The sequence below is a fragment of the Arachis ipaensis genome, chromosome B4 (genome assembly GCF_059453495.1).
Source record: "Arachis ipaensis isolate K30076 ecotype BB chromosome B4, ASM5945349v1, whole genome shotgun sequence".
NCBI lineage: Eukaryota > Viridiplantae > Streptophyta > Magnoliopsida > Fabales > Fabaceae > Arachis > Arachis ipaensis.
The window spans coordinates 126,456,201-126,528,289 of record NC_142439.1 but is presented as its reverse complement, the minus strand read 5'-3'; the positions used below and the strand labels follow the sequence as shown (position 1 = coordinate 126,528,289).

Sequence of the window (72,089 nt, the reverse complement as noted above, 5' to 3'; positions counted from 1 at the left end):
TCTGGTTATAGCCTGAGTAGCCATCCAAAAAGCAGTAATAATCATGACCTGTCAGTCTTTCTAGCATCTGGTCTATGAATGGTAAAGGAAAATGATCATTTCTAGTGGCTGTATTGAGCCTTCTGTAGTCAATACACATGCGCCACCCTGTAACTGTTCTTGTAGGAACCAGTTCATTCTTTTCATTATGAACCACTGTCATGCCTCCCTTTTTGGGGACAACTTGGACAGGGCTCACCCAGGGGCTGTCAGAGATAGGATAAATAATCCCAGCCTCCAGTAATTTGGTGACCTCTTTCTGCACCACTTCCTTCATGGCTGGATTTAGCCGCCTCTGTGGTTGAACCACTGGTTTAGCATTATCCTCCAATAAGATTTTGTGCATGCATCTAGCTGGGCTTATGCCCTTAAGGTCACCTATGGACCACCCAAGAGCTGTCTTGTGTGTCCTTAGCACTTGAATAAGTGCTTCCTCTTCCTGTGGATTTAAGGCAGAGCTTATGATCACTGGAAAAGTGTCACCTTCTCCCAGAAATGCATATTTCAAGGATGGTGGTAATAGTTTGAGCTCGGGTTTAGGAGGTTTTTCCTCTTCCAGAGGAAATTTCAGACGCTCTTTCATTTCCTCTGAATCCTCCAAATCAGGCTGAACATCTTTAAAGATGTCTTCCAACTCTGATTTGAGACTCACAGCCATGTTGATCTCTTCTACCAAAGAGTCAATAAGATCAACTTTCATGCAGTCTTTTGATGTGTCTGGATGCTGCATGGCTTTGACAGCATTCAACTTAAACTCATCATCATTGACTCTCAGGGTTATTCCCCCCTGTTGGACATCAATGAGAGTTCGTCCAGTTGCTAGGAAGGGTCTTCCTAGAATGAGAGTGGCACTCTTGTGCTCCTCCATTTTCAGCACTACAAAGTCAGTGGGAAAGGCAAATGGCCCAACTCTGACAATCATGTCTTCAATCACGCCTGATGGGTATTTAATGGAGCCATCAGCAAGTTGGAGACATATCCGGGTTGGTTTAACTTCTTCAGTTAAACCAAGCTTTCTGATAGTGGATGCAGGTATTAGGTTGATGCTTGCCCCAAGATCACATAAAGCTGTCTTGGTGCAATTACCTTCTAATGTGCATGGTATCAGAAAACTCCCAGGGTCTTTAAGCTTTTCAGGAAAGCTTTTCAGAATGACTGCACTGCATTCTTCAGTGAGGAGAACTCTTTCAGTTTCTCTCCAATCCTTCTTATGACTCAAGATCTCTTTCATGAACTTGGCATAAGAAGGTATTTGCTCAAGTGCCTCTGCAAATGGAATCTTTATTTCAAGAGTCCTGAGATAATCTGCAAAGCGAGCAAATTGCTTATCCTGCTTCTCTTGGCAGAGTTTTTGAGGATAAGGTATCTTGGCTTTATATTCCTCAACCTTAGTTGCTGTAAGTTTATTTCCTACAGAAGTGGTTAAAGAAGCCTTTTTAGATAGGTTGTTATCAGCACTTGTGTATGTCTGATCCCTTACTGGCAATTGAGTGCCAGAGTTAGAAGCTGGAGTGACGTTAGACGCCAGCTCATCATCTGTTCCTGGCGTCTGAACGCCAGAACTGTGCTTCTTTTGGGCGTTCAACGCCAGATCCTTGCTTGTTTCTGGCGTTGAACGCCAGTCCTGAGCATGGTCTGGGCGTTCAGCGCCAGCCTTCCACCCAAATTCTGGCGTTTTAGCGCTAGAATTATTTTTCCCTAGGCTCTTACTGTCCTCAAGTGGATTTTGGGTGGTTTGCTCATTTCTTGGCTTCTTACTGCCTTGAGGTGGGGTATTTAACGTCTTTCCACTTCTTAATTGAACTGCTTGGCATTCTTCTGTTATTTGTTTTGACAGCTGCTGCTTTGTTTGCTTCAATTGTTCTTCTATATTTATATTAGCCATCCTTGTCTCTTGTAGTCTATCCTTGAATTCGGCTAACTGCTTTGTTAGAAAGTCCAATTGCTGATTGAATTCAGCAGCTTGTTTTACAGGACTGAGTTCAGCAGTTACTGTTTTAACCTCTTCTTTCATGGAAGGGTCACTGCTTAGGTACAGATGCTGATTTCTGGCAACTGTATCAATGAGCTCTTGAGCTTCTTCAATTGTCTTTCTCATGTGGATAGATCCACCAGCTGAGTAATCTAGAGACATCTGAGCTCTTTCTGCAAGCCCATAATAGAAGATGTCTAACTGAACCCACTCTGAAAACATTTCAGAGGGGCATTTTCGTAGCATCTCTCTGTATCTCTCCCAGGCATCATAAAGAGATTCATTATCTCCTTGTTTAAAGCCTTGGATGTCCAGCCTTAGCTGTGTCATCCGTTTTGGGGGAAAGTATTGATTCAGGAATTTTTTTGTCAGCTGTTTCCATGTCCTTATGCTGGCCTTAGGTTGGTTATTTAACCACCTCTTAGCTTGGTCTTTTACAGCAAATGGGAACAGTAATAATCTGTAGACATCCTGATCTACTTCCTTATCATGTACTGTGTCAGCAATCTGTAAAAACTGTGCCAGAAACTCTGTAGGTTCTTCCTGTGGAAGACCAGAATACTGGCAACTTTGCTGCACCATGATAATGAGCTGAGGATTCAACTCAAAGCTACTGACTCCAATGGAGGGTATGTAGATACTACTCCCATATGAAGCAGTTGAAGGGTTAGCATATGACCCCAGAGTCCTTCTGGACTGTTCATTTCCACTTAGATCCATGATGGAGAAAGGGAGATGATAAAAAAAAATATATTTATTTATTTATTTATTTATTTATTTATTTATTTATTTCGAAAATGAAATAAATTAAAATAAAATAAATAAAAATGATTGAAAATTTTCGAAAAAATGAGGAGAGAGAAAGTGGTTAGGAAGTTTTGAAAAGGATATGATGATTTTTAAAAAAGGTTTTAAATTTTGAAATAAAAATCTGAATTTTAAAGGTAAATTTCGAAAATTTGCTTTAAAATAGAGAGGAAAGATATTTTTGAATTTAAAGAGGAGAGAGAAAAACAATAAGATAGCACAAGATTTAAAATTTTTAGATCTAATGCTCCTTGTTTTTGAAAATTTTGGAGGGAAAACACCAAGGAACACCAAACTTAAAAAGTTTAAGATCAAGACACAAGGAAAACTCAAGAACACTTTGAAGACTCACAAGAATACAAGAACATGAAGAAAGGACACCAAACTTAAAATTTTTAGAAAACCAAACTAAAATTTTCGAAAACCAAAGGGAAATCAACAAGAAAACACCAAACTTAAAGTTTGGCACAAAATTTAATAGAGAAATTATTTTTTTTTTTAAAAAAAAAGAAGATTTTGGAAAGAGTATACCAAATTGCCACGAACTTAGACCAACGCTCTAGCCAATTGGGCATTAAATGTAACACTTGTTTTGAAGAAGTATTTTTTTTTTAAATAACTAAGAATGAAAGAAATATATTTTTTTTGAAAGAGAAAATAAGGATTCTAAAATTTTTTAACCAAAAACAATAATAAGAGACTCTAAACCAAAAAGAAAAATTTTTCCTAATCTAAGCAACAAAATAAACCGTCAGTTGTTCAAACACGAACAATCCCCGGCAACGGCGCCAAAAACTTGGTGCACGAATTGTGAATCACACTTTTCACAATTCGTACCACTAACCAGCAAGTGCACTGGGTCGTCCAAGTAATACCTTACGTGAGTAAGGGTCGAATCCCACAGAGATTGTTGGTTTGAAGCAATCTCTGGTTATCTTGTAAATCTCAGTTAGGAGGCCAATTATAATTATCAGTTGACTTGCAAATGAACAAGGGAACATAAAATAAATACTTGGTATGCAATAATGGAGAATATGTTGGAGTTTTGGAGATGCTTTGTCTTCTGAATCTCTGCTTTCTCCCTGTCTTCTTCTTCACACATGCAAGGCTCCTTCCATGGCAAGCTGTATGTAAGGTGTCACCGTTGTCAATGGCTACTTCCCGTCCTCTCAGTGAAAATGGTCCAAATGCTCTGTCACAGCACGGCTAATCATCTGTTGGTTCTCGATCATGTCGGAATAGAATCCCTTGATTCTTTTGCGTCTGTCACTACGCTCAACAATCGCGAGTTTGAAGCTCGTCACAGCCATTCAATTCTTGAATCCTACTCGGAATACCACAGACAAGGTTTAGACTTTCTGGATTCTCATGAATGCCGCCATCAATTCTAGCTTATACCACGAAGATTCTGATTAAGAAATCTAAGAGATACTCATTCAATCTGATGTAGAACGGAGGTGGTTGTCAGACACACGTTCATGGATTGAGGAAGGTGATGAGAGTCACGGATCATCACCTTCTTCATAGTGAAGCGCGAATGAACATCTTAGATAGGAACAAGCGTGTTTGAATGGAAAACAGAGATAATTGCATTAATTCATCAAGACGCTGCAGAGCTCCTCACCCCCAACAATGGAGTTTAGAGACTCATGCCTTCAAAGAGTACAATGTTCAGATCTAAAAATGTCATGAGATGCGAAATAATCCTCTAAAAGTTATTTAAATACTAAACTAGTAACCTAGGTTTACAGAAAATGAACAAACTATGATAGATGGTGCAGAAATCCACTTCTAGGGCCCACTTGGTGTGTGCTGGGGCTGAGACTTAAGCTAATCACGTGCATAGGGCTGTTTTGGGCATTCAACGCCAGCTTTGGATCCTTTTCTGACGTTGAACTCCACTTTGTAACTTGTTTCTGGCGCTGGACGCCAGACTGCAGCATCGAACTAGCGTTGAACGCCAGTTTACGTCATCTATCCTTGAGCAAAGTATGAACTATTATATATTTCTGGAAAGCCCTAGATGTCTACTTTCCAACGCAATTGGAAGCGCGCCATTTGGAGTTCTGTAGCTCCAGAAAATCTATTTTGAGTGCAGGGAGGTCAGAATCCAACAGCATCAGCAGTCCTTTTTCAACCTGAATCAGATTTCTGCTCAGCTCCCTCAATTTCAGCCAGAAAATACCTGAAATTACAGAAAAACACACGAACTCATAGTAAAGTCCAGAAATATGAATTTTTCCTAGAAACTAATGAAAATAAACTAAAAACTAACTAAAACATACTAAAAACTATATGAAATTAACCCCAAAAAGCGTATAAAATATCCGCTCATCATCCATATGAACAATTTTAATTTTGTAATAGTCATAATTTGAACACTTTATTTCTTCCTGCTTAAAGACCTTTTTCCACTACTCGGATGCGTGGTGGTTCTTTTGCTTAAATGAGTATTACTTTATCCTCCTTTACTTAGTTATAGTTATTTCTATTATCCCTTTATGAGTTAGAAATTTTCACTAAGTCATTTCGGTAGCTTTTGATGTTATTTTTGCTAAGTTGGAAAACATGTCAGCAAATTAAATCGGACATTTTTGAACCTTTTGATTGGAAAATTTGTTTTTCCTTAATTATTTAAAGTCCCACTTTGAGTGGTCGGGCCTATCAAGTTACTCTTGCATTTTGTTTTAGGCCCAACTCTTTTAAGGTCGGACCACAAACTGCTTACGTAATTTCTTATACTAATTTGTATCTCGTCGCTTCATCTTGTCGATCACTCAAGTTGGGCAATTATTTTTGCGATTTTTCGAGCTTAAACTAATGCGTTTCAAGGGAAAAATCAATAGAAAAATGATCTATAAGTAGAAATGATTTACATATGTTTTCTTGCTACTAAGGATTTTTTATTACCCTTAGCCCTTGCTATGGTGCCTCGTTAAAATCCTCTTCATGAAAATTCTTTTCGGAAAAAAACCATGAAGTTGGGAAAAAGAGTACACCAGAGAGCAAAGTACGCTTTCTAACTGTAGTATTTTTTTAAGATACATGTGTGCCACGACCTTGGGAGCTTGTTCCCTTTTGGATCGGACACTTTATAGTAACATTTTTCTAAGATTTCAGCAACCTTATAAGGTTTCTTCTAGTTTGCAGCCAGCTTATCCTTGCCCAACTTCTGTACTCTTATGTCATTTCGGATTAATATGAGGTTATTTGTGGCGAAGCTTCTTTTGTTGACTTTCTTATTGTACCTCAATGCCATTCTTTGCTTCAATACTTCCTTTTCTATCCGAGCTTGTTCTCAGACTTCTGGGAGGAGGTCATGTTCTTCCTTTTGTGCTCAGACATTTTCTATTTCATCATAGAATCTGACCCTTTGAGATTCTTCAGTGACTTCTATAGGAATGATGGTTCCTATGCCGTAAGCAAGTTGAAAAGGTGATTCCCCAGTTGTGAAGTGGAGAGTTGTCCAATATGCCCACAAGACTTGAGGGAGATCAACTGCCCATGCTCCCTTTGCATTTTGTAATCGGCGCTTTATCCCGGGCAGTAAGACTTTATTCGTAGCTTCTGCTTGTTCATTGTCTTGTGAGTGTTTTACTGACGCGAATTGGTGCTTAATTTTGAGGCTTGCTACTAAGCTGTGGAAGGCTGAATCGGTAAATTAAGTTCTATTGTCTATGATAATGGAGTGTGAAACTCCAAACTGGATAACAATGTTCTTGTAGAGAAACTTCTGACTTCTTTGAGCTGTGATGGTTGTTAAGGGTTCTGCCTCAATTCACTTGGTAAAATAATCAATCCCAACTATGAGGTACTTTGCTTGCCCGGGTGCCTGTGAAAATGGACCCAAGAGGTTTAGACCCCATTTTGCAAATAGCCAGGGTGAAGTGATGCTAATGAGTTCTTCTGGAGGTGCTATATGAAAGTTGGCATGATTATTGACAAGGCGGACACTTTTTAACGAAGTCGGCCGCCTCCGTTTGCAAGGTCGGCCAAAAAAAGTGACTCGTATCACTTTCTTGTCTAGTGACCGTGCTCCTAAGTGATTTTTACATATACCATTATGAACTTCTTCTAAGACCTCCTTAGTTTTGGAGGTCGGGACGTACTTCAATAGAGGTGGGGATACTCCTCTTTTGTAGAGAATATTGTGGACCAGCGTATTGTTTTGTGCTTCCCTTATGAGCCTCCTTACTTCCCTTTCTTCTCCAAGAATGATATTGAATTTAAGATATTCGATTATGGGGTCATCCATCCTAGGTTTTGGTTGGATGCGGTCATTATTCCCTACTTGTCGTCTCCTTTTAACACTGATGGTGGATAGAGAGTTTCCTAGATCGAGCTTCTATTACTGCTCCCTGGATTGGTGTTGACTAATTTGGAGAGTGCATTAGCTTGGATATCGAATTTCTGAGCTATATGTCGGACTTCTGTTTCCGAGAAATGAGCTAATTGTTCTTGTACTTCTTTCAGGTACTTCTTCATGTTGGGATCTTTAGCCTAATACGTCCCGTTGCATGGGAGGTTATCACTTGAGAGTTACTAAACACGATCAATCTTTCTATCCTGACTTCTTTAGTTAGCTTCAAGCCAGCAAGTAAGGCTTCATATTCTACTTGATTGTTAAAAGCAGGAAATTCGAACTTTAATGAGCATTCAATATGAGTTCCTTCTTCGTTTTCCAGAATTATTTCTACTCCACTTCTAGCTTTGTTGGGTGATCTATCTACATATAAACACCATGTTATGGAATTTTTCTGGGCTTCTGTGTATTCTACCACAAAGTCGGTCAGATATTGGGACTTGATTATTGTCCGAATTTCATACCTTAAGTAAAATTTATATAGTTCTATTGCCCATTGTAGCATTCTTCCTGCAATGTCCGTTTTCTGAAGAATATGTTTCATGGGTTGATTACTTCAGATCTTTATAATGTGGGCTTGAAAATAAGGTCGGAGTCTTCTGGAAGTATTAATAAGGCCATATGTAAACTTTTCTATCTTTTGATAGTTTAGTTCTGCCCGCTGCATAGCTTTGCTGACAAAGTAGATAGGCTGTTATCTGTATTCATCTTCTCGGATTAATGCCGAGGCTATAGCCCGGCTTACAACTGCCAGATAGAGGATGAGTTTTCCTCCTAGGACAGGTCGGGTAAGTATTGGAGGTTGGCTCAAAAAAGTTTTAAAGTTTTAGAAGGCTTGCTCGCATTCCTGAGTCCATTCAAATTAGTTCTCTTTTTTGAATATTGAGTATTGAGAACAGAGGTAGAGACTTCAATGTTGATCCTACTAGGAATCTGGATAAAGCTGCTAACCTTCCATTTCGTTGTTGGACTTCCTTGAGGCAAGTCGGGTTTTTCATCTCTAAGATTGCTGTGCATTTGTCTGGGTTGGTCTCGATACCCCTTTGAGTGAGCATGAAGCTTAAGAATTTCCCGGCCTCTACTACAAAAGTGTATTTTAAAGGATTCAGTCTCATCCTGTGCTTCCTTATCATGGTGAATACCTCAGTTATGTCGGACAAGAGATTGAGGTTGTCTCTAGTCTTGACAAGCATGTCGTCCACATATACTCCCATCAACTTTCCAAGATGAGATGAGAATACTTTGTTCATCAATCGTTGATATGTGGCCCCAACATTTTTCAATCCAAAAGGCATTACTACATAACAATAGTTAGCTTTGAAGTGATGAAAGAAATCTTCTCTTGATCTGACTTGTACATCTAAATTTGATTGTATCCCGAGTATACATCCATGAACGACAAATATCTATACCCTGAAGCTGAGTCGACCAAGCGTTGATGCTGGGACGGGGATATGGATCCTTGGGACAAGCTTTATTGAGGTTGGTGTAATCAACGCACATCCTCCATTTTCCATTTTGCTTTTTCACAAGGATCACGTTAGCCAACCACAAAGGGTATTTTACCTCCCTTATAAACCCAACTTCTAATAAGGCTTGCACTTGCTCTTCTACGACTTGTGCTCTTTCAGGGCCGAACTTCCATCACTTTTGTTGATCAGGCCGGGATCCTGGATAAACGGCGAGCTTGTGACACATGAGGCTAAGGTCGATGCCAGGCATATCAGAGGCTTTCCAGGCAAAGAGGTCGAAATTTCTTTGTAAGAGCTCATTGATATTTACTTTTAGTTTTTCATCCAAGTTGGCCCCTATACTTGTTGCATTTTCTACCTGATCTCCAATTTGAATCTTTTCAACCATTTCTTTAGGTTGTGGACGTAGTTCTTTCCGTGCTCGGATACCACTGAATTTAATAGTATTGACCTCCTTACCCTTTGTACTGCCCCTTAAGTTGAGGCTTTCATTGTAATATTTTTCTTGCTAATTTCTGATCTCCTTTTACAGTGGTAATTCCTTCTGCAGTTGGAAATTTTATGCATACGTAAAGTGTAGAAACGACCGCAACCAGTTGGTTTAAGGTGATCTGACCTATCAAGGCATTATAGGCTGACGCTACGTCAACTACGATGTAGTTAATGCTTAAAGTTTTGGATTTCATGCCTTTGCCAAAAGTCGTATGTAACAAAATGAAATCAAGAGGTCGGATCGGCGTATCTCCTAACCCAAAAAAGTTGTCTATATAAGCCTTCAGTTCCTTTTCTTCTAATCCAAATTTGTCAAAAGCGGGTTTGAATAAAATGCAGGTCGAGCTTCCTTGATCCACCAACATTCTATGGAGGTTTGCATTAGCAAGGATCATTGTGATTACCACAGGGTCGTTATGACCAGGTGTCACTCCTTGAGCATCTTCCTTGGTAAATAAAATAGTTGGTAAATCAGTAATTCCACAATCTTCCCCGACTTGGTATACTTCCTTGAGATTCCTTTTGCGTGAGGATTTAGTAATTTTTCTCCTGCAAATCCTCCATTTATCATGTGTATGTGCTTATCAGGGATTTATAGTGGCCGGTCTCGTTGACCTCTATCTTCATCACCTTTCTTTCTCTTCCTTGAGTCGTCCGATCTTTTCGTAAGGTATCTATCTAGCCGATCTTCTCTGACCAATTTTTCTATAACATTTTTCAGATCATAACAATTATTAGTAGAATACCCATATAATTTGTGATACTCACAGTATTCCGTTCGACTTTCAGCCTTTTTGTGATTAATTGGGTGGGGAGGCGAAAGTTTTTCAGTGTGACAGATCTCCTTGTAGATATCAACAAGAGAAATTTGGAGTAGGATGTAGTTGTGGTATCTCCGAGGTTTTTACGAGTTGTATTCCTCTTTTTTCTTTGTCTCCTTATCCTTATCCCGATCTTGGTAGGAAGGTTTGGCTTTGGGACTAGATCTCTAAGTTGGGAGTTCTCCTCCATGTTGCTATACTTCTCTCCCGCTTTTGTACTTTATATAAAGAGGTCAGATGCCGCTTTGATATGGATTGAGAAAATGGCCCTTCTTTAAGGCCATTAACAAATCCCATTATTACTATTTCAGGATGCAAATTCTGTATTTCTAAGGAGGTTTTGTTGAATCTTTCCATGTAAGCTCGGAGAGTCTCTCCGATTTCTTGTTTTACCCCTAAGAGACTTGGAGCATGTTTGACTTTGTCCTTATGAATTGAGAATTGGATAAAAAACTTCCTTGTTAGGTCATCAAAGCAAGTCACTGACCTGGACGGTAAGCTATCGAACCACTCCATTACTGCTTTGGTTAATGTTGTCAGGAAAGCCTTACAACGAGTTGCATCGAACACATCGGCCAGATATATCCTACTTTTGAAATTGATGAGGTGATACTTTGGGTCAGTCGTTCCATCAAAGAGATCCATGTCGGGGATTTTAAAATTACTTGGGACTCTAACCCGCATGATCTCTTCTATGAATGGATCTTCTCCTCGAAAGGGCTTTCTTCTCGTTTCGCGTTGTTGGTCCGATTTCGTAATCAGCTTCTAATTTTAGAAGCTTTTCCTCGAGTTTCCTTCTACGTCTTACCTCCTTTCGCAGATCTCTTTTGGCTTTCCTTTGTCGCTCGATCTTCTGTTCGAGTTGCACCGACCGGCCATGATGTCCGTGTACGAGTCCAATGATCTTAGTTGGGTGTGGAAGTTCTTCGTTCTCAGATGGGTGTACCTCTGACTGCAGTCGTCGGCTATGAGAATTTCGTGATGTTCCTTCCCCATTAGGATTACCTGATCCTTCTTGTCGTGGGGGTATCATAAGGGTTCGGTTATCATTACGAGGTTCTGACTCGGACTCGGATGCAGTGTGTCCGTCTTCAAATTGCTCGTTCAGTTAGCAAAAGGCTTTAGGCAGGATTTTAGTATATTAGATTCTCAATGTATGTGAAAGTGACAGTGTATTTATAGTAGAATAGATAACCACCTTTTAGTGTAATTCCACTTTTGATGGTGAATAATGGTTCTCTTTTTCTAGGAAAATTATTGAGATATCCCTTTTAGATAGATAGGAGATATCTTAGGAGTTAGTTACTCATTCAAATAAGTAGGGTTGGGTTGGTTGTCGTTGCGCCCAACCTATGTGAAGTCGGGTAGCGTGGGGGAGACACAATCTCTTAAGTGGACCTCTATTCATTTTGGGCCTAATTATTTTGTGGGTCAGGGTATGAAGACTGCTAAAATGATATTTAAAAATTTATATTACTGAAAAAAATTCTAAAAGATATGAATAATAAAAAAAGTTACAAAATATTTAAAATTATGACAAAAAACAATAAATTAAATATATATTCTTAAAAAAGATATTAGAAATAAGATTTTGATGTGATTTATTATGAATATAAATAGAAAAATCAAACCTTTTCTATTTTAATATTGAGAGAGAGAGTTGATTATACTTTATCATACAACGATAAATCTCATGTTGCGTAATTAATTTCTCACCCAATTTTTTATAATTAAAAATTAAATGATTGAAATTATTAAATGTCGAATATTTTGCACTTGATCAATTTTGTTCTATTAATCAATTATGAATTTAAAATTAAATTTGAGTAAAAAAATAAAAATTATTTTAAATTTTATCTCATTAATCAAAATTAATTCTAAAATAAAAAATTATTTTGTACATTATATTGTAGTATAGTGTCATTATTTTCTTTTTTAATGATAATTATTGTCAAATAAAATAGTGTAAGAAATTAGGAGAAAATGTATTTACTAATACAGAGGGATAATAATTTATTTTTCAATAGAATAATAAATTATTGAGTTATGGTTTCTTTTCCCACAAACATTACTCAATGATGGCATTTCAGTAATATTTTCAAAGAATATTAACCAATTTAAACTTTTGTAATAGTAAAACTGTATAAGTCTACAAGTTTAAAAGTTTGAAAATTATATTATAGAATATGAAGTTTTAACTAATACCAACTGTTCATACCCTGACCCAATGATAAGGCCCAGGTCCAAATAAAAGGCCCAATCCGAAGGATTGAGCCTCGCCCTATACCGACCTTCCTCCTACGAAGTCGGTTCTTACCACGACTTATCCTAAAGAGGTCGGAGACGAGGATTAGCTGGCAGATAAGCACTCATTTAAATGAGTAACTGCCCCTAGAATCTCTCTAACCACTTCCAGGAGCCATATCTCAACTTTCCTTAGATAAAGGGACGGTTATCACCCTAAAAAGGTGGCACTACTTCAACGGTGGTTATTGGTTCACCACTATAAATACACTGACTCCCCTCAGGTATCAAAAAGTTCCAATACACTCTAAACCTGTTTTGCTCCCTTTGCTGACTTTGGCATTGGAGTGTCTTTGCAGGTACAACCCCCCTTTCTCTCCATACGAAAGTCGGACGGGGGCCTTGGAGCATCAACCCACTTGGATATTCCCTCACTCAAACGATTGGACCTGCCAAACTAACCCAATCCATTAATCTCCGGTTACCCACCGTAACATTGGCGCCGTTGCCGGGGACCCGAGAGATCAACCAGTAATGGCGGACATGTCACAGGAAGACGATCATGTGGCATCAGATTCCGAACAAGAGAATCTAGATACCGGAAATAATGACGCAGACCTAACCCTTCACCAGGAAACCAACGATCAACATAAGAAAGGCACCTCTGGATTTAAAAATTCGAAGACAAATTCCTCGGAGGGGCGCGAATCGAAAAAAGATAGACCACCCCATACAACTGAACTAATGGGGCTAGTCCATGGCCACCAAGGTCGCTTGGAACAGCTGGAACAGGAGCGGGAGTGACAAAGGGAGATAGAAAAGCACCTAAGAGAGAAGATGGATCGACGAAAAGAGTTAGAGAAAAAACTCTTAAAGTTAGAATCCTCCCTCAAAGGTCGGAACTCCATGACGATCGAGAGGAGTCGCCCCCAGGAGGGGAGGACCCTTTTAGTGAGGACATAATGAGGGCAAAAGTGCCAAGAAACTTTAAAAGCCCTGATATGGACCTCTATGACGGAACCACAGATCCAAAACATCATCTGAGCAATTTTAAAAGTCGGATGTATCTGGCTGATGCTTCTGATACGACGCGCTGCAAAGCTTTCCCGACCACCTTATCGAAAACAGCGATGAAGTGGTTCGATAGCCTCCATCCAAGGTCGGTCACCAGCTTCGAAGACCTCTCGAGGAAGTTTCTAATGAGGTTCTCCATTCAGAAAGATAAAGTAAAGCATGCACCGAGCCTCCTGGGAATAAAACAGGAGGTCGGAGAACCTCTACGAGATTATATGGAAAGGTTCAACAAAGCATGCTTAGAGATTCAAGACCTGCCCATCGAGGCAGTTATCATGGGGCTGGTCAATGGACTTAGAGAAGGTCCCTTCTCACAGTCCATATCAAAAAGACACCCCGCCTCCTTAAGTGATGTACAGGAACGAGATGAAAAGTAAATCAACATGCAGGAAAATGCCAGGCTGAGAGAGTCGAGTTGGCGACCTGGGCACCTGCCCTCGATAAAAGAGAGTGAGAGGGAGCCCAAGAAGAAAGAAGACCTCGGTCCCGACTGACCCAAGAAATATCACTCTTATACTCCTCTAAAGGTTTTCATAGTGGACATATACAGAGAGATCTGCAATACTGAAAGGCTGCCACCTCCCAGACCCATTAAAAATAAAAAAGGGGGGAGTCGCAGTGACTACTGCGAGTACCATAAAATATATGGTCACTCAACAAACGACTGTTACAACCTTAAAAATGTGATAGAAAAGTTGGCCAGAGAAGGCCGACTTGACAGATATCTCATAGAAAGATCAGACAATCATGGGAAGAGAAAGCGAGATGACACAGATAGAAGAAACCCTCCCCCACAGACTCCGGAGAGACATATACATATGATCTCAGGCGGATTCGCGGGAGGGGGACTCACCAAGTCCTCTCGCAAAAGACACCTCAAGCGAGTCTACCAGGTCGGAAATGAATCATCCGACCTCCCTACTATTTCATTTACAAAGGAAGATGGGCAAGGAGTAATCCCTGGACACGACGATCCAGTGGTGATAACCATGATCCTAGTCAATGCCCATCTCCACAGAACCCTAGTAGATCAAGGAAGTTCGGCAGATATCCTTTTTAAGCCGGCATTTGACAAACTAGGGTTGGATGAAAAGGAGCTAAGAGCCTACCCCGACACCCTGTACGGGCTAGGTGACACGCCAATAAAATCACTGGAATTTTTACCCCTCCACACCACCTTTGGAAAGGGGAAAAATCCAAAACTCTGAATATAGACTTTATAGTCATCGACGTAGGGTCAGCATATAATGCCCTAATCGGCAGAGCTACCCTAAATCGACTCAGGGCAGTGATGTCCACCCCCATCTCTGCATGAAATTTCCGACACCCGCGGGAATAGCAACGGTGCAGGGAGACCAGAAGTTGGCAAGAAAATGCTACAATGAAAGCCTGAACCTAAGGGAAAAAGGCAAAGAAGTCAACACCGTAGAGCTCGGTGGCGCAAGGGCCAAAGAAGAGTTGCGACCGCAGCCAGGAGGAAAAACTGAGGAAATACATGTCGGCAAAGAGGAAGGGAAGAATACCTACATAGGAGCCAACCTGGGGGAAACCCTGAAGCAAGGGTTGACTAAGCTCCTAAGAGACAATTCTGACCTCTTTTCCTGGAAAGCTTCCGACATGCCTGGGATAGAGCCCGAGCTCATGTCCCACAAGCTCTCGGTATATCCGGGGTCGCGACTTGTACAACAGAGAAGATGCAAACTCGGCCCGGAACGAGCCCTAGCGGTGGAGGAGCAAGTACAGGCACTCTTAGAAGCCGGCTTCATCAGAGAAGTCAAATATCCAACATGGCTAGCCAATGTAGTGCTAGTCAAGAAGCAAAATGGCAAATGGAGAATGTGTGTCGACTACACCGACTTAAATAAGGCATGTCCCAAGGACCCTTATCCACTCCCAAGTATTGATACCCTAGTAGACTCTAGCTCGGGATATCAATACTTGTCGTTCATGGATGCCTACTCGGGATATAACCAAATCTCGATGTATGAGCCAGACCAGGAAAAAATATCATTCATCACGCCCAGAGCTAATTTTTGCTACGTGGTCATGCCATTTGGATTGAAAAATGCAGGGGCCACATATCAGAGGCTGATGAATAGGGTGTTCGCTTCTCACCTTGGGAGCTTAATGGAAGTCTACATCGACGACATGCTAGTAAAAACCAAGGAAGAAGTCGAACTCTTGTCGGACCTCTCGCAAGTCTTCGACACCATAAGGCTACACGGGATGAGGCTAAATCCCGCAAAGTGTGCCTTTTCAGTAGAGGCGGGAAAATTCCTAGGTTTTATGCTAACACAGAGAGGGATTGAAGCAAATCCCGATAAGTGTAAAGCTATCCTGGAAATGAAGAGCCCGACTTGCTTAAGAGAGGTTCAACAATTGAATGGCCGACTTGCAGCCCTCTCCAGGTTCTTGGCAGGATCAGCACTAAAATCCCTTCCACTGTTTTCTTTATTAAGAAAGGAATGCCAGTTCAAATGGACTCCGGAATGCGAAGGAGCATTCCAAGAGTTCAAAAGGTTCTTGAGTCAACCACCAATCCTAACCCGACCTCTAGTCGGGGAAGATCTCGTCTTTTATTTGTCCGTAGCAGACAAAGCTGTCGCATCAGCCCTGATAAGGGAGGACGAGGTCGGATAGCATCCAGTTTACTTCATCAGCAAAGTTCTACAAGGCCCCGAGCTAAGGTATCACAAACTAGAGAAGTTTGCCTACTCCTTAGTGATAGCCTCACGAAGGCTACGGCCTTACTTTCAAGCACATACAATAAGAGTCCGAACGAACCAAGCCATGAAGCAAATCCTCCAGAAGATGGATGTTGCGGGGAGAATGGTTCAATGGGCAATAGAGCTCTCCGAGTTCAACTTGAAGTATGAAACTCGGACAGCAATCAAAGCCCAATGCCTCACCGACTTCATAGCAGAGTACGCAGGGGACCAAGAGGAAAAGCCGACTACATGGGAACTCTATGTAGATGGATCCTCAAATAAAACAGGAAGCGGTGCAGGCATAATACTGGTAGATGAAAGGGGAACTCAAATAGAGGTATCCCTCAAATTTGAATTCCCAGCTTCAAATAATCAAGAAGAATATGAAGCCCTGATTGCAGGATTGAAGCTGGCAGAAGAAGTCGGTGCAACAAAAGTGATGATATACAGTGACTCTCAAGTGGTGACCTCCCAGATAAATGGAGAGTATCAGGCCAAAGACCCAAACATGAAGAGATACTTGGAAAAAACTTTGGAATACCTCGGCTACTTTGCGGAAACCGAGGTTAAGCATATAACTCAGGATCTCAATAGCAGAGCAGACGCCCTCTCCAAGTTAGCAAGTACTAAGCCAGGAGGGAATAATAGAAGCCTGATCCAGGAAACTCTCCAAGAGCCCTCGGTAGTGAAGGCAGAGGGCAAACAAGATGTCCTTGAGATATCCGGGCTAAACCTCGGATGGATGAACCCTTTGGTCGAATACCTAAAATTCGACATCCTCCCCAAGGAGGAAAAAGAGGCTAAGAAAATCCGGAGGGAAGCACAATACTACACAATGGTGAAAAATATCCTCTATAAGAGAGGAATATCAACACCATTGTTGAAGTGCGTACCGACCTCAAGGACCACTGAAGTACTAGAGAAGGTTCATAATGGGATCTGCGGAAATCATCTCGGAGCCAGGTCGCTAGCTAGGAAGGTCATCCGAGCTGGATTCTACTGGCAGACCTTGCAAAAAGATGCCACAGAGTTTGTGAAAAAGTGTCAGCCATGCCAGACGCATGCAAATTTCCACGTAGCTCCCCCCGAGGAGCTCATCAGTATAACTTCTCCATGGCCCTTCGCAAAATGGGGAATGGATTTGTTAGGCCCTTTTCCCCAGGCGCCAGGACAAGTCAAATATTTGATAGTGGGAATAGACTACTTCACAAAGTGGATAGAAGCAGAACCACTGGCTACCATCACAGCCCAAAGAAGTCGGAGGTTCCTCTACAAAAATATCATCACAAGGTATGTAATACCTTATTCCATTACTACAGATAACGGAACCCAGTTCACCGACTCTACCTTCAGAAGCCTAGTGGCCAGTATGAAAATCAAACACCAGTTCACCTCGGTGGAACATCCACAAGCCAATGGACAAGGCGAGGCAGCCAACAAAGTCATACTGGCAGGGCTGAAGAAAAGACTACAAGAAGTAAAGGGAGCCTGGACAGAAGAGCTCCCACAAGTGTTGTGGGCTTATCGGATGACGCCACAATCTGCTACTGGGGAAACACCCTTCCGACTTGTCTATGGCATAGAAGCCATGATACCAGTGGAAATCAGCGAGCAAAGTCCAAGGGTGATTTTCCATGATGAAATCGGGAACATACAGGGGCACAAAGAGGAGCTTGAATTGCTCCCCGAAGTCCGAGAGCAAGCCCAGATAAGAGAAGCAGCATTGAAACAAAGGATGACTACTAGATACAACAAAAAAGTCATTCGAAAGAGTTTTGCCCCAAACGATTTGGTCTTGATCAGAAACGACATTGGAGTCAACAAATCGGGGGAAGGAAAGCTAGCCGCCAATTGGAAAGGACCCTACAAAGTTAGCGAGGTCTTAGGAAAAAGGTTATTATAAGGTGACCGACCTAAGCGGCACCGAGTTACCAAGGTCGTGGCATGTTGTAACATGAAAAGGTACTATAGTTAAAAGCAAACTCTACTCCTTGATGTACTCTTTTCCCAACTTCACGATTTTTTCCCAAAAATCAAAGGGTTTTTTCTGAAGAAGGGTTTTTAATGAGGCATCATAGTAGAGGCTAAGGAGGAAAAGATTATTAAAAACCCTTAGTAGCAGTAAAGTACCTTCCCAAATTAATAAAGATCTTTTACAATATCTCTTATAAATTCCTTCTCGTTTATTTTTCTTTCTACGAAACGCACCGACTTAAGCTCGACAAAGCGTAAAAATCCCATGAACCGACCTAGATGGTCGTCAGGATAAAACGACGAGGTACAAGTCGATGTAAAGAGGTTATAAAAGTTGATGGTAAGAGACTCGGGAATATACCGACTCATAAGTCGAAGTGAGAATCCGAGTAGAAAGGAAAACACATCGCAAAAATAACCTAAGTCATAGGAACTCAATAAATCGCAAAGTTGAGTATGAGGAATAGCAAAAAGAGATCGAAAAACCTACCAAAAGGCATAAATACTGTCCTAAGTCCTTAAAACGAAAAGGCTCAGGAGGACAAACAAGCCAAAGAATGGGTTTTCAAAATCAGAAAAGCATAAAAAGCATGCACACAAAAAGGTAACTTAAACCCTTATCCAAAAAGGGTATTTATGAATATTTTGTTTACGGCCTCAAAAGGCCAAGAGAAATGTCAACCAAATCACAACAAACATAAGAAAGAGTTTAAAAAAGAGGGGACCCACAGGCCGGGCCCCCATATAGCCAACAAATTTTCAGAGATTATCACCACCAGAACCAGGAAGAGTAGTCGGATCACCACCAGAGCCAGGAAGAGTAGTCGGAGCACCATCAGTACCAGGGAGAGAAGTATCCATAGGAGATGGAGAGGAGGTTCCGTGAGGCCTTGAGGAACTCGGAGCATCCTTTGAACGAGGAGGGGACTCAATTATCCTCTGCCCCTGAGTTTTCAGTTCGGAATCGGTGACAGGCTTAGGAGAGGCAGGAGGATAAACTATGGCACCATCAATGACGATTTTGTCAGGATCCAAAGGAGAAAGATCAAGGTCGGGAGCAAGAACTCCGACCTGATCCTTAAAAATCCTCCAGGCCTCCTCGGCACCTTCAGCAATAGAGTCCTCCAACTCGGCATAGGCAGTCCGAGAATTCAACAAGTCCTTCCTCACAGCCACGAGGTCCTCGAACAAGCTCGAATAACTCTCCTGCGCCTTCTTCCTCAAGCCCTCCTCCATGTTGCATTGGGCTTGTAGCTTGCTCTCCTTCTCCCGAAGGCCATCCCTCTCCTCCTTCAACTCAGCGACCTCCTTCTTCAACTCCTTCTCATGTTTCTGATATATGAGAAGCCTTTCCTTCAGCTCGTCAACCTTCGAGGTTGAACCCAGAGAGCTAAGAGGAGTCTTCTCAACCATATCAAGAAACTTTGTACAAACCCCCGCCGCCCTGATACTCTCCTGGGCCAGAATAGTGAGGTGGTTCCGAACAAAAACATCATCCATACCTATACGGATGTGAGGATAGATGTATTTTCGGACAAACTGAGGTGCATCCACCTTAGCCTCACCATCAAAAGAAGAGCTAGACTCTAAAGTCTTACGCTTCTTCTTCTCTGGCTCAGAAGAAGATCGGGGGGGAGGGGGCGGCTGAGAAGAAGCCGAAGAGGAAATAACAATGGGTTGAGAAGGAGTCCCCAAAGTTCGGAAAGAAGGAGGAGGAGGAGGAAGAGGAGAGCTAGTTACCTTGGCACCGCCAGCCGTGGCACGGGACCTTGCCTTGGCCTTCTGGACTCTCTGGTAAGACTCACTGGAGTTCTTCTTTGCCATCTCTACAAAAACAATCAGTAGCTAAAAAGTCAGAGATGTCGGTAAAAGAAATCGCAAGTCGGAAACAAAGTAGAAAAATAAAAAGCTACCTAGTTGTGTCTGGACAAAGGTCGGCGACCCCTGGAGAAATTTTTTGGTATCCAGATATGGGGCCCTCCCTCACACTTTTCGGAGGAACCCCACAATGGCTGCCTCCACTTCATCCAGATCATCCAAACTATATTTCTCACAGGGGGAAGCCTCCAACCAATATAGAGAAAAGCGAGGAGAAGAATTCTCATCCAAGAAAAAGGGGTGGTGACCCTCTACGCCTTGAACTTTGAAAAAATAATTTTTGAAGTCATGGAAGGATTCATCAAAAAGGGTGAAAACTCTCCGACCTTGTATAGCTCGGAAAGACACCCATTGTTGCTTGTTATTTTGCCCACTGAAGGGCTTGGTCATGTGGAAGAGATAAAAGAAAATCCTCAAGGAAGTCGGAAAGTCTAAAGCATGGCTGATAAACTGGTAGATTTTCAGAAAACCCCAAGAGTTGGGGTGAAGTTGGGTAGGAGCGACTCGACAGTGACGTAAGACAGCCATTTCGAAGTCAAAAAATGGAAGAAAAACACCCAAACGGGTAACCATGCTCTCGTACATGTAGAAAAAATGAGGGATCACCTCAGTGGCCCTCCCGAAACAAACTCGGTCTTCCGGACCCGGGACCACCAATTCATACTTCGGCTCATCCTCCTCAGAAGTACAAATTCGGTGATGAGTGCGAAGGTTGGTGATAAATTCGGAATCAACCAAAGGTTCCTCTCTTAAGACCGTGACATCGACCCATTGAGCAAGAACTTCTACAGAAGACATTCTTTCCTAAGGTATGATGAAAACCTACAAAGGGAAAAGAAAAAGAATAAAAAACGAGAGTTCCTAAGAGGGCATGGAATTAAACAGAAGCCTACGACGTCACCTTCTCTCCCTCTAAACAATAAAAAGCATACAAACAGAAGCACTTAGTAAAAGAGAAGGGGAGAAAGAACCAACCTTTGCCTGGAAAAAGGTAGAAGAAGATGAAAGCCTTCAAACGAAAATGCTCCACGAACAGATGAGAAGAAAATTTGAAAAATCGCAGAAACGAAACAACGAAAGAGAGGGAAAGTATTTATAAACATGTTAGGGGCATAATGGTAAAAACAGAGCAGTCATTAATGGGTGCACCGTTACCAAGGTAATTAATACCTACGCAAACCTCTAACGGACGCGACGTTTGATTAGACGTAACTATGAAAACCAAAAGTCACAAAAGTCACGTCGGTTCCGAACAAACACGTCGGTTCCCTCACAAGTCGGCTACGACCCCGAGTAGAATACTCGAACCCAAATCTTAAAAGAAATTGGGCTCGAGTAGGGGCACTGTTCATACCCTGCCCAATGATAAGGCCCAGGTCCAAATAAAAGGCCCAATTCGAAGGATTGAGCCTCGCCCTATACCGACCTTCCTCCTACGAAGTCGGTTCTTACCACGACTTACCCTAAAGAAGTCGGGAATGAGGATTAGCTGGCAGATAAGCACTCATTTAAATGAGTAACTACCCCTAGAATCTCTCTAACCACTTCCAGGAGCCATATCTCAACCTCCCTTAGATAAAGAGACGGTTATCACCCTAAAAAGGTGGCACTACTTCAACGGTGGTTATTGGTTCACCACTATAAATACACTGACTCCCCTCAGGTATCAAAAAGTTCCAATACACTCTAAACCTGTTTTGCTCCCTTTGGTGACTTTGGCATCGGAGTGTCTTTGTAGGTACCACCCCCCTTTCTCTCCATACGGAAGTCGGACGGGGCCTTGGAGCATCAATCCACTTGGATATTCCCTCACTCAAACGATTGGGCCCGCCAAACTAACCCAATCCATTAATCTCCGGTTACCCACCGTAACACCAACGTTGATGATATTTTGATTTCAAAAATGAATATAATACCAATAAATGAAATTATTCATTCCAACTAAATTTTAACAAAGACAAATTTCTTTAAATACTATTATTGATGAGTAATTATTCTACTTAAAGACAAATACTATTTTTTTCTATGATATTTTCTAACTCGATAGACCTTAAGGGAAAATACTATTTTTTTCACTATATGTTTTAATTCGGCTATTCAAGGAGTGAATGAGTGAGATGATCAATCAACCAATCTAAATTAATTTAGACAACACTAATTATTTTAAATATTTTTAATATTAAAAATCATTAAATTTTAATTTTAATTTTAATTTTATAAAATATTTATAGTGATAATTATTATATATTCTTTTCATTTAATTCTCTTTAACAAAAAATTTCATATATTTTTATGTATTATGTCGTGTAGGATACCGGAATATATATTAGTTTAGGGTTAAAAAGTAAATTGCGAATTTTTAATATTAAAAATTAAATATATTAATTCCGAATAAAACGACGTCGTTTTGTTTACTTGGAAAACAAAAAAGTAGAACCATTCGTGAACCAAACAACCCCCCCCCCCTCCCCTTTCTTGCCCCAATCATTCGTGCACTCCCTGGTGACCTCTGAAGCCAAGGAAAACCCTAGCCCTTCATCGCCGCCGCCGTCCCCAGGTCCTCAGCGCCGCCGCTGCTTCCTCTTCCCCGTGTCGTTTTCATCTTCGCTGGCACGTCGTTTTCATCTTCCTCTTCCCCAGGTAGCTCGGCACGTCGTTTTCATCTTTGCTGGCTTCTCGGCACGGAACCCAGGTTAGTGGCCCTGCTTTCAATTCTTCGCCTCCGCTTCTTCCTTTTGATTTCTGAATGTTCGGTCTTCTTCTTCTTCGTTTGAAGTTCTGAAATTGTTGTTCAATTTTTGTTCCATGTTTCTTGTAATGTTTTGTAAATTGTAATTGTCTTCTGCTGATGGATCTGTTTGTATTTGCTGGTTGCTGATGGCTGTAATTTTTGTTTTCAAATTTACTGATGGCTCGATGGCTCTGTTACTGATGGCTCGATGGCTCTGTTAGTTGCTGATGGCTCTTAATTTTTTTGTTCAAATTTACTGATGGCTTTGTTTGTAGTTGCTGGTTTTGCTGGGTGAAGATTTAGTGTTTTGGAACGTTTTATAATGTGCCAATGTTTGTAATTGCTGGCTTTGTTTGTAATTGCTGGGTGAAGGTTTAGTATTTTGTGATTATTGGTTAATGTTTTGGTTTAGTGTTCTCTCTTTTCCAGATTTCCCTTCTCCCTGTATTTCTGCATGTTGCTGAATTGGTAATCAATAAATTTACTAGGATTTGTTAAATTTGTTGCTGTAACTTGAATTTGTTGCTGAATTTGTTGCTTCCCAGTCACAGAATCAGAACAGAATGCTCAGTCAGTGCTTGATTGATTGGCTTTGCTCACTGATTGTATTTGATGATAAATTTTAAATTGATAACTTTTAAATTTTAAATTTCCACTGCCTATGTTACTGATTCACTGTTCTTTCAGTGCTTTTTGTTGAATTGTGATGAGCTTTGTTAAAATTTGCACTGCCTATATTACTGAGTGTTCCTTCAGTGCTTTTTGTTGTTGTTAATCATTGTGATGAACTTTGTTAAAATTTGCACTGCCTATGTTACTGATTCACGGATTCATCCCTCTCGTCATTATCATTGGCATGAACTCTGAACCAAAACCCCAGCTCTCTGGATAAAATTGTAACGACTAACGAAAGCTGATTGGGACTTTTTCTTCTACTTAAGGTATGAATCAGAATGATGAGGCCAAGTTGTGAATACACAAGTGTCAACGGACTATAATATATATTGAGTTTGTGACATTAGAAGGGTGTAATAATAACAATAATGGAGTCATGTTATTTGAATATTGAAGTTTAACATTTAAACTCTCAGCTTCTCAGCCCTGTTTGATTCTTCATCTCAGGCAATTGAATCGAATCAACCAGGCCTTCCTTTTCTTTTTCTTTTAGTTGATTATTAATTTTTCTAATATATGTAGCTTTCTGAATCAAATGGATCAGATTATGTAGTTTTCTTGATTTGGGATATTTTCGGAGACGCATTAGAAGAGCTATTTTATTATTATGTTTGATATAATAATATTCACATGTTCTCTATGCTTGTGATTGTTTCGGTGTTTACATTTTCTTTCCAAGTCACTTGCTGTGGTTGTTCTTTCCAAGTCATATTGGTTTTGGTGATCTAAACACGTAAGAATTTAGTTGAACAAAATATTGATCCAAAGTCATATCTTTGTTTCTGCAGCAGTTCTTCTAAGTATTGTACCCCTATCCGTTGAGGTACACTCTCTTCCTCTGTCTTTGATTCTTATCATCTAACCAACTAGTAATTGCAAACCTCAAATTCTCTTATTATTATTTTATTAAAATTGTGTTAGTAATTTGATTTGGAAGGGGTTGGGTTGGGTTGGGTTGGGTTTCATATGAATTAGGGTTTGTTGAAAGAAGAAAGGAGATGTCGTACCTGTTGCCGCACTTGCATTCGGGATGGGCGGTGGATCAGGCGATTCTTGCGGAGGAGGAGCGTCTCGTTGTCATCCGCTTCGGCCATGATTGGGATGAGACCTGCATGCAGGTAATTCCTACCCTAATGTTTTTTAACATTAGAGTCTGGCTTGGATTGATTTTCGTGTATTGGAGTATAAAACTGAGTTGATTGTTGTAATAATGAGCTGTAAGTGTTTATCATCAAATATACACGTTTTATGAATTTTTTTATGTATGTATGATCTAGCCGTTAGTATTGCTTGAATTGGGATTCAATTCATGTGGTTTGATGTGGCTCATCAATCCAGCAGGCAGTATAGATTATATGAAGGATTGTTTTCCTGTCACAACGACACAGCTTGAATCGTGCAGCGATTGCTGGTTTGCAATGTGTCCATGTGTTCTCTCGAACCCTTTACCTTTCTTTATGGTCTCCCTCTCTCCATAAGACAAAGGAGAGACAAGGAGGATGCCTTATTGTGCGCCTGCAAATAAATGGTGTGTCCTATAGAAAGGAGGAAGAGGTTCAGAGGAAACTAAATGGCTGAAAAGCCGAACATCGGGTTTTATGGCTAACTGAAATATAAAGAAAGACCAAATAACAGCTGACGAATTGAATTTCGAAACACAGCTTTTTGCCTGCTCAAATATTCTGGTACAACCCCTTTATCTTTGTTCCTTTATGCTGAACTAATTACCAATCCACCAGGTAAAAAGATAAAGAAAATTATAGTCAGTCGTTCAAATTGACTAATTTACTTTTTTGCTTAGACCGTTGATGAATTAGTTGAATTTAGGTGATTATAATGTTATATTAAAAGAAAGTTATCTTTTTTTGTTATTTAGGATGTGATTCATGATTCAGCTCAACTCGTGGTCCTGAAAATAAGTTTGCAATTTGAATCTCGACGACCATGATCTGGCTTATTGAAATTGACTAATATTAGTAAATCTTATAGGACTTTTTATTCTTCAATGAACATGATGATGTTGGTTGAATGTCTACGAGTGTGCCTCAACCAACCTAGTTTTTGTATGTTTATCCCAAATTTTGTAATTTTTGTGTCTTTGCATTTGTGCCTGCCTTCCAGAATGAAGATGTGGTTTTGGTTGATACATGTTACTTTGAAGTAGCATTATATTTAGATTATTATGACGAAACACCATAGAAATTGTAGCATGGTGTCTTGTCATCTAAATAATAATTTGTTTTTTGCTTGCTCAGATGGATGAAGTGTTGGCATCAGTTGCTGAAACAATAAAAAACTTTGCTGTAATTTACCTTGTGGACATCACGGAGGTTCCTGATTTCAACACCATGTACGAGCTCTATGACCCATCCACAGTGATGTTCTTCTTTAGGAACAAGCACATTATGATAGACCTTGGCACTGGAAACAACAACAAGATCAACTGGGCTCTCAAGGACAAGCAAGAGTTCATCGACATTATCGAGACAGTTTACCGAGGGGCAAGGAAGGGCCGTGGTCTCGTGATTGCCCCCAAAGATTATTCAACCAAGTACCGTTACTAAGCCTCACAAGCAAACATTGCTGCTTTCTTGTAATCACCATATATTGTGCATCATACCTTTGATGTTTCTGGATCTGTAAGACAATTCCTGTGTTTAATTTTTCTTCCAAAAACTGCTTAGCTGCTATTACCAGCAATATATGGTGGCTTTACTGCTTAGCTGCTTAGTCTGTTTTTATCATGTTAGCGGAGCAGTGCTCTGCTCTGGTAGCATGCAACGTGTTATTTGGCGAAAATTGCAACAGGTGCTCTTACTTATAAATTATAATCTATGATTGCAACTTTCTCATTACAGAATTTTATTTATTTTTTGAAGTTGATTATTCACCGTATGTGGTAACAAGTTGATGAAGGCATCTTGTAATTATTTGAATTACGTATCATCCTTCAAAATGTAAGCTTACAGTGCTTGCTTATATAGCAAGTTATTACATATTGCATAACTAACTCAAAATAGACTCACTTGTAACAAACTACAACTAACTATAGCTGAGCTAACTCCTAACTATACAAGATGAGTAGTTGAGAGGCTATATCAGGTAACACCTCCGTAAAATTGGGAGTGTATATGTCCAACAATTCCAATTTGCGATGAATAGTTGTGAAAGTAGCTGGAGGTAGAGGCTTAGTTAGTAAGTCAACTATTTGGTCATGTATGGAGATAGGGAGCAAATGAATCAGACCTTCCATGAATTTGTCACGAACCACATGGCAATCAACCTCAATATGCTTAGTGCATTCATGAAAAACTAGATTAGATGCTATATGAATAACTAACTGGCTATCACAAAAACACTAGTTGGCTTTGACAAACGTACTCCAAGGTCAAAGGGGATATAGCTTAACCATATCGCTTTCCTTGAATGCTGTTGTAAGGGCCCTGTATTCTACTTTCGAGGAGCTACATGAGACTGTCATTTGCTTCTTGATTTTCCATGAAACCAACGATGGTCCAAGATAAAAGCAATAAGCAAAAGTGGAGTGATGTGTATCTGGGCATGCTGTCCAATCTAAGTTTGAAAAGTCTGTGACATAGAGATCATTGTGTGTAGGGAAGAATAAACCTTGTGCTGGTGCAAATTTAAGATATCTCAACACTCTATGAGTAGCTTGCATATGGGATGTGGTATGTTTGCCCAAGTATTGTATTAGGTGACCCAAGGCATAGCTAAGGTCTGGTCAAGTGTTAGTGAGATATAGCAATTTTCCAATAAGCTTCATATATTCTACTATCCTTGCTTAGCTTTGCACTGTAGTCCATAAAAGTCGATGCCGGTTTGCAATCTTCAAAAACCATGATCTGTCAATAAATCCAACACATACTTCGTTTCGTATAGAGTGATTCCTTTATCTGATAGATCTAGCAACCTCTAAGCCAAGGAAGAATTTCAAATCTCCAATGTCCTTGATTCTAAATCTTTCATCAAGCTCCTTCTTTATGAGATTGATCTCTGCCAAGTCATTTTCAGCAAGCACCAAGTTGTTTACATATACTAACACTGTAGTTAAGCTCGAATCTGATTGTTTGGTGAACAAACTATAGTCTGATCTGCACTATTTGTAGCCTAATTCGATCAAAACTGACTTCAACTTGTTATTCCACTGTCTGCTTATCTGTTTCGGCCTATATACTGATTTCTCTAGCTTTCAAACTTGACCTTCCTTAACATATAGACTAGGGAGAGCCCTCATATACACTTCTTCTTTCAATTCATCATTAAGAAAGATTGTATTCACATCTATGTGGTTCAAATACTAGTTTTTGGCTGCTTCCAGGACAAGTACAACTCTCAAACTAGTGAGTTTCAAAATTAGACTAAATGTGTCTCTATAGTCAATTCCCGATACCTGTGTATATCCCTTCGCCACGAGGTGTGCTTTGTAGCGTTCAACTGATTCATCAGGGTTGTATTTAACCTTGAAAACCTGCTTGCATCCTATGGCCTTCTTGTCTGGTGGGAGTGACGTGATTGTCCAAGTTTTGCTTACCTCTAGTGAGTTTAATTTAGACTTGATAGCTTCTTTCCAGCAATTTTGAGTCATAGCCTCCTTAAAATGCTTGGTTTCAATGTTTGAGGACAATGAAAGCAAGAATGCTTTATGATTTTGAGAAAGCTTTTCATATGATAAGAAACTAGAATTCGGATACCTGCTGCATTGATTGATGTTGGAGTGGCTAGGAGTGGTGAAGCTTAGACACTGAGAGTCTTTCTACACCAACATTCACAAAGGCAGTGCTATTGTTGGTATATATTTCTGTTTGAGATGAAGTGGTAGCCCATGCTTTTTGTAGCATGTACTGACTATGTGCCCTGTCTTTCCACAGTGGGAGCATTGCATTTTGCCTCTTCCATATTGTCCTCCCTCTCTCTGTCTTGCATATTCTCTGAAACAGTATTAAAGAAAAGAGAGTGGCAGAACTAGCTTGTGCTATAAACTTCTGATCAGCGAAATCAAAATTAAGACCATGAAATTGTCTTTCTTGCTGTGTAAGCAAACTGAATACAACATTCACGTTTGGGAGTGGATCCATTAGCATGACCTGAGACCGAACACCTAAGAATTACTCGTTCAATCCTCTAAGGAATCGAGCAACCTGATTTTTAGTTCTAAATTTTCTCATGATTCCCAAGCCACACTTGCAAAATGAACCACAGTCACAAGATGGAATGGCTCTAAAATTCTCTATTTTCTCCCAGAGTGATTTCATCTTTGTGAAATAAGTAGTGACACTCATCTCACCTTGTCTTAAAGCGTGTAATTCTTCTTGCAATTTGGCAATTTAAAATCGATCAACTTAATAATATCTATGCTTCAAATCTTCCTAAAGATCGAAAGCAATATTGTTCTAGATCACATTTTGTAAAATTTTAGGCTCTAAAAAAAATATTAATCCATACAACTATATAGGTATTGCATCTTTCCCATACATCAAACGATGGATCACACCTATGTGGTCTAATCAGAATTCCATCAACAAAATTTTAGTTTGTTCTTTGATTTTTAAAACAAGAAGCATAACCCTACTCCAGCTATTATAATTTCTACTATTCAAAACAATACCAGTAATAGAAATATCAGGATTCTCAGTTGGATGAAGAAAGAGATAACTTGTTGGATCTTGACCAGGATTGGAGTTTGAATTGCTTCGATTGATTCAAGAAATTGAAAATTTCTTATGCATCAAGATTCTATAATGGAGTTGGTGAGTTTGTGTTCTCACCAGCTGAGTTTGGATCCGTCATTGTCTACTTCAGATTTTGCTTCTTGTTGCATTCAAGAATCTGAAGGACCAAGCTTCCTTCTTCAATCTCAAATTCACAGTGAGCTCAACCAGATTTGGTCTACGCTCACCACACCATATAGAAATAACGTGTGTGAGGTAGTGAGAGACTTCACACAGAGAAAAGTGGAAATTGATTGTACTTGATCATACAATGATGAATCCTAAGTTGCATAAGATTACGGTGCTTGCTTATATAGAAAGTTACTATGTATTGCATAACTAACTCAAAACAGACTTAGTATACTATTATATAATTACCATCTAACTAACATGTAACAAACTACAACTAACTATATAAGATGTGAGGCTGAGAGGTTATATCAGATAACAGTAATTTTACACACACACATTGTGAATAATCAGAATTTATAAAATTAAATTAAAAAAAAGTTTAATGTCCAAATTTTGGTCCAATTTTTTTTTGTATGTATCTTCTAAATACTTATCCAAATATTTGCATATAAATTTTCGAGTCAAATGCACAAGTTGTTTTTCAATTTTAAAATTTATTTGTTACTTATAAATTTTTTTTTTATTTTTCATACCTTTTAATATTTTAAAAACTAATTTATCATTTGTATATTTCTATTATAAAAAATAATTTTATATTACTATTTTGTAGTTTACCCTGTTGCAACTGATTTTTTATTGGGCTAGTGGACCCTTGTGGATCATTGAAAGGGCCAGAAATCAGAGCATAGTTTAGTTTATTGAAATTTAACTCAAAAAGAAATTCCAAAGGAAAAAATGGTTAAGGGTCAATACCAAAAAAAATGAGTAAGGGTCTGAAAACAAAAAGCAAAAGAAGGATTTGGATCTGAAGACCCAAAAATATATATAACAAAAAAAACATGAAATCTGAAACCGATGAAATAGAAAGTTGAAATGAGTTGTTTACCAAAAAAAAAAAAAAGAAAGTTGAAATGAGTTAGACGGTCCCAAGGAACAGAAGCATCACTAGGACCGTTTGACTCTGACCCAATTAATTTTTTTTTAAAGATGAAAAAGAGTAGAGCCGCATATGTGTTTAAATACAAATCCATTCCATTTAAATAAAAAATCAATTAAAATTACATTAATTTAAATTTGATTAGATTCAATTTTTGGTAAAACGCATGAATTGAATCGAATTTTAAATATAATTCTCAAAATCGATCCAATATAAATATGCATTTGGCAGGAAAAAAAAGATCCTTCAAGTGCTGATCCCGGTGGGGTGGGTTTTAGACTTTCAGGTAGATTATCAGGTTGGGTTGGCCTAGCAAACCACATCCAAGAACAAAAAAAATATATGCATGAATAAAAAAAATTGAGTATTATTAAAAGTAAAATTTACCAAAAGCATAAACGATGTTTATGATATTTTTTTATAATTTTATGATATAAAAAATATTTTTTATCTTATTTTCTTTTTCATCAACTAGTTTTATTATCAAATATGAATAATATTAGAATAAAATGTATTTTTTTATCTCTAATATTTATCAAAAATACCCTTATATTTTAATTTATTTTAATTTTATTTTTTAAATTTTCAATTTACATTAATTTTATCCTTTCTGTATATTTTTTTCAGATAATATATTTTGTCTAATTTTAACCCTCCCCTGTGCCCATCATCATTATTTCGCACATTCTCTGTCTCTTCACCACTATCCAACGCATTATTTTCACCATTGTCACCTACTACACACACTGCAATGTCCCTATTATCCAACAGTATTTCACACAACAACAAAATTGCAATTTCCTTAACAATGTACCTTCCCTTTTCCTTTAACTTCCAAATGTGAAGATTTGAAAAGAGATGCCACAAGTTGAAATCAATAAGATACTTTGCATCCGTTACTATCAATTAGCTTCTACTTGCTTCAATGAAAAAACTTTTAAAACTTTCTAGTAGTAATAGATAGCCCTGAAATGCAGTAACTCCATATTAGATATCAAGAAAAAAAAGAGATCCCCATATGCTACTACCCAGAAATGTTACTTGTCACTGCTACTCCCTAGAAGAAGAAGAAAAAGACATATTTTCTTATTTAAAAAAAGAGCCAACTTTCCAAAAAAGAAAAAAAGATTTCAGTTTGAGTTTGGTCCAAAAACTAACTCATATGTAAAGCAAGAAGAACAAGGACAAATTCAAAAAAAAAAAAAAAAAAAAACTTAAAACAAAAAGGGACAGAGTAGTGAATGATGCATACTTTGGCAACAGAAGATAAAAGCAATGGGAGCAGGTGCTTCCACCAGAGAGAAAAAGGAACTATTTTAGTCTAGTAACAGTATAAAAATAGTGTTTTCACGAGAAATGATGAAATGCAGTAATGAGAGAGGGAGAGAGGAATGTGACAATGATGGTGGTGGTTTTATGAAGGGGGTATAATTAAAAAATAAAAAGTTAATATAATTTTGGTCTTTAAGGTGGAGTTAAAAATTTTTTGTTTTTAATCTTTTTTTACATATAAAATCATCCCTAAAATTCAACTTGATTTTAAAATTATCCTTCGGACAATTATACCTTTACCTCCAATCACAAATTTATCATCTCCTCTCTTGTTCTGTTTCTTCATCTTCTTTATCCCTGCTCAATGATTTCCATAACCTTGTTTCCATGGTAATTCTTCGAATTCGAGTTGGGATAAAATTCAAACTCGTTTACAAAACTTGAATTCAGATTATAAAAAACGGACCAAAATATTTAAAAAAATTCAAGCAACTTGTACTAAAATTTGTGCAACCTTAAATAATAATTAAGACCTTAAATAATAATTAACAAATTCAGCAGCATCAATATTTCAGATTCAAGCTAAATCAGAAGCAGAGATTTACCTAATCAACAGAGCATGACATTGTAGTAACATTAACATATCCAAAATCCATATCATCAATAGACAAATTCGATCTTATATTTCAGGCCAAATCAGAATCACCAAGCAACAAATTTAGATATTCCACAACAAATTTAGATTATGTAAGACAAACAAAAAATCCAGTTCACACAGAAGAAGAAGAGGAGGATCGGATTTCAATTTACTAGTTCAACCACAGCAGTTACAAGCAACGTCAACAGAGATTACAGAATAAGTCACAATTCAGCACGACGAGTGGGGAGGAACAGCGGAACAGCGGCGGACGGTGAGGGTCTTGGAGCAGCAGCGAGGACGCGGGGAGCAGTGACGAACGGCGAGGAGAGCAGCGAGTAGGGAGGAACAACAGCGAGCGGTGAAGGGCGAGGACCGGCGGCAGTGGAGGACGCGAATCCCTTCAGCTCGCGCATCCCTCTCTCTCTATTCGCAGTTAGTGATGGTGGCTCAACGGCGGCGACGAGCCTAGTACGACGACGCGGCTCAACAGCAGCGACGAATCTAGTACGACGGCGGCTTCCTTCCCCCCTCGTGATCCTTTCCCTCATTTAACCTGTTTTCTTTTTTTTTTTTAATTAAGGATATTTTCGGAATAAAAATTAAAAATTTGGTAAAATAGACAATTTTAAAACTAAGTTAAACTTTAGGGACAATTTTATAAGAAAAAAAATTGGGGACGAAAAAAATTTTCAACCCCTAATTTTGGGACCAAAATCGTACTTAACTCTAAAAAAAATGTTAACCGAAAACAGAAAAACTAAAAGTGATGTAGATCGAAAATTTAAAAAATAAATATATTTTTAAAAATTTAGATAAAAAATATATTTTATTCATAATATTAATATATATAATATTTTATCTTTAACAAAACCATTTAGTCAAAAAGTATTGATAAGTTATTTTTGGACCCAACAAATTAAAAAAATACTTTTTCATGTCGATATAAAATAAAGATGCCTATCTAGATCCATTCCCCATAACTCTTCATTTTTGGACCGCCACTCCGTATCATTCAATGCTTAGCATCTAGATACGCCTGCATGCATTAAGATATGGAGCCTATGATAGTTGAAATTCAAAGTTGGCATCTATCGTGCATGCCAGCATGTCAATTATTATTGTCAAATGAATGAAACCTTATTAGTGAAGGACAAATACAATGGATGACTTGAAAAAGTCGTTTCTGGTCTTCTAGAATATAACATTCAAGTCAATCACCTATTTTCTCCTACTTTGCATCTCCAAATGTCAAAAGATAAAAAAGTCCTAAGGGATCCATTAGACTAAAAAAATTCCTACTATTGTAATTTTTTTTTTATAAATTTTGATATTATAAATTAAAATAAATAGTGATAGAATTTTTTAAAATATATTTTAAATGCAAAAATAAAATTTTAAATTAAAAAGTACTAATAGACTATCCAAATTTATTATTTTTAGTCATTAATAATTAAAAATAATAAATTTGATTATTCGCTAACATTTTTTATTTAGATTTTTTTTCCTATTTTTGAGTAGTTAATAAAAAATTATATAATACTGCTATGACATTAGAACGAATTTAACGTTACGAGAGGACGAAGAATATCATTTTTCAAATCACAAAGTACTTAGACCAAATATCCTCTGGTCATTCGTTTATTATTCTGTTGTACTAATAAACTTATGATTAAAGTAAACAAAGGAAAATTCATTAGACACTAATAATAATGAGAAACGGTCCTTCAAACACGCAAAGCATGGAATAGTCCCCTTTGGTTGGCCACCAAACACGCACACACCATCTCTTATAATTAATACATAGCATCACACACCACACACCATTCACAAGAATTCAGGACCATTAGCTATGGTATATAGGGTTCCACACATCTAGCTACCTTAACATTTTCCTTATTTTTTCAACCATAAACCTATTTTTCACCATACAAAACTGAAAACCCATCTCAAAGGGCAAGTAACGTATGTGTAACAACATATAATTGCATTCTTATTTTAAAAATTTCTTTCTTCTTCTCAATAGAAAGATTGCATATATATTATTATAACTTCAAGTATAACACGAGCACTTAAAAATAAGCCAAACTAAATGGGACAAGAAAAGAAGATGACTCAGCCGTCTTCGTTTAGGCTCAGAAGCCCGAGCCTAAACTCCATCCGGCTGAGAAAGATCTTCGATATGTTTGACAAGAATGGCGACGACATTATCACGGTGAAGGAGATCAGCCAGGCAATGAACCTTCTAGGGCTGGAGGCGGACACGGCGGAGCTAGAGAACTTGACGAAGTCGTATATAAGTCCGGGGAACGAGGGTTTGGCATTCGAGGACTTCTTGAAACTGCATGAGTCTCTAGGGGAAGAATACTTCGGGTTCATGGAGGCGACGAATGACGAGGAAGAGGAGGAGAAGATGAAGGAGCAGGAGGAATCGGATCTTTGGGAAGCGTTTAAGGTGTTCGATGAGAATGGTGACGGTTACATATCGGCGAGGGAGCTTCAAGTGGTGTTAGGGAAGTTAGGGTTGTCTGAAGGGGATGAGATTGAGAGTGTTCAGAAGATGATTGGATCTGTTGATATCAACCATGATGGTCGTGTTGATTTCTCTGAGTTCAAGAACATGATGAGATCCGCCATTGTTAAAAAATGATCAATTAGCTTCATTCCAATTTCTACTTTTTTTTTAGTATATCAAGAAGTACTGTTTTTGATAATTCTGTGGTAGAAATTCTGTGACATGTTATGGTACTTCTTTTTTTATGGTTGAAGAATTTTCTTTCTATCAACATTTTCAGAAGTTTCTAAATTGTATAATATTGGTTGATATATTTTTGAATTTTAATTTTTTTTTGGCGTAAGACGTAATTAACTAGACTTAATGTAAATTGCTAGTATTATATTTTTTTTTTGGTGACGAATTGCTAGTATTATACAAGTTATGTTTGCAACGTTTTGCTTTTAATTGTTTCGATACGTGCTTCAAATATTCGTGATATGAAGAGTTGAAGTGTTATTTAGAAGATATTAGTTTATATTTTTAGAATATTTTAATGTAATGTATTTTAATTTTGTTTATTTAATTACTAGATTGCATAGTTGTCAGAACCGAATCGGTGATCGAACCGGTCAGGTCACTGGATCACTGGATTACTGGTTCAACCGATGAGTTACTGGTTGAACCGTTTGACCCGGTCCTATGTAAATAAAAAATAAAAAATAGTCAAAAGTTTAAAATTAAAATTTAAAATACGTATTTTTACTAACATTTTAAAAATATCAAGTTATTTTAAAACAATATGGAACATGAACAATAAATATTTTGTTATTTTTACTCTATCACAAATATTTTTATTTTGTTTTTATATTAAAATAACTATTATTTTTAATTTTTAATAATTTATTAATTAGTTTATATCTATTATACTATTATATACTACAAGTATTTATTAAAAAATAATATTAATAGATATTATATAATTATAAAAAAATAAGTGAGTTTATAATTATTGTTAAATAAAAATATAATTAATTTAAAAATGAATGAGTTTATAATTAAAATTAAAATAAATTAAATAAAAGTAAACTATTTGATAAAAGATATCTATATGTATTATAATTTGCATAAATTTTAATAGAAAACACGCTAGTTTGGTGGTTGTGGAGTCTTTTAGTTTTCTTGAAGGGAGGGGTTCGGACCACACCTCAAATATTTAAAAAAATTTTCACTCCCAGACGGTTCGGTCGGACCGGTTCGCACCGGTTCTTTCCGAATTTGACCGGTTCACACCGGTTCAATTCTTTGTACGGTCCAAACACCGGACTGAATCGGTATGGGTCCGATTCATCGGTTTTCCGATTGAATCGGTCGGTCCGGTTCGGTTCTGCTGACAATGCTAGATTGGGCCTTATGTTTATGGGCTTTAGGGGTTTTTTTTGTTTTAACCTAATAAGAGGTTATACATACCTCCTTAGCTATTGTAGTCATAGTATAGAATGATTTAGAGGTTTAAAAATCCCTTTTTGGTTTCGTGATGAAACCATGGTGTGGACAATTGAGGTTGAGGAGTCCTTCTTTTGTTGCATCGAGAAATTGGGTAGAGGGTTGAGGAGTCCCTTTGAATCAATTCCCAAACTATGACGTTGACAAGTTAGGTTGAGGAGTCCCTCTCTTGTCAACGCCATAGTTTGGAAATTGATTCGAAGGGACTCCTCAACCTTCTAACCAATTCCCCGATGCAACAAGAGAAGAACTCCTCAACCTCAATTGTCCACACCATGGTTTCATCACGAAACCAAAAAGGGATTTTAAAACCTCTAAAAATTCTATTCTACGACTACAATAGCTAAGGAGGTATTTATAACCTCTTATTACGTTAAAATAAAGAAAAACCCTAAAGCCCATAAACATAAGGCCCAATCTAATAATTAAATAAACAAAATCAAAATACATTAAATTAAAATATTCTAAAAATGTAAACTAATATATATCTTCTAAATAACACTTCAACTCTTCATATCACGAACATTTGAAACATATATCATTCTCCTCCTTTTCAAAAAAGATTCGTCCTCGAATCTTGTAGGTGAAAAAAATAATATATAAAAATGACAATAATTACAAGGAATATAATTTTTTTTTTGTTTTTTTTTCTTCTTTTTTTGTTTTTTTTCACTTTATGCTTTTTTTTTTAAACAATAATGAAACGCAAACGAAAACAAGAACACAAGAACAAAAAGAAAGACACGACATACACTGGACTCCTTTTTTTTATGATAAAAGAAGAACAAATATAGATTAATAAGAATTAATCTAATACCTGAGCTCTGATACCAAATGGTAAAGAAATAAAAAATAAACATAAAGATAAGAATTCAAACTGAATAAAAAGATACATTGAAATTGAAATAAAAATAAAAAGGATAGATTGAAATTGAGTACAAAGAGAATCACTCTACTTTCTATCCAATTTCTTGACGCAATAGGAAATGGACTCCTCAACCTAACTTGTCAACGCCATAGTTTGGGAATTGATTCAAAGGGACTCCTCAACTTTCTAACCAATTCCCCGATGCAACAAGAGAGACTCCTCAACCTCAATTGTCCATACTATAGTTTCATCACAAAACCAAAAAGGGGTTTTAAAACCTCTAAAAATTCTATTCTACGACTATAATAGTTAAGGAGGTATTTATAACCTCTTATTAGGTTAAAACAAAAAAAAACCCTAAAGCCCATAAACATAAGGCCTAATCTAGTAATTAAATAAACAAAATTAAAATACATTAAATTAAAATATTCTAAAAATATAAATTAATATCTTCTAAATAACACTTCAACTCTTCATATCACGAACATTTGAAGCACGTATCATGTTTTCTATTTTTCTCTTTTATTTTGATTCAATTCGTAAATATTTCCAAATGCTTATGCTTATGTTTACATGAACAGTGTAATTCTCCTGAATCTCATAGATAAGTGATTCTATTTTGTTATTGACAAACTATCGCTAAACAGAAGAGAAAGGAGACTTTCTGGTATATCTCAAGGGTATATATATATATATATAATTTTAGATATTTTAAAAATATTAATATTTTAGTAATTTTAGTTGTTAATTTTAATTAATATATCATATATTTTTATAATTATAATTAATAACTAAAATAATTAAAATATAGGTGTTTTTAATATATTTAAAAAGTTTCTTATTTTTTATATTAAAAGATGCATATTTTATATTTTTTCTTTATTTTAAATATTAAGGAAGGAAATGAGAATAAGACGAAAATAGATTCTCTCAATTTTTTTTTTACTTGAAAAGATAAAGTGTGATATTTTATTATTAATTTTATAAATAAGATCAAGAAAAAACACAAAAAAAAATATTAAAAGATTAAAAATTATATTTTACTTTCTCAATTAAAAAAAAAATTAAAAAGATCCATTTTCGAATAAAATTAGTATATTAAAGTATTCGAAAGGTCAAGTCAAAGAAAGAAGAGATAATAAGAGTTTATTTAGGACATGTTTTATTACTTGGATTTTATAATTTGATTAAATTTATAAATAAATTTTTATATTTTTTAATTGAATTTTTATATTTTTTAACTTTTTAATTTTTTAATTTTTTAATTAGATTTTTTATTTTAAAAATATTAAAATTAATAAAATCTTTTTCTTAAAAGTACATGAACAATAATCTAATTAACTTTTTTTAATTATAGATACTTTTAATTTGTAAAAAAATATTCTATTAACTCTAATATTTTTATATTAATAAAAATTTAATTATAAAATTAAAAATAATATAAAAATTTTATTAAAAATATAAAAATTTAATTATAAATTTAATAAAATTATAAACACCAACAAAATAACTAAACTTTTATTATACGCACACACCCACAATTCTTTAACGGTGCTTGATGCATGTATTAGTAGTATTCACCACAGGAATTTCTATCCTGGAGGGTCACTAGTGGAGCAGCACTGCAGCAGTGGCACCCCTGGTAAGAGTGGTTAGTGGTGGCAGTGGTGGCAATATCATAAGAGGAGGATCAACTCATAATCGACATGGCATTATGGGCGTTTGCACTCACTATTTTAGTACAAATAATGATAATGATATTTGAATTCAAAATTTTGAGTCCAATATTTAAATACTAATAACATATATATCTTTACTAAAAATACTATTTACATATTAATATCAAACATCAGTCATTATATATTTATATAAAAATATATAATTTAATTTATTTTTAATATATATTTTATATTTTAATATATACCTCATAACATGATTATATCTTGACCGTCTATCATGCTCATATTGTGGAACTTTTTGTTTTGTATTGTTTTTTTTTTTAAAGAAAGAAAAAAACAAAAAAGGAAGGGACGAAACAAAAACAAGGCTTTTTTTTTTAAAAAAAAGATAAAAAACAAAACAAAAAAGAAAGGGACAAAACAAAAACAAGGCTGCTCAAAGGATCGTCTGGTCTAATCCCACATTCATGAACCTAACTTTTCAAGCTAAAACTATTCCTCTTCAAATAGCAAAGAGTTCAGCTTTTAACTTTCAAGACACTAATACTTAGATAGTGTTCCAAACAATCTCTAAACCAAAATTGGTTCTTGTTGGAAAAAGCATCTTAGATATAATAATATGGGTTATTCTAATGTGATTATGGAAAAGTATAGGGTACCAACATATTATCTGCCAATTTATTGTCAACAATAATTAATTATTATATTTTAAACACATATATAAAGAGATACATCCAAAAAATATATCTATAAAGACACTTTTATTAAGTACAGCTATAAAAAAGACATTTTTATTAGACACATTCACAAAGACACTTCCATTAAATACAGTTATAAATAAGAGTTGGCAGAAATTGGCAAAAATGCTGTCAATAACGTAGCGGGATTGATTTTTATTATTAAACAACATTGTTAAAAAATGTTACTTAAAAAAAATATTACTAAAATATAAAAAAAATGTGACTTTAACTTTAACGACACTTACATAATCATCATAGCCACTATAACATAGATAAAGCTCTGCAATTGACAAGTTATTTTAGAGGCTTACCCAAACCAGCAAAATTCACATATGTGCTAATGAAGGTTTGAAATATTGATAATTTCTACTTTACTACGTACCAACAGAACCAGGTTGCATCAATGAAAAAAAAAAAATTTGTGCAGAGCCCACATTTCAAATAAAACCATCCTCAAGATTCATTGCCAAATTGAAAATATGCCCTCCCAACACATATTTAAATAAAAGAGACTTATTCTTTTAAGATAATTTTTTTTCATAATTTGTGTTGCTGGTCAAAGAATTGCTATTACTTGATATGCATTGTTACATCATGCACTTTGTATAGTTTTAGCTTGTTAGTTAGATTAGGCAATTAGAAGATGCAACTTGATTAGTTTGTTAGAATAATTTGTTAATTCTTATTCAGGGTATTAGTGTAAATAGTGATAAAGGTTAATTAGTGTGTGTATATTATTCTGCCTCTGGTTAGTATATATATAAACCAAAGCTTGCTGATATACATGAAATGTATGACTCTAGTTTCGGTTAATCAGAATTCATTCAATTCTCTTCTCTTTTATGTGTTATTCTACCGCAACATGGTATCGTGAGCTTCAAGATTCACGCTCAATCGCCTCATTCCTTTGTCCTTTCTTTTTTTTCTTTTCTCAATTCTTCAAGCTTCTCTTCTCATGTGCTCTTTTTCACCAATGGCGTTCATCATTGCTGGATCGTCCACCAACAAACCAGCACCGGTTCTATGAAAAACTCAATGATAAAAACTTCAACACGTGGAGGCCTTTGGCTTGGCTGACAGTTCAGACTCTTGGCTTAGAGCATCATCTTGATGCGTCAAAAACTCCACAACGTTATGTGAAGAGTTCACGATCCAAATCTACAACCTCTTCTAAAACTGCCAAGACGGATTCACCTCCAACTCAAACACCAACTACAATATCAGAATTGATTCAAGAATCAGATGAATATAAAGAGTGGCGTCAAACAGATCTTGCCCTTACTACGTGGCTTGTGGCCTCCATGACAACCACCTTCACGAGCAAAGTGCTCCATTGCACAAGGTTTGCTGATGCATGGTCCACCATCATTGATTACTTTACAACTGCATCAAAGACACGTGTTCAGAGCTTGCAATCTCAGCTCAGATCAGTTGAAAAACAGGTATCATTGCTGATTATCTAGCTCGAATTGGGCAATCAGTCAAATCTCTCTTGGCTATTGGCTATCAATTGCAAGAGGATGATCACATCCAAGCAATTATGGATGGCTTACTGGAGGAGTATAGCGGCTACATCACAAATGTTATGTCACGTTTGGGAACCTTCTCTGTAAGCGAAGCTGAGTCTTTCTTGCTTGCATATGACGATATGATGGTTCGATTCAGGAATTCCTCTTAGGGAAATGCAATTGCCAATCTTGCTCAAAACTATTTTCAAGGTTCTATTCATGGTGGTCCCTCAAGAAGAGCTCGTGGAGGACGTTTTTAAAGAGGTGGTCGCTCATCTTGGAACAATCAACGTCCACCTTGTTAAATTTGTGGTAGAGGAGGACATGGAGCATGAAATTACTAACCACCACCACATCTCCCTCATTTCATCAACCACGTGCATACTACACAGCACCTCCATCCATTACGGAATCACTTTGATACCCTGACTCTGGGGCTACCCATCATGTGACATCTGACCCAAACAACTTTCTTTCTTCAACACCAAGCTTGATGAATTTTGATAATCTCTTTGTAGGTAATGGTACAAGTATACCAATCGCAAACTCTGGCTCATTTATTTTAATTGATCCTCATAATAATGTTAGCTTTAAAACTTTGAATCTCTTGTATGTTCCAAAAATCACTCAAAATTTACTTAGTATGTCAAAATTCGCTGAAGACAACAATGTATACTTTGAATTTTGGCCTAAAACATGTCTTGTTCGTGATCAGGTATCAAGGAAACTCCTTCTTCAGAGAATTACTAGAGGAGGATTATATGTGTTTGACAATTTGTTTGTTCCAAGAAGTGTGAAATTGTTGAAAGATAATGATAGTTCTTTGACATCTGTTTTGTATACTTCCCAAAAAAAGTTTCTTCTATTTCTTTTTTGTCTTCAGCCATTTGTAATTCAGTTTTTTATTTCAATAATATGAATAATAACGTTGTACCATTCCATGATGATAGTAATAAATTAAAAGTTGTTCACCCTAACTCTACTTATATCAATTCTATTATGCATCAGTATATTCCTTATTATAGTTCTTTATTGACCAATTGTAATAATTATAATTTGTATGATCTTTGGAACAAAAGGTTAGGTCACTCAGCTACTGCCACTGTTATCTGAGTTATGAATAATTGTGGTATTTCTAAGACATCTAAATTCAGTCCATCTCATGTTTGTGAAAGTTGCTCAAAAGGAAAAATGCGTGCCTTACCATCTTATCCCTCTGATTCCACATATAGTAAGCCATTGAAACTTGTTTTTGCTGACATTTGGGGCCTACCTCAGTGAATTTTAGATTTGGTTATAAGTTCTATATCTGTTTTATTGATGCTTACTCTAAGTACTCTTACCTGTTCTTATTAACTAACAAATTCCAAGCACTCACGGCTCTTAAAGTGTATAAAATACTATGAAAAACCAAACTGGTTGTAGGATAAAATCTTTACAAACAGACCATGGAAAGAAGTTTATGTCAAAGTCTTTTATAGATTTTTCACCACAAAAAAAGGGTTAAAATGTCAGATCTTTTGAAAATTACGGCAGTTTGAACTGTCATTATTATCAAAAATGGCGCCTCCAAGAAACGCCGGTATTCTGAGCACCATTCTGATTATTACGACGGTTTTGTGACGGTTAAAACTGCCATTTTAACCGAATAAAACGGCGGTTTGTTGGTGTTTAAAATGGCGGTTTCTAACTGCCATTTTTACCAGGACATAATGACATCATTTTGCTTAAAATGGTGTTTTCTAACCGCCATTTTTACCAAGATATAATGGCATCGTTTTCGTTTAAAATGGTGGTTTCTAACTGCCGTTTTTACCAGGGTATAGTGACATCGTTTTCATTTAAAATGGCGGTTTCTAACCATCGTTTTTACCTAAGTATGATGAAAATTTTATGCTTTTTAAAATGAGATTGAAACTACCTATTTGAAGTGACATTTTTGGAACTCAAACTTTAAAATCTCATAATAACCAAAAGGCATAGCCTTAAATCAAATATTATAACAAGATTTTTAATTCATACATGGTCTCCGAAAATCAAAAGTCATAATCCAAAAACAAAGTATCAAAGATAACATTTTTCAATAATTCGTCTTTTATATATATATATATATATAATCCTCAATACATAAAATCTTTATCATGCAAGATCATGCTTTCTTGTTGTTCGCTCCGGAAAACATACTTTCTAGCTCTTTTGGTGATAAAATTTCACTCTCTTGATCCAATCCCTACAATAAAAATATAATTATGAGCACAATAAAAAATATTATCTAGTTAAACTCTAGTTAATAATTAATCAACTTGAAATGAACCAAATCCTTAGGATTTTTTACAAGAAATTTCTAATTCAAGTTTCGAAACATGCATGCAAACAAAATATATTTCTTTCCATATTATAGTTACAGTATGATATGATTATGATAATATGATACTATATCAACCAAATAACATTGCACGCAATAATAGATTAGGATTAGCTAATTCTCATTCTTGGCAAAAAGTCTAAAGAAGGCATATTTGTAGGTTGACTGAATTCCTGTTGATTAGAGAGAATAATTAAAAGAAGATCATATAATATAAGGTTTCTTTTGGAATCATGAACCACCCTCATCGTCATCCTTTCATAAAGTACATTGTTTATTTATTTTTCTCCTCTTATCCAATACAGTCCACAGATTACTATAAACTTATCATCCTCTCAGTACTACAAAAATATGATTTGTTTATGCTTTTTTGTTAACTTTTTCTTATTTAGAATAATAATAGAGCATAATGTCACACTCACACAGCTACACCAAGGGCCACAGAAATATTTCCACATGATTAAGAAAATTTTACTTCCTAGGGAAAAACTGAAGGAGGTAAAACAAAGAAAAAAAAATTATATTTGTATCTGTAAAACTTGTTGAATAGGGAACATTCTAGTTAATTGCACTGGAATTTTACCTCTTTTTTTAGAAGCAATATAGAAGACTAGCGCTTGCAATTGCACTTTAATGGTATCCAACTCTTCTTACACATTTGGACCACAAGTAAATGATGTGCTAGTATCATTTGAAGAACCTAAATTCATCTGACTAATCCTTGTAGTGTTGCTCTTGAAAGCAACTGTTAGAACAGCTCCATGCCTAAACCTCGAAGACGACCAGGATGCTCTTTCCCAAGAACTACTTCAAGAGCATCAAGAGGAGAACTAATAGTTGATTCCGCCGCTTGTTGCCTACTATGTGCTTCAATCTTCTCCTATATATATATAAAAAGAAAGAGAAAGAATCAAACATAGTATTATCTTATAAAAAAGAAAGAAAATAAATACAAACAAAAATTTAAAAAAAAATCCAGGTGATAGCATCAGTGATGCATGCTCGATCTAATCCACGAATTTGAGAAGTGTCGTATAGAACCCCATTTGAAGCACTTGTATTGCAATCCCAACAATTAACGCATGCTTAACCCCAGGTTCAATAAGAGCTTTCAAATTAGCCCCATTGAAGTACCCTGAGATGGATCAAAGTTCAAATTCTTTAATGAAATAGTAAAGTTTAAATGACCAATTTATTAAAAGTATCATTCTCTTAATTAAACGTTTGAACAATAAGCTATCAATTATTAGACTAGATTTGAAGTTTGGAAACTGACATAATTTTCAAGATAGAGGTAGTAAACTTGACAATCCAGCAGAATCCACAAGCATGGTGGCCACCTTCATATCTTCATACACAAACAAGAAAAGGAAGAAATAAACAAGCCATCAACATTGGAAAGATAGACCTAATCATTTTGACAAATAGGATAAAGTCTACAAAAATTAGTCTTCAACGATAGATTTTAATAATGCAACAACATATTACAAATGTATTTCTAAACTAATGCAATTACAGTTTACATTCGTCAAACTAGTTTAGTTTATTATTCATCAAGAATCCTAACACTTTAATGTTACAAATGGATGAAAACCAGAAATAGAAAATACAGTCCCTAACATAAACGGAACACAAATGAGGCATTTGGAAGAGTGAGGGATGGTGGCAAAGGCACAAAGCAGAGGAATGGAGGAACGTCAACGGCAGCAGCACAGCGAGAGCGGCAGAACACAAATTGCAGAGGAACGTCGTCGGCGGCACAAACTGCAGAAATGACTTCTCCACTCGCGATGAATCCTCGCAAACAGCCTAAAAAGAGAGACTCATCACAGATGAAGGAAAGGAGAGGAAAGGAAGCTGACCTGGATCATCACAGAGGAAGGCATTGATGATTTTGGCAGAGAAGATACAGAAGACGACAAGGAGAGGAAGCTGGAGGAGACGTCACCAGAGGAGAGCGCCACTATAGGAGATGTCGCCGAAGGAGGTCGACGCCGGAGGAGATGTCACCGGAGAAGTTCGTCGGAGAACGCAAGAGGATCAGAGATTGTCGCACAGGCCATCCAGAAGCAACAGCGTCACACGCGTATGGTTTCAACTAAGGGTTTCCAAAATTTAGGGATTGATCATTCTTCTTTTATACCTAGGTGATACCGGCGGTTCAAAACCGCCATAATTACCAAAACCGCCACAAATCTAAAAAATCAATTATGGCAGCAAAAAGAAACGCCAGAATATCCAAATATTATGACGGTTCTTCAAAATTGCCGTAATATAAATGCCATTTTAACCTCTTTTTTTGTAGTGTTTTACAAAAACATGGAATTAAACAAAGCCTATCCTGTCCGTATGCCCACCATCAACAAGGAAGTGTTGAAAGGAGACATAGAAGCATCATAGAAACTGGTCTCTCTCTCTTTTAGCCACTGCTAATTTACCTATGTTATTCTGGAAAGATTCATTTGCTACTGTCATGTATCTTCTAAACAGGTTATCTATTGTTATCTTAAACTTTATATCTCCTTTTAAAATTATTTTTAACAAAAAACCATATTACAAGCAGTTTAAAATCTTTGGTTGTGCATGTTTTCCACTTCTTAGACCATACAATAAGAATAAACTTGAATATAGATATGAGAAATGTTTGTTCCTTGGTTATGATAGCAACCATCAAGGTTTTAAATGCATGTCAAAATCTGGTAAAGTCTTTCTTTCTAAAAATGTATATTTTGATGAAAAAGCGTTTCCTTACCATGAAATATCTTGCGTAAATTCAAATTCCTTAGCAACCTACAATAATTCCATGTCTCATACAGAACCAGTATCCTTTATACCTCTTCCAAATAACAACTCTAATCGATCCAATTCCCTCAATCAATCTATTTCATCCTCTCTGACTTTTATATCTCCACATAGTCCTTCTAACTCACCAAATTCTTCATCTCCTCCAATCAATTTAGATACTAATTCTCAAACCGTATCTCAGACATCTACTCAAAATACTGTTGAAGTGCCGACTAGTGGAAATGACATATGATTACTCCCAATCCCTGACAATACCAACAACCTACACTCTAGGACAACTAGATCAAAGTCTGGAATTAGAAAATCAAAGGCCCTTGTCACTACTCAATCCTATGACTTAAATCAGAATATTTCAAAAACTATCAATCAAGTGTTAAACTGTCCTCACTAGAAATCTGCAATGGATGCAGAATTTAAAGCTCTCTTACAATGTAATACTTGGAATCTTGTTGTTCCACTACCCAATGCCACCATTATTGGTAGAAAATGGGTTTTTGCTATCAAAAGAAATAGCAAAGATGACATTATACGATATAAGGAAAGACTTGTTAGAAAGGGATTTTACCAACAAGAGGATGTAGATTATGATAAGATCTACATCCCTATAATAAGGCCCTTCACTGTGAGGATTTTCCTCATAGTTGCCCTAACCCAAAGATGGGTTATGATGCAATTTGATTTTGACAATGTATTTCTCAATGGAATTCTTCAAGAACAAGTGTTTATGCAACAACCACAAGGATATGAACACTCAAATACCAGACTTGTGTGTAAATTAAATAGAGCTCTTTATGGTCTAAAATAAGTTCCTAGAGCTTAGTTTATAACTCTTAAAACAAAGCTCGAAATGTATGGATTCATAAACACCAAGTCTAACACATCATTATTTGTAAGAAAAACATCTGAATCTATTACACACCTCGTTACTTATGTGGATGACATTGTGGTAACTGGGAGCAATCTTAGTGAGATTGAAGAACTGATTCAAAAATTGAATGCTGTGTTTTCTTTAAAGGACTCGAAAATGTTCAATTATTTTCTTGGATTGAAAAGTGTCATATATAAAGGATGGAAATATTCTTCTTTCACAACAAAATTTTGCTACTGATTTGTTGAAAAAAACAAGGATGATAGACTCGAATCCTATTACTATCCCGATGGTTTCATCGCTAAAATTATATTCTAAGGATCCAGACCTCTTTAAAGACCCGAAGCTGTATAGAAGTGTTGTGGGAGCATTACAATATCTCACTACAACTCAACCAGATCATGCCTACTCTGTGAATTGTGTTTTATAGTTTATGCATGAGCCAACTATCTAGCCTTGGAAAGCTGTAAAGAGAATACTCAGATTTGTGAAAGGTATAGTTAATCATGATTTGGTGTTCACTAAGTGCTCTAATTATAGAATACTAGCTTTTGCTGATGCATATTAGGTTGGAGATATTGATGATCGAAAATCAATTTGAATTTTGTGTGAAAGGTATAGTTAATCATGATTTGGTGTTCACTAAGTGCTCTAATTATAGAATACTAGCTTTTGCTGATGCATATTGGGTTGGAGATATTGATGATCGAAAATCAATTTCTGGATTTTGTGTATATTTTAGTGACAATTTGGTTTCATGAAAATTCCAAAAGCAAGGAAAGCTTAGTAGGAGTAGCACTAAGGCAGAATATCGTTCCTTAACATCTGCTCAATCTGAAATAATCGACATCCAACAGATACTCCAAGAGTTGGACATTCCTCAAAAAGTGGTGCCTACAATATACTGTGATAGCCAGTTTGCTTATATGCTAGCAGCCAATCCAATTCTTTATAGCAGGTGCAAACACCTTAAGTTGGACCTCCACTTCTTGAAAGAGCTTGTTAATCAGAAACAATTGTACTGTGCATATCCCTGCATTGGATCAGGTTGCGGACATACTAGCAAAATCTTTGTCGCATCAATTGTTTGATAAAGTTAGAGTCAAACTTAGAGTGAATATAACCCTCCACCTAAGTTTGAGGGTATTAGTGTAAATAGTGATAAAGATTAATCAATGTGTGTGTATTGTTCTGCCTCTGGTTAGTATATATATAAACCAGAGCTTGCTAATATACATGAAGTGTATGACTCTAGTTTTGATTTCTCACTCTACTTTCTCAATAGAATCAACATTCTTCACATTTCTTTCTCTCGCTTCTTTACACACTCTCACTACGTCTCCACACCTTCAACAATTCCAACTAACTTTTCTTGCCTAAAATCCCAAAATATATAAATGCTTTTCTTTTTCTAATTCGTTAATTCATAACATTAAAATTGAATATTAGTATTTACTAATAATGATGTAAAGATTTTGAGGAATATGAATAATCCAAATTGAATATTGTTCTTGTTGTAAAAAAGAATTTTGCATAATTCAACTAGATATTAAATTGAGGTTGAATCATACTTTTGTAATCTTAAAATATAATAGAATTAGATATTTATTCTAAAATTAGGCAAATGCTATGGTGTAGAAATAAAAAAAATTTCTAAACTTATTATAAGACATTTGTGTCATATCTCTAGGAGGGACGTGGTGGACTAAACAACTTTAAAATTTCAGAATTGATGTAGACACGATATGATTCACAGTCACTTCTATCTTTTGCAGGTAGATTAACAACTCCATTAAAAAATAAGTATGATAGTATTTTATAAAAATTTATTGTGTATTAGGCTTACTACATTAGGTCAAATATATTTTTTATGTAGTTGTGAACTTATAAAAATGAGATAAAAATAAATATAAAATTAACTTATCATATTTAAAAAAAATTATATTTGTGAAATATAAATTAACTTATTATCAATATCCAAAAAAATTTAGAAAAAAAAGATAAATCGATCCCTAACATTTTTGTTTGCGGATATTTAAGTTCTTGAGGATTTAAAAATACATTTAAGTCCCTAACCTCTTCAGATTTGGACACATCTATCCCTAGGTCTAATTTGTCACATTTTAAAAACTTTCACACATATGCATTCGTAACCAAGTCAGTACAAAGGGAGTCACTTTTGATTTTTTTTCGTTGAGTCTGACAAGCCTAAGTGAACATGAGAGATTAATATGTCCAAGTTTTGAAAAGGTCAGGCCAGGGACTTTTCAAATCCTTAAAAACTTAAATGTCCACTAATAAAAAGGTCAATGATTTATTTATCCTTTTCTCAATTCTAGTTCACTTTTTTCGGCTTTTGTGACTTTTTTACTAATGTGCTATCTTTTAATAAGTTTATTATTAAAATGTTATTTTTTTAAATTAATTATTCAAATATTATTCTTTTATTAAAGTGATAACTGATTTGTTAATTATTTTTAGTTATAATTAATTATCATAATATAGAAAGAATGACATTTGAAAAATTAATAATTTTTAAAAGTGATATATTGGTATTAAATTTTGAAATAGATGCGCATAAAAAAAAATCGGCCTTTATCACATAAATGTATAAGAGTAAAAAAAACTAATTAACTTGGCTAAGTATTTTAATTTGTTTAGCACAGTCTATGAGTTTAGCCACAAGCAAGGTTGTCAAACTCGCGAGTCTAGGTAAACTCGTGGAGCTGACCTAGACTCGACTTGTAAATTTGACTCGTAGACTCGTACGAGTTTACCTGTTATACATTTTTTATAAAAAAATATATATCATGTATAATATATATATATTTACTCAGATATAGACATTCAAACTTAACAATTTCAACATCAAAACATATAAATTAACATAATACTACAATTACAAGTTACAACAAGTACTCTAGATCACACATTTAAATCCTTCACAAGTATGTATCTAGTTCAACATAAAACACACAATCACACAATCAAAGCTTCATAAGACACAACCAAAACACAAAAAAAAAAAAAAAACAATTTTTTAAAGGAAACTTTAAGCACAATGATCTTATTGCTTCTACAACAACAATTTTGAATTCATCAGCAATATCAGACATGAAATTTGTAATCTGCTTCATAAGACCTTCTACACTTGATTCATTTCCTGTCTTTAAAAGAGTGGTAATAGCAAGTGTAGCAATGCTTCTGTTCTGGTCAGAAATTAAACTTTTCATGTCGATGTTGCAGTTAGTTACAGCCATTGGATGTGTCATTGCAACCTGCAAAGTTCAAAGCAATACTCAATTACTCATTAGGAATCAATGCTTAGGAATAATTCTGAGGCCAATATTTAATTCAAAATAAGCAAAGGTTAAATAAGCAAATACATTTCATTATTCCTCCCTCAATCTACTTTAATTCACTATAGTTTATACCCTCGTAATAATAATAACATGAATTTTAGGACATATTTTCATTCCATAGTCGACAAACAAACTACAATCTTCACTGGAATTTGTCCTTTAAGCTAAGAAAACAGAGCACTGAAGAAAAAATAACCAAGTAAAATTCAATAACAATATCAGATCTCATATACTTGTTGTTATAAAAATAAAATGAAGCAGCATTAGTTTAATTTTTTTTTCAACATATCAAATCTCATTAACCAAATATGTGTAGGATTTAAACTAAACTAAAAAAATTTAAAAAATTAACATCAGCAATTCAAAACCAATATTGCAGAATTGATACCAAGATTGTTAATATTTGAATTTGTTTAAAAAAATTACCTTGGAGAACAGGGCAGAATTGAAGCAGATCGGCAGTGAAGAACAATGGCAATGAACAGAGGAGGTGAGGCAAACGCAGTGAAGCAGAACAGGGAGGAGTGCGACGGCCGACGATGGTAGAACAGGGGCGGTGAACCTTCACTGCGTGGTGGTGGGCTCTGCGACTCTGCGTGGCCTCTGCGTGGTGGTGGGCTGGTGTCGACGAGGAAGTGAGGAACCTTCACTGCGTGGTGGTGGCTGGTGGGCTCTAGCTCTGCGACTCTGCATTGGATGAGAGATGAGGGATAAGGCGAGGCGACAGGCAAGGGATGAGGATCCGTCCGGCGTTCGGCCTCTGCGTGGCGGCGCAGACGACGGTGCCGATAGATGGTGGTGATTCACCGACATTGGAGAAGAAGAAGAGAGTGAGGGCGAGGCAGTGAGCAGTGATGGGCTGATGGCTTGGTGTTGGTGGAGTGTGAGGGTTTCGAAATTAGGGTTACACACTTACACTCTTACCGGGTCTGGGTGGGTTAGTGGTTAGCTGTAGGTTTTTTTTTTTTCGGGCCCAAAGCGACGCCGTTTTGGCGAAAATGGGCACCGAATTCAAACTCGCTGACTCGCTAGCAAACTCGCGAGTTTGAACGATTCTGTCCGAGTCTAGCCGAGTCTACCCAGAAACGAGTTTGTGTCTGAGTCAACTCGATTCCACTACCTAAACTCGTAAACTCGTACGAGTTTACGAGTTAACTCGCGAGTTTGACAACCATAGCCACAAGAATAAATTGAGTTAAATCGAATTAATATTAATCTTTTTTTATTTCTTTTTAGAAAAAATTCAACAATCACATATCCAAAATAAAAAAAAAGATTCGTGTGTTGTTGAACACCAATTTTATTGGCTTTCATTTATTTTAGGTTATGATCAATTGAAATATGTTCCAAATAATTGGTGTTTAAAATAGCTGAATATTAGAAAAACCAAAATAAATTCTAAAAATTCTTTATTTTTGGTGATATAAAAAAAAAACCTTAAAGTATACATGAATAAGGACCTTTTTCTTTGATTTCTCATAACATGAGTTTTCACCAATCTAACAACATTCATACACATTTTAGAAGAATTTATAAGGATAGATTAATGAAAGCAACAACATGTTTAATGATAAATAAGTGACTTGAAATTATAAATTTAAATGTGAGATTAAATTATATCTACACTTCTTGTAAATGATTCTTTTTTATTTTATATCTAATAATAATAATTAATAAATAATATAGAAATAAATTACTATTACCAATACTTTATAATAACAAAAATAGATTTAGTTAATTATATAATTTTTAAGAATAAGTTCAACCTTTTTTTTTAATTAGAGCAAATTCATCTTATTAAAAACAAAAATCTATCTAAATGTAACATATAGGTACATCCAATTCCATCATTATATTTACAAGCCCATTCCATTATTATATTTACAAAACTACAATCACCTGAAATACATATTGACCCAATGTAATAAATCCAAAACACAATAAATTATTATAAACATTATCATTTTCTTAATAAATTTATTAATCTGCCATGACAAAAAAAAAAAACCTTATTGTTTTGCCTGTAAAACTGTAAGTGACAGTTGATTGTATAGTGTTAACATCAATTTTAAAAAATTTAGAATTGTTCAGTCCACTGCATGTCTATCCTATAAATATGTCACGAAAATTCTATTAGTGTAAAAAAAAAATTTTTCTACATGATAAAATTCACTCTAAAATTAACAATTCCAATACAATTTATTCTTTTCGACTCTATTTCACCACATCCATTTATATTACCACTAATCCAATCATAACCTTTAAGACTATTTAATTAAAATGCTCAGCCACCACCGGAACCAAAAAAAAAAAAAAAAAGAAAAGAAGACAACAATATATTCACTACTCGGGGTGTAATTAGTTCAGTTTGATTCGATTTTGGACTGAAAACCAACTAAATCGATCTATTCGGTTCTATAATGATGCTAACTGTTTAATTTATTATTTTTTGGACAACCGAACCGAACCGAAGTAACAGCAGTTTAGTTTAGTCGATTTTTTCGATTTTTTTAAACTTAATAATCAGAATTTAAATCACCATAAAATAAAATTCAAAACCATCAATATAACATCCAAATTTAATACAAATTCAACAAAGACAATTAAAAATATCTAACAAACAATTAAAAACAAACACACTTTAAAACATACTGTTGATCGGAAAAATATTCTCGATGAAGGTGAATAGTTTGAAGTGGTGAATCAGTCGAAGACGTGGAGCGGCTTTCGAAAAGACATACATGCAAGCACTGGACGGAGGATTTCGACACGGATTCGATTGTAAGGCTTTTTCAGTAAATCGAGCCAGCTCAATCGAATAAGATACTCAAAGTTAGATATTCGAAATAAGTTATTCGAATAAGTGAATCGAGCGGTTATGGCAGTGGAGAAGTTAAACGCTTTCATCACGCGAGGAAATCGTGAAAAATGTGTACAATCAAAAGAAAGGAACGGTTACCAAGGAGTATGCATTCAAGATGATGATATTGTAATTAATTGTAATTAGTTGCATTGTCAGTTACCAAAAGTAGATTATAAATACTAAGAAGTGTTAGGGAATAGGGGTTGGAACTTTAACTCAGAAAAACATTCAAGCACACTCATATCCCAGAGAATTCCTGAGTCTGCGATTGAGTTACTTTTCTGTAGGGTTCCTTCCATATTTTCATTCTTTCAATTTACTTTTCTGTAAACTCTACTATTTCCAGTAAATTTATTTTCCAAGTACTTTTTATCTTCTTTGTTTAATTTACAGTTCTGCATTTTAAATTTTCATGTCAAAGCCCTTTAATCCAGTCAAAGGCACTTTACCGCTTCTTTTCAATTTCAATGCAAACCTTTCTGTTTCAGTACATTTCTTTTCCGAAAGCTTTAGTTTTTTCATTCCTTTTCTTGAAATTACAAATTCTAATTTATTTTTATTCCCAATTTTCGTCTAATCAAAGACACTTTGATGCACTTCTAGAAAACTGGTACCTGCAAAAAGGAGTAGGTTTCACTCCCAGACCACTAGATATCGAACCACCATCGATTTACTAAAAATCGATAAAACAAATTGGCATGCCCAGTGGGATAGTTTTGATATTTTGAAGTGTGTCAAATAAGTATTTTGTGGTTTCATTCAGTGTATGCGATTACAAAGTGGAAAGATCATTCACATGGCTGATGAAATATCAAATGTGAATGGTGGTTCATCCACCAATGATAGCATACCAGTGTCTGCACAACAAGCGAACGTGACTTCACGTTCAGAAGGTGCAATCGGAACGGAGAGTATAGCAGTTATGACTGTTAAAACTGGAAATGCTGGACGTAATACTCGTCTGCGTGGCACTTTGCCACCATTCCAGCCTCCACTAACCGTTGGGTGGCCTCCATATGGTCTTCCTCCCGGTTATACCCCACCAGTAGGTGGTTTCATTCCACCTATTCGTTTTGGGAATACGAGTGGAGGGAGTAACTCTCAAAATCCACAACAACATTCCGAGTATTCTCGTGATTATAATGTGGGTTCTACTTCGAATGCTGCGAATTCAATTGCAGTATATCGACAACAGGTAGAGAAAATTCATCACGAATTGGTCAATTTATTGACTGAACAAATTACCACAATTCTGAATCCAATGATGGCTGATCACGAATCGAAATTCGAACGTCTTGCTAGGCAAGTCAAACGTATTGCTCGAATCGTAGATTATGAAGAAGGCGAAAGGCATAATGCTAGGGGAAATAATGAGGGATTTGAAAATATTTTTCAAAATGAAAATGATGTTGTTAATGGAAAAATTCCTCATGTAGTTCCCCGGAATCAAAATGTTGATGACTTTCTAGCCAGATTACGTAATAATCATGGCAGTGAACGTTATCAAGTCACCAGAATTGTGGAAATGGTATTGAATCGAGTTGGTCTGAATGTTGGTTTCATGAATCAACCCCACTTTGTGTAAAAAATCCAAAGATAGTCACAAAGTTTGCTAGGGAAGTTGGAGAATCAACTACTAAACATGTGGCTCGATATTTGGTTGAGATTGGAAATTTAGCCAATGATGAAAATTTGAAAATGAAGTTTTTTCCTTCTTTGTTAACGAAGAATGCATTTACTTGGTTTTCAAATCTCAGGCCAAATTCAATAACTACATGGAATCAGTTAGAAACTGCTTTTCACGCTCAGTTTTATCGAGTGGAAATGAATGTGGCAGTTACTGATTTAGTGGCTTTAAAACGTGAAGATGGTGAAACCATCGATGATTATTTAATACGTTTCAAAAATTCTAGAAGTAGGTGCTATGTGTCATTACCCGAAAGTGAGATAGTGAAAATAGCAACTATGGGGCTAGGGTTTTATATGCGTAGAAAGCTGCTTAACGTGCATATCCCTGATTTAGCCCATTTGGCTAAGAAAGTTCGTTAGACCGAACTCATGAAAAAGGAGAAAGAAAAGTATAGGAGTGAGCAACGATCGAAGAGTAAACCTTTTACTCGAAAAGAAAAATTTGCCTATGTGACTATGGATTCCTCAGAGGAAGAAATTGATTTCGAAACAGAGGTCGATTTGGCCGAACTTAAGAAAGGCCCTCCATATATCTATTTTTTACTTAAAAAGCTTCCTGTAAATGAAAAGTCAAATGATTCAAAACTAAAAAGTGGAAAGAAGTATAGTTTTGATATTTCAAAATCTGATCAGATTTTCAATGTGTTGCTTAAAGATAAACAGTTAATTCTGCCTGAGGGTATAACTTTACTCTCGGTGAAAGATTTGAAAGAAAAGCCTTATTGTAAGTTTCACCAAGCAACAAGTCATTCGACTAACAGTTGTGTTCGTTTCAGGAATTTAATTCAGGAAACAATAATGGAAGGACGGTTGAAATTTTATGATGGCAAGAAGGAGATGAAGGTTGATACTGATCCCTTCAAAGCAGATGCCAGCTTTGTAGAACCTTGTTTTGGAGTGAATATGGTTGGTATGTCATATGATTTGGACGTGACTCTGGATGATTTTGAGTCACAGGTGAGATCTGTATATCCCAGGGTAGGGGACGGTTTGTTGGATTTTCTGGTTCAACAAAAGATTAAAGACCGGGACATATCTCTGTATCCGCGGTGTAATGATGTTTTTGATGCCGAAGCAGCGGCAATCTTTGAGAAGGAGAGAATGAAAAAAGAATTAGCTCATAGAGAAGAGCAGGCACGTCAGAGGCAGCCAATTTGGCGTTATGAGGGTCAAAGTTCTAAGACTCCTCATCAGAGTTCTGCTGCACCTTTAAGCCGATCTCAAGCCATAGGTGTTCAGTGGATTCGAAACTGTCAGGAATTTCAGAAAAGAGATCATTTGTATCGACGCAACCCACAATGGGGCATCGGGGGCCTCCTCGAAATCAGTACCCTTATTATCGTAGTCGCGCTAGAGGATATCATAGAGGCAGAGGAGGCAGGAGAAATGTCAATCAGAATAAGAAGCCTCAGGTGGAAGTAAGCAAGGGGGCAACGTCCTCTTTTCATTCTCGAATTGTCTTTCCTTCTGATGTAGAGACATTTCTGAAAGGGGTTCCATCTCCTGCAAAGATCGAAAAGGGTAAGGCAATAGCCAATCTTCAGGAGTCGACAAAAGCAAAGAAGAGGATGTTGACGAAGAATATTTTGAAGAAGGGGACGATGATATGATCGGGACGATTTCGATCATCCCAACTGAATATTTGGGGGAGTATGAAGGGGACCCGGAAAAAGATTATGATATGGAGGATGAGGAAGCTTTTTCCTTCATTCGAATTGAAGATGAGCCAGGGTATTTTCTCCGGCCTACTGAAAAACAGATGTCACATCTTCGCCCACTTCATATCACTACTACCTTAAGTGGGATCAAGGTGAACAAGGTCTTGATTGATGATAGAGCGGCGATTAGCCTTTTGCCTGAAAGGATGCTATTGAAAGTGGGGAAACATCCTGATGATTTGGTCCCCACAAATATTGCTACGATAGACTTTAGCGGGACTTCGACTCCAGCAAAAGGGTTGGTTACTCTGACTGTGAAGGTTGGTTCATCTGAACGCAACACGGTGTTTGTGGTGGTTCCATCAAGGGCAAGCTATAATGATTTGTTGGGACAAGATTGGATCCATGGTGTAGGTGCGGTACCTTTCACTGTGCATCAAAGTGTTCTTCTGTGGACAAAGGATGGCAAACCTGAAGTCATCAAGACAGATTCGAATCTTTATGTCGAATAACTGCATGTTGATTTTAGGATGTACAATCCTAAGTTGAAACCTCTGAATGTCGATCGAACACTGAATTCTTATAACTGTGAATGTTGCTACTTGTCTTCAGAAGGCCTTTCGGTAAAGTTGCGTTACCCAGAGTTGGGGTTTGCTCTGACTGGTTGGGATTGTTTGTCTTGAAGATCTCTTGAAGGTTGCTTTATGGACTAGGTTGAAGAAGTTTCCGATTACCTGGTGATAAATCACTATTTTATGGTTTATCTTGTGCTCAATTGAGTGATTTTTATCTACTCTTTACTCACTTATTCATACTATTTGTATGGTTTTACATTTGCCTTCCTAATTATGTGTTTTGATTGAAAACATGCTTCTTTGATCTTATATTTGCTTATTATTAATCCTCTCTTATTACCATTAGATGCCTTGATATGTGTGTTAAGTGTTTTCAGATATTATAAGGCAGGAATGGCTTGGAGGATGAGAAGAAAGCATGCAAAAGTGGAAGGAATACAAGAAGTTGGAGAAATTGCTAAGCTGTCCAGCCTGACCTCTTCGCACTCAAACAGCTATAACTTTAGCTACAGAGGTCCAAACGACGCGGTTCCAGTTGTGTTGGAAAGCTAACGTCCGGGGCATCGATTTGATATATAATATGCTATAGTTCCTCTGACGTTAGGCGACGCGACCACATGATCCATGCGGCCACATCGCAAGTGACGGAAACCAGCGCATTTGAATTCGCAACCAGCAAATTCTGGGCTATTTCTGACCCAGTTTGCGGCCCAAAAAATACAGATTAGAGGCTATAAAGTGGGAGAATGCATCCATTCATAAGGAGGCTTCTCACATTCACAATTTTAGGAGTAGATGTAGTTTTTAGAGAGAGAGGTTCTCTCCTCTCTCTTAGGATTAGGATTTAGGATTTCTCTTAGTTTTAGGAGTGACTCTCAATCCCAGGTTCTTTATTTTTATTTATTTTTCTAATTTAATTTATGAATTCCCATGTTGTGATTTGAACATTTTATTTAATATAATTCGAAGTATTTCAGACTTATGATTGCTCTCTTTAATTTGTTAATGCTCTGTGTTTATCCAAGTTATTTTCATTCAAGTAGATTCTCTTCCCTTTTGGCTTTGGTTAGGTAATTGGTAACACTTGAGTTGTCAAACTCAGGAGTGGTTGAAATTGGCTGATTTTGCTTTAGCTAGGATTGCTCTAACACTAGTCTCTCCACAGGAGTTGACTAGGACTTGAGAATCAATCTAATTAGTCCACTTGACTTAACTAAGTGGGATTAAAATCCAATTCTCATCACATCTGATAAGGATAACAAGGACAGGATTTCCGGTTCTCATACCTTGCCAAGAGTTTATTTTACAGTTATTTATTTATTTTTATTGCTCGAAAATATACCTGTGCGCATTGCCCAAACTTCCAAAACCCCCCAATTTACAATCTTCATAACCAATAATAAGAACATACTTCCCTGCAATTCCTTGAGAAGACGACCCGAGGTTTGAATACTCGGTTATCAATTTCAAAGGGGTTTGTTACTTGTGACAACCAAAACGTTTGTACGAAGGGATTTTTGTCGGTTTAGAGACTATATCTACAACACGACTGTTTTTATGACATTCTTTACTGGCAAAAATCCTAACGTGAAAATGGCGCCGTTGCCGGGGAATTGCAAACGTGTGCCTTATTATTGGTTATTGTAAATATTTGCTTTTTACTTGTTTATTTGTTTTTATTCTTGTTTTTATTTTTATTAAATTAAGAGGTTATTGATTTTTATTTTAAAATTTTTATCTTATCTTATCTTATTTCAAAAATCAAATTTCAAAATTCAAAATTAAAAAAAAAATTTCAAAATTTAAATTTAAAAATTTTCAAATTTCAAATTTCAAAAATTCAAATTCAAAAATTTAAAATTCAAAATTTCAAAATTTAATTTTCAAATTCAAAATCTAAATAACTTTTTAATTTAAATTTATTTTTATTTTTATTTTTGTTCTTAATTTTTTTTCGCTACTATGAATTCTCACCCCTCTCGCTTCAAGTTTGATTCCAATGTTGTTGTTAGGAATGGAAACTATAATGAGAACATGCATCAAGGTTGGAAGAATCAAAGATGGGAGGAGCCACAAGGATTTAATCAACCCTCATGGCAACAACCACCTCCAATGGACTATCGACAACCATTCTGTGATGCATATCAAGGCAATGGCTATGGTGAGCACTCTTTTGATTATCAACAACCACCACCATATGCCTATGAACCCTCTCCTCAACATAACTTTGGACCACCAAACTCACAAGCCCCTTTCCGCCATTCACCTCCATATGACCCTAACCCTCAACCACCATACCAACCACCTTATGAGCCATATGAACCATATATAGAATCACCCCAATTCCAACCCAATTACTCACAAGAACCACCACTTCAATATTCACCATCTCCATATCCATCAATCCAAGAGCACTATGATCCTATTTATGAAAGTCGAGTGCATCAAGAGGCAAAGGATCGTCTCAAGAAAACAGTGGATCGATTTCAGGCAACCACTCAACAACTAGGGCAAGTATTAATTCAATGGGCTTCTAGACGCTTAAATACACAAGGATCAGCCACAGCCCCATGTGGACAGTCTAGTGAAGAGCATAGCATGAAGGAGATACCAGAAACCCCAGTGGACAAGATAGAGAATGAATTCGTACTAGAATAAGTAGAAGACGCTGTCATTGTTCAAGAAGAAGAAGAAGTGGTTGAAAACTTAGGAGATGCAGAACCTCCATGGAAAAGTCCAATCATAGAGCCTCCTTCCAAGACGGTTGAAATTGATGCTGAGGAGGGTGTACAACCTCCAAAGCATATCATAGTTGAAGACTTGGAAGAGGTTGATCAAGAGATGGAGATTCAAGAAGAAGAAGCACAACCTCCCATGCTCTTGGAAAGCAATGAAGAGGAGATTGAATTTAAAGAGAGCTACCAAGAGGAGGAGGTTGAAATTAAAGAAGCTTGCAAGGAAGTGGTAGTTATCAGAAAAGAGCACAAGGGAGTGGAGCTTGCAATTTCATTAAAAATGCCTCCCCCTAAGTTGCCATCATCCTTCACAACATTCAAGTGGGTAAAATTCATATCCCATAGCTTTCTAATCCCACTTGAATATGGGCTACTGGAGACGGATGGTCAACTTAGAGCTCTTTGTGGCATTAAGAGTAAGAGAAAGATGGCCAGTGGTAAGAATTGTCCTGCAAGGTTCATTATGGTTGAAAGCTTTAAATTTAAACGCAAAGGTTGGTGTAGAGCTCAATTGAATGGGTCTAGGAAGCTGTTTGGTAGCTGCAGTGAGAATTCAAATTACTTATCACCCGGCTGGAAAAATACAGATCCTGACAAAAATGGGTGTAAAAGCAAGGTTTGGGATCCTGGAATCTGTTCTGACATCCAACACCCCGGGAGCCTAAGAATCTTTTTGAAGCTGCTCAAGGGTTTTACATGCCTAGTTTGGGACCCCGGAGGTTACTGGAATCACAAACACTGGTGGAGATTCCTGGATGAGTTCAAGCATAAGCCACCATAACAGGGAGCTCACCAAATGTCCAACTTAAGGACTTTAACTAAAAGTGCTAGGTGGGAGACAACCCACCATGGTATGATCGTTCATTTTTCATTTTTATTTAGTTTTATTTGTTTTCGAGTTTTATTTTATTTTATTATATTGAACCTGGAGTTTTGCATCACATTCATATTAACACTGCATTCTGCATCTTTTCAGAAAAAAAAAGGTGCCACGCGACGCGACCACATCAGCGACGCGTCCGGGTCGCAAGGAGAGAAGAGAAAATAAAAACGAACAGAGAGTCACGCTGGAGCGAGGCTGGAGGTGTGCCAGTGGCACAATTCGTCCCACGCGACCGCATTGCTGACGCGTCCGCATCACCTGGGAATAATGGCCTCCCACGCGACTGCGTCACCCACGCGGCCGCGTGACCTGGATTTTGACGTCAAAGGGTGTATGGCCGAAAGTTGAGCTGGAGTTGGGCTGGACCCGTGCTAGTAGCACAAGCCCTGCCACGCGAACGCGTCACCCACGCGTCCGCGTCATATTGGAAATAAGGCCACCCGCGCGATCGCGTCGACCACGCGACCGCGTCACCCAGAATTTTGGCAAAAAGAGTTTCGAACAGAGAGTTGTGCGACAGCGAGGCTGCACTCGCGCCACTAGCACAAATCAAGTCACACGATCGCGTGCCCCACGCGTCTGCGTCGCCCAACCTTATCGCGCACCACGCGACCGCGTCGCCAGCGTCGCACAACCTATCCAGATTAGTGCCAATTTTCTTATCTTTTCTTCTCAGAATCCTTATTCTTCTTATCTTTTCTTACTTCTTTTTTTTTCTTCCCTTCATCTTATTTTCTCTCACTTCCATTTTATTTTATTTAATTCATTTGCATACTTTCATTCATTGCATATTTTTATTTTTCTAAAATTATTATTGGTGTTCAAATATTCTTATTCAACTGTTACATCTTTTCTGGTATTTTCTTGATGCTTAGTGACTTGTTTTATTTTGAATAGGTAATATTATTTATATCAATGCCAATCTTTTATACCTGTATTACTTTTACATTGATATGAATTTATATTATCTCTCCTTACCCACACTCTCTCCCTCATTGTTTCAATATTTTGCACCACTAGTATGCCATGTGCTTCTATTGTTTTCTCACTTGCATGTTGTAGCTACCATGTAATTGAGACCCTCACTTTTGGCATTAACCAACCCATGTTTTATTTGTTTTCTATCTTTGCTTTGGGTTACTTTCCTTCCCTTTTTCTTTCAGGATGGCCACCAGGAAGAGAACCGGAAGACGTTTACATGGGAGAGACAGACAAGTCCATCTGCACAATCCTTAGAGAAAAGCAACAGTTGAAACAACCCATCCACCTGCAAATCTCAGCATGCACCGAGGACGGTGCAATCTTTAAGTGTGGGGAGGTCGATACCGATCTCCGTGGGTTAGTACTTTCTTTTCAACCCCAATAATCTTATTTTCTTTATTTGTTCATTGTTGCATCTGCATATTTGATTGCATATTTATTTGATTTTGTACATTTAGTTACTACTTGGTTAAAATAATAAATCTCTTTTTAAGATCCTATTTTTGAAAAAAAAAAATTTTTTCACTAATTTAAATAAAAATTTTTAAAATTTTTTATGTGTTAAATTTGTTTGAAGTTGTATTTAGAACATGGTTTTTGAGTCAAAGAACACACAACCTGTGAGATTTTGAGCTTATTTACATGCTTACATTATTTAACCATAAAATTTTTATTCCTGTGTGTTTCCTTCTCTATAATTGTAATCTATATTTTGTTCCAATCTATATGTCCATTATTTAGTGTATTTACATGCTTGCATATGATTGAGGCCATTATTTGATTTTAGCTCACTTATCCCAAATAAGCCTACCCTTTAAATCACCATTGTCAGCCACTTTGAGCCTTTTAATCCCCATTTGTTCTATATTTTACCACATCACTAGCCTTAAGCGGAAAACAAATTAATTATCCCAATTGAATCTTTGGTTAGCTTAAGATAGAGATTGTGTGTCAACTAAGTGTGGGAAAATTGTGGGAACTTGGGTTAATAAGGGAATGTATCATGTTTCTAATTTATTTGAATATTGGGAATTTGGGAACCTACTCATGAAAAATCAAAATAGAAAAATAATAGAAAATCCATGTACATTGATAAGTTATGTTTATTTCTCTACAAAAAAAAAAGAGAAAAAGAAAAAAAATTATATATATATATATATATATATATATATATATATATATATATATATATATATATAAATAAAGGGGACAAAATTACCCCAATGTTAAGTTAATGAAAAATCAATGCACATGTGATAAATTCAAAAGAAAAAGTTGATACATGAGTATGTGATGTAAAAGTGGGAATTTTGGGTAGCTAGGCATGAATTAGAATTATATAGAGTATATGTATGTTAGGTGAAAGTTTAGGTTAATTAAAGATTCAATTCATACCTCACTTAACCATATATATATCCTCACCTTTACCTTAGCCCCATTACAACCTTGAAAAGACCTCATGATGTTTGCATTGGTATACTAAATTTTGTTGCTTGGTTAGATGAAGAACAAAGTTTTAGAAAGCATGATTAGATAAGACTAGAGTGAATTACCCTATACACTTGAGAGATTAGAGTGATATACACTTCCAGTGAGGGTTCAACGCTTAAATTCTATGTTCCCTGCTTTCACGAGCTGTCTTCTTACAAGTTCACTTGCTTTTTATTATATGATTTGAATTAGTAGAAATTGATTTGTATTTGTCTTGGAGAATTTATTTACTTTTAACTAAGTAGGTAGAAACATTTTTTGCATGTAGTTGCATTCATATAGATAGGTTGCATTTCATACATTATACCATTCCTCTTCATCTTTATAGCTTCTCTTGAGCTTAGCATGAGGACATGCTAGTGTTTAAGTATGGGGAGGTTGATAAACCACTATTTTATGGTTTATCTTGTGCTCAATTGAGTGGTTTTTATCTACTCTTTACCCACTTATTCATACTATTTGCATAGTTTTACATTTGCCTTCCTAATTATGTGTTTTGATTGAAAACATGCTTCTTTGATCTTATATTTGCTTATTATTAATCCTCTCTTATTACCATTAGATGCCTTGATATGTGTGTTAAGTGTTTTCAGATATTATAAGGCAGGAATGGCTTGGAGGATGAGAAGAAAGCATGCAAAAGTGGAAGGAATATAAGAAGTTAGAGAAATTGCTAAGCTGTCCAGCCTGACCTCTTCGCACTCAAACGGCTATAACTTTAGCTACAGAGGTCCAAACGACGCAGTTCCAGTTGCGTTGGAAAGCTAACGTCCGGGGCTTCGATTTGATATATAATATGCTATAGTTCCCCTAACGCTAGGCGACGCGACTGCGTGATTCATGCGGCCGCATCGCAAGTGACGGAAACCAGCGCATTTGAATTCGCAACCAGCGAATTCTGGGCTATTTCTGACCCAGTTTGCGGCCCAGAAAATACAGATTATAGGCTATAAAGTGGGAGAATGCATCCATTCATAAGGAGGCTTTTCACATTCACAATTTTAGGAGTAGATGTAGTTTTTAGAGAGAGAGGTTTTCTCCTCTCTCTTAGGATTAGGATTTAGGATTTCTCTTAGTTTTAGGAGTGACTCTCAATCCCAGGTTCTTTATTTTTATTTATTTTTCCAATTTAATTTATGAATTCCCATGTTGTGATTTGAACATTTTATTTAATATAATTCGAAGTATTTCAGACTTATGATTGCTCTCTTTAATTTGTTAATGCTCTGTGTTTATCCAAGTTATTTTCATTCAAGTAGATTCTCTTCCCTTTTGGCTTTGGTTAGGTAATTGGTAACACTTGAGTTGTCAAACTCAGGAGTGGTTGAAATTGGCTGATTTTGCTTTAGCTAGGATTGCTCTAACACTAGTCTCTCCACAGGAGTTGACTAGAACTTGAGAATCAAGCTAATTAGTCCACTTGACTTAACTAAGTGGGATTAAAATCCAATTCTCATCACATCTGATAAGGATAACAAGGACAGGATTTCCGGTTCTCATACCTTGCCAAGAGTTTATTTTACAGTTATTTATTTATTTTTATTGCTAAAAAATATACCTTTGCGCATTGCCCAAACTTCCAAAACCCCCAATTTACAATCTTCATAACCAATAATAAGAACATACTTCCCTGCAATTCCTTGAGAAGACGACCCGAGGTTTGAATACTCGGTTATCAATTTCAAAGGGGTTTGTTACTTGTGACAACCAAAACGTTTGTACAAAGGAATTTTTGTCGATTTAGAGACTATATCTACAACGCGACTGTTTTTATGACATTCTTTACTGGCAAAAATCCTAACATCACATGGTAACTTTACGTGATTATTTAAGTAATTCTCGTCTTGTAGAAAATAAACATGGTTCTTCTGATAAAGTTGAATCACATAGGGTTAATAGTTTTTCTAATTATCGTTGTATTGACTGGATTTCTTCATTCGAGTCTTGTTTTGATTTAGATACTTTATTTATGTGTAATGAAAGTAATGCTTCGAATCCAATGGCTGACTTGATAGCAGAAGCACATTGTGTTGAAAATCGAAGCAATGTTTATGCAATAAATAATTCAGTTCCTTCTATTTCTAATAATATTGTTGATTTCACTTTTGATTGCATCTATGATCTAGAACCATTGGGTTTTGAGAAATATTCGGTAAAAGAAGATGATCATTATAAAGGGTTCGAATCTCAAGATCCTTTAGAAGTAAATCTGGGGACTCTTGATGATGTTCGAATTACATATATATGTAAAGGTCTTGTCGATCCTTTTCGAACTGAACTCTATAATCTTTTACATGAATTTAAGGATTATTTTACCTGGGATTATCATGAGATGCTTGGTCTCGATCGTTCACTTGTGGAACATCGATTATCACTAAAACCGAATGCTAGACTTGTGAAGCAAACTCCAAGACGTTTTGCTCCAGAAATCAATGAAAAAATTAAAGAAGAAATAGAACACTTGATTAAGGCGAAGTTCATTCGAACTACATGCTATGTTGAGTGGGTTTTGAATATAGTCCCAGTGATGAAGAAAAATGGAAAGTTAAGAGTATGCATTGATTTTCAAGATTTGAATAATGCTACTCCTAAAGTTGAATACTTTATGCCAATTGCAGATATGTTAATTGATTCTGCAGCAGGAAATGAAATCCTTAGTTTTATGGATGGTTATTCAGGATATAACCAGATTTTCATTGCGGAAGATGATGTGTCCAAAATTGCTTTTCGTTGTCCTGGGACATTAGGTACTTATGAGTGGGTGGTTATACCTTTTGGTTTGAAAAATGCTAGTGCAACATATCAGCGGGTGATGAATGCTATTTTCCATGAGTTTACTAGAAAATTTATGAAAGTTTATATTGATGACGTCAGGGTCAAATCGATTTCGGTGAGTCAACATATCGACCATTTGAGACAGGCGTTTGTTACCATGAGGAAGAAGGGATTAAAAATGAATACTTTAAAATGTGCTTTTGGTGTATCGGATGAAAATTTTCTAGGCTTTGTTGTCCATAAAAAAGGAATTGCAATTGATAAGAATAAAGCAGATGCAATATTGGCATTATCTGCACCCAAATCGAAGAAAGAAGTGCAGTCTTTTTTGGGTAAGGTAAATTATCTTCGAAGATTCATTTTGAATCTTTCTGATCAAACTCGGGTGTTCGCTCCTTTGGTTAAATTAAAAAATAATTCGCAGTTCGAATGGACAAAGGAGCCTCAATTAGCATTCAATTCGTCTAAGACTTATCTGTCTAAAGCTCCGATTATGGTGAATGTTCGTCCACATGAGCCTTTAAAATTATATATTGAAGCATCTGAAAGTACAATTGGCTGTATGTTAACCCAAGATGATGAAAATGGGCATGAACGGGTTGTTTACTACCTTAGTCGAATCCTGACTGACATCGAAACAAGGTATTCTCCGATAGAAAAATTGTGTTTGTCTCTGTATCATGCTTGTATGAAGTTAAAGTATTATATGGTGGCTAAATCGGTGAAAGTCATTGCGTAAACTGACTTAATCAAATATATGTTAAGCTTCCCAATGTTACGCGAGCGAATAGGTAAATGGATGCTGGCATTAACAGAGTTTGATTTACAATATATCCCAGCCTGAAAGGTTAGGTCATTACAGATTTTCTTGTGGATAATTCGAAAGATCTGAATGACTAGGGAAAAAATGTAATCGATGTAAAAATCGATTATTGGAAGTTGTACTTTGATGGATCGAAGTACAAAGATGGTGCGGGAGTTGGAATTCTAATTGTTTCACCTGAAGGGGTTCCATCGAAATTCTTATTCGAGTTGAAATATTCTTGTTCGAATAACGAGGCAGAGTACGAAGCTTTGATCTTGGGCCTTGAAATATTAGTTAATAAAGGAGCTTTGGAAGTCCAGATATTAGGGGATTCTCAGTTGGTTTTGAAGTAGTTATCGAAGGAATTTAAGTGCAATAATGATAGGTTGCAGAAGTATTTGACAACTGCTTGGGAGTTGTTAACTTCTTTTCGGAAAGTTTCTTTAGTTCATATTCCAAGGATTCATAATGAAATTGCAAATGAATTAGCCCAGATTGCTTCGAGATATAAAATTGGTCCAGAAACATTTAAGAGATTGGCCAATATTCATCAGATTTTAGTACCTGCGAGTGAAAGAGAGGTTTTGTACGTGGACGAATGGGAGGATGCCGATTGGAGGAAGCTGATTACTCAGTATTTGAAGGATCCTAATACTCCAGTTGATAGAAAGATGAAATTGTAGGCAATGAATTTTGTCTTAATGGCTGATGAGTTGTATAAGAAAGGCATCGATGGGAGTTTATTGAGATGTTTAAGCCAGAATGACCAAAATATTGCTTTGAGTGAAGTTCACAATGGGATATGTGGTGCCCACCAGGATGTAAAGAAAATGAGATGGGTGCTATATCGTAATCATGTATACTGGCCATCCATGATAAAAGATTGCATTGATTATGCAAAGGCATGTCAAGAATGCCAGAAACATGGCTCGATACAGTAAATACCAGCATCAGAGTTACATTTGATAATAAAACCATGGCCATTTACGGGTTGGGCTTTAGATTTAATTGGGTTAATTCACCCTCCTTCATCAAAGCATCATAAGTTTATCTTGGTAGCGATTGATTATTTCACAAAATGGGTTGAAGCAATTCCCCTGATAAAGGCAAGTCAAAGTGAAATAATAGATTTTGTTGAGGAACATATTATCCATTGATTTGTAATTCCTCAAACATTGAGTACTGATCAAGGTACTATGTTCACTAGTCAGCGAATTAAGAGTTTTGCAGCTTCGAGGAACATCAATATGATTACCTCAACCCCTTATTATGCGCAGGCTAATGGGAAAGTAGAAGCAGCAAATAAAATTCTGATAAGTCTGATAAAAAAGCATATTGGGAATAAGTCTCGAACGTGGCATGAGACTTTGAGCCAAGTACTGTGGGCTTATCAAAATTCACCAAGAGGTTCAACAGACACCTCGTCATACAAATTGGTGTATGGTCATGATGCAGTGTTGCCATTAGAAATAAATCTAAATACTTTAAGAATATTGAAGCAGAATGATTTACTAGTTGATGATTACTTGAATGCAATGTTCGATGAGTTGAATGAACTAGATTCGGAGCGAATCTTGGCACTTGATAATATGATTCAATAGAAGGCAAGTATTGCTCGAAGTTACAATTGTCGAATCAAAGGAAAATCTTTTAATATAGGTGAATTGGTTTTGAAAGTTATTTTTCTAATGGAAAAGAAATCGAAAACCCTTGGCAAATGGTCCCATGCTTGGGAAGGTCCTTTTCAAGTAATTGGGACATATTCCGGAAATGCCTATCAGATTAAGGATATTAAATCGGGAAAAGTAATTAACTCGATTAATGGAAAATACTTGAAGCAATACTATTGTTGGCAGAATTAGAGTTCAAAATACACAAGTCCAAGAAAAAAAACTGTTATACAAAGAGAAATTTGAAATGAAAAAGAAATTCAAGGAGCCAATAGTTGTGCTAGATCGGAGCGTAGCTTTGCCCTTCTGCTCTCCAGAGCTGAAAGCACCTCAGTTTGTTTGAATTTGTCAAATTGAACTTTTTCGAGCTGTTTCTCATATTCTCCTCGTTTGGTTTCAATTGAAACAAGCTCTTGGATAAGGTGTTGTTGTTCTTGTTGAGCAGTGGCCAGAGGTTTGGCTATGGTAGCTCGTCTCTGACGTATCTTGGTAAGCTTTTCATTAATCTGAGCTAATTCTGCTTCAAGTTTTGCTTCTTCTTTGTCATAAAAAGCTTGAATGGAAATAGCATGAGCAATCCTCAAATCGAATTCCCCACGGGAAGCTTGGACTGGTCGTAAGGCTGCAATACAACTTTCTATATTAGATTTGACCTTGGCTTCCTCAGTCTCTGTTTTCTAGAATTGAAATTGAAAAGCTACGTTCTGATTGAGAAGTTGTTTGAATTCTTGAATCGAGGCAGAATGTGGTAAAGTAGCCGGGAATTCAAAGGAGGAATTTAAAAGATTAGACAAGAGTTGGTGGATGATCCAAAAGTTTTATGAGTGACCGAAGCTGTTCTCGAGTGTTAGCGCTTAATTCGAATGAAGGCTTTGATATAGCAGGCCTTAAGAGTGTTGACACTGGTACAGGAACTTCATCTTCCTGGATAACTTGGCCTAAAACAGAGATCAGGCTGGCCAATGTAACACTTGTAGGAGTGGGGAGGCATCCAGTGTTTTGGATACTTGTCCAGGGGGAGTTTGAAAGTCAGCCTATTAAGGAGAACTAGGCAGTTTTGGAGGAGTCTCTAAAACCCTGGATCGAAGAGAATCTGAATTGGTGGTGTCAGCAACTCTAGAAATGGAGTCGGAGTCTGGAGCCACCTGATTTTCTGCAGAGAGTGTAGCCTGATTGTTTGGTGAGATTGACTCAAGTATTTGAGTGTTTATTGGAGAGTGTTGCAAAAGATCTGTTGTCAGACCAAACACCTTTGTTTCATGATGAGGTGGAACAATGGTCTGAAGTAGCCGAGTGGATTCTGTGACTTGAAATGAACTATGAAATGTGGAGTGTCCTGGATCATGATGCTGTTGCAGAATTGGTTGGTTAGGTGCCACGAAAGATGTAACTGAATGAGCAGCAATGGTAAGCTGGTATGAAAGGTACACAATTATAAGTTAAAATTTATTTTAACGTAAATGAAATGCATTTAAAGATGATTGTGTTACCTGAATCAGCTTGGGTTTTCGAATTAATTGGGAACTAGGATCTGAATCAGCTGTGTCCTCTGATTGGGGAGAAGCAGCAAGAATGTTCTGAATATTTTGTTCATTCCCATCAGAACTCTCACTTGACAGTTGTAACCGTAACTAATGTGAAAATTAGAATTGGAAGTTAATATAGAGATATGATTTCTAAGATATGTTAGTTGGAAGTATATGATCATATGTGAATAGTAAATAAATGATGGTTACCTTTCTGGAAGTCTTGGTAGGAGTCTTTCGACTTTTGTGGTGGTTGCCAAGAAGAGATTGTTGTGTCGACCTTTCTTTTTTGGGGTCTTTTGGGAGAACCCTCACTCCCTCAGTAGCAGGGTCTGTTCGAATGGCAGATTACTGGATTGCTTCTAAAGTGCGATTGTCCCTAGAGTAGTAGGTAGTCCACCATTCGAGACAAGACTTAGTGATATATGAGCTGCGGTCATAGACAAGGAAATTAAAGTGATCTTTGTGTTGTTGATTTTTTGCGAGGAGGAAATCAAGGTCACGTTGAGAAGAGAGAGTAACATGACAAAGTGGCTTGTTGTTCCGGGGAAAAGGGATTGGGATGGCTTGTGAAAATCCCAATTGTCTGGCTGTAAAGTGAGGAGCGTATAAGGTTACTTTAAGATTTTCCTTCTTGTGCTAAGGTAATCCTAGATGGATTACTTGAACAGCTAATAGATTCGCCCAATTTCGATTAGCCAGTTCACTTTTCTCTGTGTCATGTGGGAAGAGCAGGCGATCAAGCCATGTAGGGCCACGATTTCGACGCAAAAAGGGGACGAAATCTAGATCATCATTGTCAAAGTCTTTACAGGAGTGGAAAAGAGAAAAAACAGCCCAGAATCGGTTCTCATCCGTTTGTGTATTTGGGAAGTTGGGTTTATAATCAGCTAATCAAAAATATTCGATATGCTGTTTATCAGTGCCACCACCTCCAGGTTTCGTCATAAATTTTTTGAAAATGGCGTTGAGCCATAGTTGGAGGAGCCAGAGAGGGCCACCTGTACTGATTACGCTATTGTCTCGGAGACAATGAACGAATTGTCCAAGCTCTTCAAAAATATGCCCTAAAAGGAGTTTGGCCAAATTAAGAACTTTCCCTTCGTGGAGTAAAGCAGCCAAGGGAAGACAGAGCTTTGACATCTGAACGCTTCGAGAACAAAAAAGGATTGAATTTCAGCCAATAAAACAAGAAGCCTACATGTTCATCATCTGTAATATCAATACTTTCTGCACCCATGTTATTAGCAATGAAATCACTGTAAGAACTGGTCAAAGCGACATTGTATTGATGCTCGGGCTGCATATTAGGAGTACAGTTTGGAGAGTTTATTGGGAGCCCTGTTATGGCAGCTATGTTCAAAAGGGACATTCCGATCATTCCACAAGGGAGGTGGAAATTGTTGGTTGTTCTGTTATAAAAACAAGTTACCGCTCCAATCATCCATGGGAGCGTTGTAAGTGAGAAATGAGAGAGTCTCAGTAGTTCTTATATTCCTAAAGCCCCCCAGTCAGCACTTTTTCGTGGGCTCAAGGCCTTGGTACCAGGCTGAGAAGTCGAATCCTCGAGGATTAATCTTTGGATTATTCCTGAAGGGTTTTTGATTGATGAGGTGGGAGACGTTAAAAGCTTGGATAATCAACAGGTCTTTCCCTTCGGCACTGGGAAGAAAGAAAGCTTTTTGTTTGCCCTTTCTAGTGATTCAATCGGTCCGAGGAAACAATAGATATCTGCGCCCACTGTGAAAGGGATTAAGATTCTAGTATCATTAGTTTGCATTTGAGGATCGTCAATGATTTCATCATTGATTTGATTTAATATACGAAGTGGCCATTGTAGAAATTAAGGAAAATGAACGAAAGGTTAAAAATTTTGTAAGGAGAGTTTGTTGTAAGAGGAATGCAGAGAACAATGAGTTCAAGGAAGTTTGAACAAGGGTGAGATTGATGAATTTAAAGTGTTACTGTAGCCGTTACTGTAGAAAGAAAGCGAAAAGAGGTAACTTCGCAAAGAAGATGAAGTGGAAGAAAGAGAAGGCGTGAGTCTCGGGAAACGTGTTGAATGGGTCAGTATTAATGGGAAGTTAAATGATAGTTATTACTGATTTAGAATTTGAAGTTTGAATTTGGATTAAGTGTTTTACCTTCCAAATAATGTTATCGAAAACAAACACGTTAATCCAATGGGGCAATTTGTTGATCGGAAAAATATTCTCGATGAAGGTGAATGGTTTGAAGTGGTGAATCAGTCGAAGATGTGGAGCGGCTTTCGAAAAGACATACATG

The 72,089-nt window shown here is 36.6% G+C and overlaps 2 protein-coding genes, 1 long non-coding RNA gene and 1 pseudogene across 7 annotated transcripts; 3 read left to right on the top strand and 1 right to left on the bottom strand.

The window, feature by feature from the left end:
• The first annotated feature begins 22,282 nt into the window (after positions 1-22,282).
• On the top strand, positions 22,283-26,102 carry LOC107639752 (thioredoxin-like protein YLS8). Of its 4 annotated transcripts, none has more exons than XM_016343343.2 (5): positions 22,325-22,536; positions 23,456-23,516; positions 24,042-24,073; positions 24,226-24,368; positions 25,506-26,102. In XM_016343343.2, exons 4-5 carry the CDS (start codon positions 24,249-24,251, stop codon positions 25,812-25,814), a joined length of 429 nt encoding a protein of 142 aa, XP_016198829.1. In that variant the 5' UTR covers positions 22,325-22,536; positions 23,456-23,516; positions 24,042-24,073; positions 24,226-24,248; the 3' UTR covers positions 25,815-26,102. The 4 variants fall into 4 exon arrangements, with proteins under 4 accessions (XP_088340388.1, XP_016198827.1, XP_016198829.1 ...); XM_016343342.2 differs by having other exon boundaries at positions 24,039-24,073; XM_088484262.1 differs by lacking the exon at positions 23,456-23,516 and having other exon boundaries at positions 22,283-22,536; positions 24,039-24,073.
• Positions 26,103-33,773: 7,671 nt separating this feature from the next.
• Positions 33,774-34,793, top strand: LOC107639750 (calcium-binding allergen Bet v 3). The gene has a single exon (XM_016343338.3). It carries the CDS (start codon positions 34,050-34,052, stop codon positions 34,605-34,607), a length of 558 nt encoding a protein of 185 aa, XP_016198824.1. The 5' UTR covers positions 33,774-34,049; the 3' UTR covers positions 34,608-34,793.
• Positions 34,794-39,983: 5,190 nt separating this feature from the next.
• LOC148569129 (uncharacterized) lies at positions 39,984-41,700 on the top strand (annotated as a pseudogene). Its single transcript, XR_015881190.1, has 2 exons — positions 39,984-41,270; positions 41,468-41,700. The product of XR_015881190.1 is annotated as an uncharacterized LOC148569129 (transcript).
• A 1,128-nt stretch (positions 41,701-42,828) lies between these two features.
• Positions 42,829-45,361, bottom strand: LOC107639751 (uncharacterized). The gene is made up of 4 exons (XR_002361661.2): positions 44,980-45,361; positions 44,394-44,465; positions 43,701-44,252; positions 42,829-42,982 (listed from the first exon to the last, which is right to left on the bottom strand). It is a non-coding gene; the product is annotated as an uncharacterized LOC107639751 (long non-coding RNA).
• Positions 45,362-72,089: the final 26,728 nt, after the last annotated feature.

Excerpts from the sequence above, each read along its gene's own strand:
- LOC107639750 (XM_016343338.3), top strand. The coding sequence starts at position 34,050 with ATGGGACAAGAAAAGAAGATGACTCAGCCGTCTTCGTTTAGGCTCAGA.
- LOC107639752 (XM_088484262.1), top strand. The coding sequence starts at position 24,249 with ATGTCGTACCTGTTGCCGCACTTGCATTCGGGATGGGCGGTGGATCAG. Across the intron at positions 24,369-25,505 it reads GGGATGAGACCTGCATGCAG|ATGGATGAAGTGTTGGCATC; the intron begins GTAATTCCTACC and ends TTGCTTGCTCAG.